The sequence below is a fragment of the Phaseolus vulgaris genome, chromosome 2, assembly GCF_000499845.2.
Source record: "Phaseolus vulgaris cultivar G19833 chromosome 2, P. vulgaris v2.0, whole genome shotgun sequence".
NCBI classification, from domain to species: Eukaryota; Viridiplantae; Streptophyta; class Magnoliopsida; order Fabales; family Fabaceae; genus Phaseolus; species Phaseolus vulgaris.
The window spans coordinates 47,542,977-47,614,057 of NC_023758.2; the positions used below are offsets into that span (position 1 = coordinate 47,542,977).

The following is a 71,081-nucleotide window of genomic DNA, read 5'->3' on the forward strand; positions in this document are numbered from 1 at the left end:
AGGTCTAAGGGGAGTGGATTCCCTCTAAGTGATGGACTTGACACACATTTTCATTTTCACACTCTTGCCTTTTTGTTAAAAATTTATCATCATTTTTGTATTTCTACTGACTTAAGCATCAGAGAGTCTTTTACAGGTAGACTTTCTCTCTCATCAGAGACCAACTAAAAACTTGTTATCCTGTTACCCAAAAAACACGCAGTCATCACCGAGATATCCTATAAACTTATTTTTGATAAAAACATTTTGATATAATAAAATTATATCATTTAATATAATTTATCTACAATAAAATCATTCACATTAACACGATTTTTCAACTCTCATGATATTTTAAAAAATAATCCCATTTTAGTAATAAAGGAGGGAGAAAAACTGTCTCTGCTAAAAGAAGCCTAATTCAATATTTGTTCAACACAAAAAAAAAAAACTGATTTTTAACTTGTAAGATTTTTTTTTTAATAAACATACAAAAAGAAAATTTATTGATAATATTTTGATTAAAAGATAGGTAAAAATTGTTGATAGTAAGTGTACAAGTTAATATTGAAATGATTATGGTGTGAAGATAAGTGGCAGGCCCAGTCATAAGGAGTGTGTTATTGAAGTTGATTCCTTTCTTTTGATGGGTGACTTTTGCACTTTTTTGGGCTTGTCTTTTTCATTGATCCCAATTGAAGCCACCTTAGAGTGAGTGAGCATGAGTAAAATAAATTATAGGAGCATGGGGCAAGCGTGTTGATGCTGTGAGCTATTCTCTTTTCTTTTTCTCACTGCTTTATTAATGTTTGTTGTATTTCTACGCTACCAAAAATATGATCCCTTCTTCTTCTTCTTCATGCAAACACACTCTTACCCAACTCAATTTCTTCACCAATTCCTCATTCAATCCAAATTCACTAATGTTCTTATGTAACTAGTGGAGGACACCTTCACACACATTGTATAAAAATCAAACAAACAAAATTTTGTGTTAAGATAATCAATTAAATAAAATACACAACATTTTTTTTAATTACAATATTAACTTGTTAAATTGTATCAAATATTAAATTCATTTGATATCTCAATAAATACATATTAAAAAACGAGAGAAAGGTATACATTTATCATACCAATCAATATTGTAATCATCGAACACTGAATCTTAATTTGAACGTCAAAGTGTCTTTTTATATATCTCACCTCCAACCAAAATCGATAATCACAGTTGAAAACTAAAAATATTAATCAAATATCACAATTATTTGAGAAAATAACTCATTCTTAATGCATAAAAAATAAATGTATTTATAAATTTCGTATAGGTGAATTAAACATGCATAAAGTGACCATTCTTATTCTTATTGACCATTGTCATGGCCCAAGGAAGAAGAAATGATGATCACAACTCCTTTGTAGACCCACCATGATTTTACAGTTTTTAGTTCTTAGCATGCTATTAGTTAATTGTTTCAATCAAGCACTAAATATCCAGTGCATGGACAAACACCAACCATATACTATTGGTATATATTATATAGAATATCATTGTGCATAAGACAGTTACTACTTTGTTGCTTTATGGTAGGGGAGAATGAGTGTATGATATAATTATCACGTTAGTTTTTTTTTGTTAAGTAATACAAAGACCCAAACTAAGACTCAAATGGAATGAGGTACTTTTTCAATTTTTATTTACTTGGACTCTACTTTAATGCTAAAATATTGCATACTATACAAATTAAAATAATCTGTCTAATCAATTTTACTAATGTGTGAAATTTTAGCAAGATTTAAAATATATCTTAGAAACCAATATAAGATGTAGGATAAGTTTTACGTCAACTATAAATATAACTAAATTATAATATATATATGAGTTCAAATTTTATCTTATAAACCTTATTTTATAAGTTCCAATCAAAACTCACTTTTATTTGATTAATTTTAATTACATAATTATACAGAAAAATCAACTAATTTTAATGAGTTTTTTTTAAAAAAAAAAAATTGTTGCATTTAACTTTTATGTTTAAAATAACAATACTTATTATATTAAGAAGTGAGTTTTAAGCTTAACTCAATCACATAAAACCGACTTATAGGGTTGAGGTTTGCACTAACTTATATACTATGAAAGGTTCTAATCTCTAGTCGATCTGAGATCTCCAACACACCCCTCACGCCGAGGTTACCAACTCGTGCATGGAGATATATGTTATAAGTGGTCCGATAGCGGGTAACTTGATAAACCCAACAAACACTCGCTATGATAGACTCAAAATGACTTTGATACCATGTTAAGAAGTGGACTTTAAGCTTAAATTAACTTTATAAAACTGGCTCAATGAAGTGAGGTTTATGGTATTAGAGCCTAATATTTCAACCTCGGTCTATGTGTAGATATTAATGTGCTTGCATGAAGGATAAAGTAAACAAAAAAGATTTTCAAATTTAAAAGACTATAATGGATGTAAATAAATTAATAAAAATTAATTTATAAGTTAGCTTATTCTTTTAAACTACTTAAATAACTTCTGCATTATTAAAAAAAAAGGCTTGTATTCGAGTCAAGTTTTTTTTTTTGCAATTAGTTTATAAGTTTCTCAAAATAACTTATAAGCTACTAAAAAGTCTTACTAATCACTTATAACAAGAGATGAAAAACTAAAAATTATATTAGTTGTGTTATTGACTTAAAAAATATTTGAAGTAAAATTAATAAAATATTTGGTAAAAATAAAACGACATAAAAACATATTTATTAATTTAAAAAATAATAATTTCAAATGAATAAGTGAGGATAAAAAATACGAACTACTAAGCTAGTTTATTTTCATAAATTACTAATTTATGAAAGAAGTGTTAAAAATTTATAAATTAAAATTCTTAAATAAATTAAAATTGTAAATTATTTTACAAGTCAAGTGTTCTTCCAAGGTTGAATTTCTCTATGAGTGTTTTCATACGAGAGAACATAATCTCACCACCAGTAGCTGTGTTAAAATTTGGGAGGTACAAGAAGCAATTGTGGGTGCGCAAAGCAATTTTCCAGTCCAGAAAGGAAAGGCCTTGAAAGAGGAAGCCTTAAAATAAAATAGCCCATAAAAAATTGGGCCATTTCGGGCTTCGACGGTCACGTGCGAAGAGGGTGCACGGAAGCTTCTGGGTCCGACGGAAACGGTATCACAAGGAAGATCTGTAAATCTGAATTCCAAACTCGAGTCAGAGTTCTGTTCTCATCATCTTCCTCAGTAAGCAATGTCTTCTCCCGCTGAGTAATTCTCTTCATCCTTCGTTCTTATTTTATCATTCTCCAAATAAAGATAATGTTGATGAATCTTTTTAATTTTTTTTTGTAATTTGACCTATCGAGCTTTTCCTGTCGAATTATAACCAATTTTAATCCATTTCGTTATTTTAAGTCGATGAAGAGGTTTTTGGTTATGTTTTCTCTTTCGCTAAACCTAGTTTGAGCGTTTTCCAGCTTCATTAGTATCAGAAATAATCAATTAAGCGTGTTATTACAAGTTTTGCTTTCATTGATATTCGTGGTTTAGGTGTAAAATTTTTCTTGGTGATTTTTATAATTGCTTCAATGACTTTGTTTAATACTTCAAAAGTTTCATGTTTTCAGGTTTTATCACTCTCTCCCGCCAATAACCAAGGCATATGGCACTGTTTGCTTGTTAGCCACTGCCACTTACCATCTTGGATTATATCATCCAATTCATATTGCACTATTGTACGAACGAGTGTTCTACGGTTTTCAGGTGAGAATTCCATAATATCATAGGTATCAGTATCAGAGAAAGAGGAATGTGCTGTTAATGTTTTTGCCAAGTGTTGCACTCATTCTATAAAGCTTCCCTTTCGATATCCCATTCTGTGTCTTTGGTGCGAAGAATTTTTTTATTGGGTATCCTTTTTCTTTTCTGTAGCCAAACTAAAAGAAATATCATGGAGGCATACTTGGTTTTACTCCTAACTTTTGTTACATAACATGATTTGCAACCAAACACCCCCTCCAATTGGCAACTAGATTATTCTATATTTTCGTCATTGTTTGTATATCATATCATATGCTGCATATACTTGTTTTTGAGGTCAACATTCCCTTTATTGTTATTTTAATTGTCCCATGTGTATCGAATGATTGTTTGGGCTCTATAGATTGCTCCACTTCCTTGTAGACTGCTGTAGAAAATTTCTATGTAATCTATAGCATCCCGCAATTCCTTTTGGCTACATTTTCTGATACTTGTGGATAAAGAGATGAGGCACTGTGGACACTGGGCACCACATTACACTGTTTCATTAAGTACAATGGTTTAATCTCTTGGCGACTGACAGGTCTCCGTTTGTTTAGGAGACTTTTTTACTATTAAGCAGTCAATTAGAGTTTTTTACTGATGAAGTTTGTGATTTCCCTTTAGCTTAACTTGCTGTTGACAACTCTTTGTAATAATCTTAGTTTGTTCTTTTCCAGTTGAACCATTTAATAAGTCATTTGTACTTCGCATCATCTGTAGGTCTGGAGGTTGTTCACAAACTTATTTTTCCTTGGACCATTTTCTATCAATTTTGGGATCCGCCTCTTAATGATGTAAGTAATTGGAGAATAATTTGTTACAACAATTTCTACGTGCCTGTATATTGAAAAAGCAGTTTATATGAAGTTATGACTATGAGGTATAATTTACTTCATCTGAATTAATTCTTATTCTTATAATGTACAGAGTAAGGTACGGTGTCCAACTTGAGAAGGGACCATTTGAAAGAAGGACTGCTGATTTCTTGTGGATGATGATATTTGGTTCGTTTGCACTATTAGTATGTGTGATCCTCCACATATCTTTTCATCTTGTGGTTGTTAATGTGACATTTATCCTTCAAAATGCTGGAAGATATATCTTTGTAGAATCTATTCTGGTGATTCTGGCTTATGAACTGGACAAGAAGATAACAAATAATTTTTTTTTGGACAACAATGATGGAAAATTGATCAATCTAATTTAATTTGTTTATCTGTGTTCTATTTGGCATTGCGCCAGTGAAAGTTATGCTCCATTAGTCTTTAAGAATTTTTGTATTAGCATATGTCACATCTCAAAACATTTGGTAATAAAATTATGTTTGTTTTATTTTTAGCGAGTGATTTATGCAAAGTTAGATGGATAAAAATTCAGATCAGTAGTTAATTTAACAAATGAGTGATGACTGTGATTGATTGTCAGAAATGGTCAATGGTAAGTGAAGATTAGTTGTCGTAAGAGGTTACTTATGGTTGGAGAGAATCTGTAGGAGACTGAGGAATACAAATTCCGGTTAGGTAGGATAGGAAGTGTCAATGAAGGCTTGAATGTTGTGTGCAGAACAACTTGGTTCAGTGGAGAAGGAATTTCAGAAAGTATTTGAGAAGATAATTTTGGAGATACAAAATTCTGATTGAAGGATCACATGTTTGATTGTTGTTGAAATTGCACCAACTCCATTTCCCCACTTCTAGTTGCTTTCTTTGTAGTTTCATTTTTAACTTGGTGTTCTAAGTCCTAACATCAGTTTCTTTCTTTGAAATTTTATTTCCTCAATTATAGGTTTTATCTGCTATCCCTTTTCTGTGGTCCCCATTTTTGGCAGTACCACTGGTTTTTATGCTCCTCTATATTTGGAGTAGAGAATTTCCAAATGCTCAAATCAACATATATGGGCTTGTTGCTCTTAAGGTATGTTTCAATCTTCTGTAAGTTAGCCTTGTTTTTATGCCTCTGCTGAAATAAGCTCTACGAAGTACATCTTTTAATTGTCTGATAGGATCCATATCTCTTGTTTTTCCAGGCCTTCTATCTTCCATGGGCAATGCTTGCTTTGGATGTTATTTTTGGCTCGCCTCTTATACCTGACCTCTTAGGTATCATCGCAGGACATCTGTACTACTTTTTGACAGTTTTGCATCCTCTAGCAGGTGGAAAGAACATTTTGAAGACTCCAATGTGGGTGTATCCTTCTAGTTAGCTGTTGCTTAAGGTGTTATTATGCATATGCTGTTGTCATTTTTAAGTTTATTTTATTTTATTTTGTAGTGTCTTGAAGCTTTATTCATTGTTTTTTGAACCTGAACCCAACATAAGAAGCACATCCTCCCCCTCACCTTTAAAAACTACCTTTCCTTTCTAAGCTCTTCCTTCAAAACACATCTATAGTTGTTCTTCATATTGTTTTTGCAGCATTGTAGGGGCAGGACCTACAGCCATGTTCTTATTCTTTAGTCAATGACCTCTAACTCCTCATAATTGGGGCTAGCTCTGTTGTGTTCTTAACTGTAATTTTTCAGACGTAAATTGGTTGGAAGGTGGAGAATTGGAATGCAACCAATTAACCGTGCGCAGCCTGCTAATAACCCTCAGCAAGAGAGTGGCTCCGGAGTTGTTTTCAGGGGAAGATCCTATCGTCTTGGTGGATAGATAGATGCAATAGAGTGAGTTTGCGTTATCAGTTGTTTCATCTTCTCTTATTGCTTATTGACACCACTGACAAATGGAGCTAAACATGAGTTAATGGGGGAGCAGTGTGTGAACCTTGACAGTTCGTTGAAAAACAAACTTTCTTTTGAGGCATCCTCATAATTTTCAAAGTACTCTCGACGGAGCTTTTCCTTGTAAGAAATATTTAGTGAAGGTTTATGAATTAATCATTGAATTTTCATCCTGAATTCTTTACTTTGTCCTCACAAGTTATGTACACTTTTGTAATCAGTATGAAGGTTAGTCCCGTAATCTTCACCTCCAATCCATACCACATTCTCTCTTACTTGCCCTTTGCATTTGTTTAAATTTGATAGAATTTTCATGTTTTTTTTATTTAAAAAAGTTTTTGCTTGAGCCGAATTTTGTCAGGTTAAAGTTGGCTTCGGATATTTGTTTTTCATTCAGTGACTATGGATTACTCTCGAATCATGAATGTTTTCGGTGAGGCTCTAAGGTGCCAACCCTAGGTTGAGATTGATACAGACTGGCCCAACTTAACTAACTCTTGGTACTTTTTTATAACTTAAACGTATTTTTCAAGGGATTGCTGATCAAATGGACTAACTCACGGACTTTTATTTTTCTTTATAAATATACTTTTTTAATAATAAATTATAATATTTATTTTTAATTATATAAGTAAAATCAGTTTCAACTAATAATAACACTGTCATTTTACCTTCATGCATTAGATATAACTAATTAATAATGTATTTACAAGTCTCAACTTGATGAAGTCATTGTGTAAAATCATATCACGAAAACGTAAATATAAAAGCACACTGTGTGGTATATTATCAAAAGAGCACCTTAAAATAGTGAATCTTGCCATCTTCATTCTCATCTTCCTACCAATGAAAATCTATATATCTATTCATACTGTCTATATTTCATTTGCTTGTATTTCTTTATTTTTTTAAAATAAAATTATATTCATTGAAGAACATCTCTAATAAAAAGAGTCTTAGCTTCAGTTTTAAATTAAAAATCCAGGTCTTTGAAAGAAACTACATTAAAATATGCAACTGTGGCATATTAAATATCTTAAATTTAATGTCGGAATGTTATTTAAGATCCTAGGAATTAAGATTAAAAAATATTTAATTATATGATTATATTAAATGTTTAAGTTATGAAAAAATAAAGGATAATAAAAAAGAATAAAAAAAATTTACAAAAGAAAATTTCAATTTATATAGCATAATAATAGTTGTTAACAATAAGACAACCTAATAAGAAAGTTAAGTGTATGAACGTTGCATTTTATATGTTTTAAGCTTGCTTCTTTTTTCATATGAAAAACTAAAAAATAATAAAACAAAATAAAAAGTGTGTATAAACAGAATGTTCTTCCCTTGAAAAAATAAAAATGAAATTAACAGACTAAAAATAGCAAAGAGGAAAAGAAGAAAGACAAATTCTTTTTTTCTTTTTTATTTGTGTAAAATAGCAAATGGTAGTTTTGATGGTGGGTCTTATAAGTTTATTTATTTTTAGTTGTAGTAATCAATAATAGTGTAGTAGTTTAACTATTGGACTAATTAACATGTTTACTATCTCATACGCACTCTCCATAATATATACAGGAAAATGATAAACACGCGTTGAACTTCTACTAATTTTATTAATATAAATAACAATAATAATAATATCTGTAATAAAATTACAGATAATTAAACAATCAAAGAAGAAAAACTTTATCTCTGAAAGTAAATGTCAAAACTCACGTTCAAACTCTATGTTTCTTTACTATGACAGATCATAAACTTGGTAGCATTTTATTCTTTAATTATTGATTAACAAATTAATAATAATAATAATAGCAATAATAATTATCATGATGATAGGTGAACCCATTGACGAATTAGGTATCTCTAATATATCTGTGGACAAAAAAGAATGAGAATAAGAATAGGAAAAGAGAGAGGTTGGATCCAAGAATGAAGGAGAAAGTGAAGTCGTGGCAAGAATTGGATGGAGACAAAGAGATGGTAGAAGGAGCATCACCTTTCATCCATGAATCGATGATCCAACCCTTATTTAAAACTAAATTTGAAGTTGACAAACACAAACACAATCACATTACAACATATTACAAGCACCACAACAAAACACAAACAACAAAATGTCTTGGCAGACTTACGTCGATGACCATTTGATGTGTGATATTGATGGCACAGGCCACCATCTCACCGCAGCGGCCATCATCGGTCACGATGGCTCTGTTTGGGCTCAAAGCACTTCTTTTCCCCAGGTAATCAATCTTCCATTCTAATTTATTTGCTAATTCTATTAACCGAGTTATAAATAGTACTTGAGACTGATCGTACAATTTTTAAAATGTGTTAACGATCATTTGATTCCTTCTTTCAGTTATCTTTCTTCAAATGCTGGTACTTAGTCGAGTATGACCTAAAATCGTTCACACATTAATAATTGTATGAGTAATTTCAGATATTATATAGACTATCTTTGGCTATACAAGTATAATTATCATTTAGACATCCACACAACTTTCAAGACACATTAGCATAAGTTTTATGTCTCACTCGCATTTAAAAAACTCGTTTAGATTATAAGAATCACATTTGGGATGTGCGAACTCACAATATTAGTTTTTAATAATCACGTTAAAATGTAAAAACACTTATTTGAAATGTTAAACTAGATTAAACCAAACACACTAGAAGTTATTAGTTCTATCATCATTGCATATTTAGCTAATGGATATAGGTGTTTTAACTTATACTTGTGATCACACTTTTTATAGTTAGTTAAAATTTACTTATACTTACAAATTGACACAATTTTTAATTGTTTTATGAGAAACCCTCTAATTTGTACTTCCTTTGCAGATTAAATCTCAAGAGGTGTCTGATATCATGAAAGATTTTGACGAACCAGGTCATCTTGCTCCCACAGGTTTGCACCTTGCGGGAGTCAAATACATGGTAATTCAAGGAGAGTCAGGAGCTGTCATTCGTGGGAAGAAGGTATTATTTCATATGCATTAAATTTAATATTTTTCTTTTACTTTTACATGAATTCTTAATAGTCTGATAATAGTTTTATGTACTGAGAAAAGTAAATAATGTGCATTTTTTATGATGCAAAATCATCTCTATTTCACAAATGTAATTACTTCCTCTTTCACAAATGTATGTTTTCGATTAAGTGACCTAGATTCTCTTGACCTCTCCTTCTTGTAGGAAGGATTTGGGGTGTTTAATTATTTTTGTAAGGTTTCTTTTTTGGTTGGGTTGTTTGTTTCTTCCTAGTATAGTAGGATTTTGATAAACTGAAAGATGTTCGGTGAATTATGTCTTGTATAAGAATTGAATCGTGATTCATAATTATTATTTTTTGCTTGTTGATAAAAAAACATCGTGCCTTCCTTCAAAATATGAGGCAATTAAGTTTTATGCTTTAGTTTTAGTTATTTTTAAAGTTGAAGGGAACTAAGTAACATGTTTGGTTTGTGTTTGGTAGGGATCTGGAGGCATCACCATAAAGAAAACTGGTCAAGCTTTAGTTTTTGGTACTTATGAGGAACCAGTGACTCCAGGACAATGCAACATGGTTGTTGAGAGGCTGGGAGATTATCTCATTGATCAAGGTCTCTAGATATACATCATGTGTTGGAACATTTTTATTTCTTGGATTCTATACTTTATTATTTTCTTATTTTTGACTTGTATCTACTACATATCAACCCTAAATCGGGAGTTGTTGCCGATAATAACCATATGAGCATTCAACAATTGTTTCTTCTTTGAATTTTTAAGATTCCTCTTCTCTCATGTCTATTCTAACTTCTCATTTTACTTTTTCTTTTCTTTTCTTCTCACCATATCAAAAATAAATTACAACTTTTTTTTTCATATATTTAAAATTGCATTAATAACAGGTGACATAAGTATTAAGAAAATGATGTTTTCACAATCATGATGAAAACCGTGTAAATTTTTTATGGGATGTGATGAATTTAAATATAAATATAAATATATATAGTAAATAGTAGATTTGTAATTAAATAACGTAAAAATATATTAAAATAATAGTATTAAGAATTGTAGTATGGTTGTATAAAAAATATAGATTTTTAATATATCATTACCTTAAATAAACATGTGAAAAACATAAGATAAAAATTACTATAATTGAATATAAAATTTACGAAATATAATGTGACATGTGAACGTTAAACAGTGTCAATATGCGAGTTTGAGCAAGACTAAGGGGACTTGGCAAAAATCGTTATTCCATTATTTTCATTGGAATGAAAAAAAAAATAGGGAGCAACTTTTTTTGTCTTCTTCTGCTATCAATAATTCGTGTTAGATCTAAAAATTTAATTTTCTACGAGCATTTTTAATTTATGATAGTACTTTTATTTATCGTAGGTAAGAAAATGAAATAACATAGGAAAAAAGAAAATATAATCAATATAAAAAATGAGAAAAAAATTAATTACTTAAATAATGTTTTATGTTATATTCGATTAATACATAGTGTAGATTCAATTGTTTTAAAATAAACAAAATAAAAGTTTGTGAAAAAAAATTAAGAATTGAATAAAATTTTAAAAAATAAAATAACTAAACATATAACTATGAACATAAATTAGCTAAAAATCATCTTTTCAACTCAGATCACATATGCAGTTACTAAACCTCTACATAAAAAAAAAAAAAAAAAAACCAACAACAATGACACATGAGGAAAAATAAAAGCTTACTCAAAATCAAAATTTGATTATTTCATCCTAAATTATTTTTGTGTTTCTTTCATCCTAAATTATTTTTGTGTTGTAGGTAAAATGTTGATAAAAGAAAGTAAAGAAAATATACTAATATATCTATGAAGAGTTATATGTTTTATAGATTTTAGTGAGAGATAAAAACATTTAAAATAAATGAAAAATGATTTTATTTTACATAACTTAAACATATATTCATTCTTCATTTAATTTAAATTTTCTTTCACTTGTAAAACAATTCCTTACATGTTGAACTGTTAAAAAATATTTCAACTAAACAAAATTGACATTGTTTTAAGTTAAATTGAATTGTTCAAAAAAAACCACAATGTTAGTTTAGTTTTTAAAAACTTGCTTATATATAGGAATGTTTGAACCCTAATTTATGAAATTGGAAAATATACTTAGAAATAGAATATTTATTGGTAATAATTCAAACAACTTTGAGCACTTTAATTTAGTTCATTTAATTATATTTTCAACTTATTACAATAGAAGAAATTTTTACTCATAATAACACTATCACCTTCTCTATTTTTCATGTAATAATTTTCTAATTAAAAGTATATATTACATAGAAATGAACATATATAATATCTTTATCGCAAAAATTTTCAATTTAAATATCAATCATTATTTAAATAATTGTTTTATTTAATATATTGTTAGCGTGACTAAATTATTTCACAAACCATCACATTCATTTTAAAAAAGGGAGAATAAAAATAAATATTAAAAAGTAATAAAATAAAATCCTATACAAATAGGAAAAACATAATAATTTTTAAATTTTCAAAAACATAACAGTATTTTAGACTGAAAAGAATTTTCTCATACGAAAGATGAAATTAAAGTTTGTGAATTCAATTTCTCTATCTCCTTAATTATGTAATTTTGTAGTAAGGATAAAAATAGAGACAATTAAGAATGAACACACATTCTTTCATTCCATTAATAAAAACAAACCGTTTTTATTGTTTCAATAAAAATTAAAAAGAATTAATTATTAATTAATAGAACAAATTAATTACAACAATGATTGTACATAAATTAATATAATGAGTTTATATTTGTATCGTAGATTTAATCTTCAACTCATAAAAATCAAAATCTTAACATATGGATGCATTTTTATGGTGATAAATTATATCTGCACTTAGCCACAAACACTGGTGATAAATTATAGAAATATTATAATAATTAGAACGTCGCAACTTGAAAAAGAAAGGTGACTTAAAAAGAAAAAAAGCTAGAAGTGTTGCTGAACTCTCAATTCTAACTTTTTCTTTTTCCTTTTTTGAATGTCCAACCTCATATTTATTAATTGAAAAAAAAATTATTAAAAATAGACTGTATTCTCACAACAATATATAAAAAAATAAAAAAAATCAGAAACCAGTGTTTGTAATGAATTTCCTATTTTCTAAAAAAATATTAATTCCTTTAAGAGCTTTTACACTTTTGTTAAACTCAATTAATAATAAAAGATTTACCTGCTCTAAAGTAATTAGAAGGTCTTTTCTAGTACCCTATTATTAATTTTAATTTTAATTTTACTATAACCATAATTTTTAATCATTAATGTTTTATTCAATAATTATAATTTTAAAATAAAGTGGTGCATCCCTCTTTTAGACGACCCAAATCCAATAATAAAATCAGATCTTTTTTTTTTGCTTCCTTTTTCTTATCTGCCAGCCCGAAACAGCGAAAATAGGGTAATGAAAAGGGCATTTGCGTAATTTCAAGGTGGTTGCGGCCATTTATATAGGCACATAGCTCCGTGGAATCAACGCAGCCAAGAAAAGAAAATCTCAACCCATTTTCAGAGAGAAGCAAAGCACTGTGAGTTTGGTGAGAAAATCAGAAGCATGTCGTGGCAAACGTACGTCGACGACCACCTTCTCTGTGAGATCGAAGGTAACCACCTCACTCACGCCGCCATCCTCGGCCAAGACGGCAGCGTTTGGGCTAAGAGCGCCAGCTTCCCTCAGGTTTTGTTTCTTTCCATTTTTGTTCACTTTTTTCATCAATTCAATCGTTTCCTTCCGCGATTTATCCTTAATTTTTTCAAGGAGCCTCCTAGATTCGCGGATCTATCTTCACTCTTCATTCAATTGGAATGAGGATCGACATACAAAAGAGTTCACTTCACTTCGCTGCATGTTCTCCGATTATTGGAAGTTAACCGATTATTTGCTTGTTAATTCTGATTATGTACTTTTCAGCTACAATTATACCTTAATTCTGAAATAATTTTATTTTTGGATTTGATGTGAGTGATTTGCTATTCATTAGACAAATCGGATGGTTGAATATAATTGCTGGAGATCTGTTTCTGTTTTAGTTGATCTGTTTTTGTTTGTGATATTATAATAATGATGATGTATGGATGTTTGTTCATTTAGTTCAAACCGGAAGAAATAACTGGGATCATGAATGATTTTAATGAGCCTGGAACACTTGCTCCTACTGGATTGTACATTGGTGGCACTAAATATATGGTCATCCAAGGTGAACCCGGCTCTGTCATTCGAGGCAAGAAGGTAACCACTCTTTAGGATCTTTGCTTCATTTTGATTGTGCATAGGTTCATATATATTGTGATGATGATCCGGTTAATGTGATGAGGATGACAATGATGCAGTGAAGATATGCAAATTGTATGTTTTTACTGTGTAGATTGTTAGAGTTAGAATCAAGCAATATAGACTGTGGAGTGAATTCCAATCATATTATTGTCAAAACTATGATCTAGTTAAAAATTTGCAGTCTTTTATTTGGGTTGGTGTGATGTGAGTTGCGTATGGTGTACTGCAGTAATTTAGTCTGATTTTATACGCACGCACAATATCTAGTATCTGATTTTATAAGCACAATATGCAATATCTCTTTTCTAAAGCGTTTCACATTTTTGCAAGCCATCCATGTGTTTGTGAGTTGCTTATCAATCAAGTTATAATTTACAAGCAAATGCATATGTTCATATACACAAACCTTTAAGCAGCGTGGTTATTGTTTGCATCCTCTGAACAAGTAAATACTGTGTAGCAGTATTGTCTGATGTAATCGTTGCCTTTAATTTAAGGGTAATGAACATACATAAGTTGTATTTGTTGCACAGGTTAGTGCAGATATAGTTGTAATATGAGAGTTTAATTATGTATCCCGATTACCCAGGGTCCTGGTGGTGTTACTGTGAAGAAGACGAATCTGGCCTTGGTGATAGGCATTTATGATGAACCCATGACTCCAGGTCAATGCAACATGATAGTTGAAAGGCTTGGTGATTATCTCATTGAACAGGGTCTCTAATGCCCTTGTTATGATTGGTTATAGTGCATATTTCATTGGCTTCTGTACAAGTTTTTTGCATCGACCTCGACTGGAATGCTTTGATTGCAGTTTAATAATCTTGTGGGTGTCAAAAGTCAGGGGATCTGCGTGTAGTGAAGAAAGTGTTTTGATGCTTGAGAAATGATGACTATAATGTCCTATGCTTGTACTTTTTAGTGGGGTACCTGTATACATTACAGTGTTTTAAATTTTTAATGCTATGGTATAATGGTTGGCATATTTAACAAAACTTTCCAGATTCTTCTCTATCTCGCTCAAACCCTTTAGTATTTATACTTCCCTACTCCTTTCCCTCCAAATTATTTTCTTCGGTTAACTCATTTTTGTTTTGAGACATCTTTCAAATTTGCGACTAAATTTCGTCCAAAAGATAAAAAATGCTAAAAGATTTTTTTAATTAATTAATTCAAGATAATATATAAATAGAGAGAGAGAGAGAGAGAGAGAGAATGAAATGAAAATATATAAGAAAATGATATCTTTGACTTGAAATTAAGTTTTTAAATATATATATATATATATATATATATATAATGAAATAAAAATAAAAATTTAGATATTTGTATAACCGCCTCATCTTATATCTTGTATTTGGTTACCTAAAAATAAAAATAAAATTATAGAGTAAAATATAATAAAGTTAATAGTTTTGAGTATATAAATGTTACATTATTTTTATTTATTGTATTAAATGTGGTAGCTTAATTGGCATGAATTATAAACCAGTCGTAAAGTGCTAACATTCCCTATCCAAATCTGGTTTCAAGAGACGTTTTTCTTCTTCTGATTTTTTAGTTAAGGTAGGCGACTCTGATTTTTAAGATTTTTCATTGTCCGTCGTGGTCCTGTTTGATAGATGAGTTCATTAGGTAAAGGGCTAAACTTAAACTTCACCTTCCTCTTATTTAATTTATCAATACTTGTGAAGGACTGCATCTTGCACCTCTATACTTTCTCATCCCCATGTATTTCAAAAATATCATTATTTAATATTTTGAATTATCTAATCAAAAAATCTTTTATATTCTTTATTACGTAATTTACAAGTCTTTTATTATTAGTTTCCGGATTACATAATTCAAAAGTTTTTCTATAGATGAGATTAGCTTCCGGATTATGTTTGATTAGCTTTTGGATTATATAATTCGAAAGTCTTTTTTGATTGGGAATAAATTTCGAATTATGTAATCTGATAAAAGTATATTTTTTAAATGCAGTTTTCGGATTACATAATTCATAAGTTTATTTCAAATTTAAAAAAGACTTTTGGATTTCATAAATCCAAATAACACTTCTAGATCCAAAAACATCTTCTGAATTATATATTGGAATTAAGTTTCATCTCTCTCATTGAAATTGATGCCCGTATAAAAATCATTTATATCGATTCCTCGCTTATAAGAACAACTTAGAACGAAGCTCAGACGTTTAATAGCAATTAACATTTCAAGTCTATTCTTAGCACTCAAATATGTTAAGTATTGTTGTTTAGGTCCAAACCCTAAAAATACCTCCCGGTCAGATTTAAGATTCTCAATTTGTCACGGAAAATTAAAAGTAAAACAACAATACCAATAATCAATCAAGAACTGAATATTAATATATAAAATATCACCTCAATACATAAGAGTTTGAGCAGATTACTCCCAATCCCAAAGGGTAGAATTAGCCACGCATACTTCTATCACCTTCCATTCTCCCAATTGGGTTACAACTCACTCTATGGTGTTTTCCTCTCAATCTGGCACACTAAGGTTGAGCCTCTAGCCCTCTATTTATCCTAGTTTTCTAGGGTTAGGTTGTTTATTGTGTCGCGCTAATGGGCTAAATGATAAAACATAAAAAGGCCCAATCTTTCTTTCTTTCTTTTTTTCTTTCATTCTGGGACCTTCTATCTTTATCTTTTTGGCTCAAATCACTCATCTTTAATCCAAATCTCCAATCTTCCTCAGAAATCTGCAATTAACACCAAATTTGGGAATAAAATACTCTTATTCAAATAAAGATCATAAAAAATGTAAAAAGGTATAAATTCATAAATTAGGGATTATTTTATATGTAAATTAGCAATAAATCCTCATAAATGCCTATATTTTAATATGAAATATTACTAAAATTAGACACTTATGACTTTCTTCAAAGGCCTTCTACTTAAGTAGTGATCGTTATTAACAATACCTATTCTAAATTATTATTCACGTAGACTTCATTTCTTTTAGTATTTGGTTTCCAACAAAACTTAGTAATATGACCCCATTTATTACAATTATCACACTTCATATTTTTAACAAAACATGTTGAATATAAGCACACTTGTTATCTTCCCTTTACATAATTTTTGTTAACTTGGGCCTAATAATTTTATGTGAATGTGATATGTTCACTTAATATTTTTAAATATTATAATAAAATTTTGATACGCTTGCAAAATAAAAATATTATTTATACTAGAGTCTTCGTTATATCCAGGTCTTATAAGTATAACATAATAGTAAACTCTTTTATATATTTGACGTGCATGAATTAAACATATCATCTTTGTGAAGATTGGTATAAATATGGATGCAAAAAGTCAAACATCAAGACTTTGATATTGTTATTTATAGTTGAGATGCTCTTGATTAACAGTTTTGTTAGTTTTACCTGGTAAACATATAGGAAATTGTCAGAACTTCATAGTTTTCAATTTGTGGGAGAATAGTTAAAACCTTCTTGTTGTCATATGAAATAATTTTTATAATATTATACACATAAAATAAATAATATCTATGTAATACAGACACTGACATTCATAATTATAGTAGAAACACAAATATCATGATAGGTTCAACAAAATTTGTTATTTATTTTTATAATTATAATAAAAATTTATTTAATAAATTTAAATTTTTAGAAAATTAATATATTTTTTTTAAAAATTATATTACAATCGTATTAAAAATTTTAAAAATCTACTAAATAATTCGACATTTTACTTAATATTTTACTGATATTTATTCTACAAATATCATATAAATATTCATATCCATTTATATCTGAAAGACATACCATAGTATTCAATAAAGGTTACGGACACGGTGACATAATAAATCAAAAGATGTTTTTTTTGTGCAGAATAACAAAGTTTACTGTTCCTATATTTTCTGGAAGGCCTGAGAGTGAAAATAGGGTAATGAAAAGGGCGTAAGCGTAACTTCATGGTGATATTTAAAGGCATAGATTGATAGTTCCGTGATATCAACGCAGCAGCTGAGAAAGGGTAATCGAGAGAGAAAGAGAAAGAGAGGTACTTCAAAATTTCCCAAAAAATCTGAACCATGTCGTGGCAAACTTACGTCGACGACCACCTTCTCTGCGAAATTGAAGGTAACCACCTCACTCACGCCGCTATCATCGGCCACGACGGCAGCGTTTGGGCTCAGAGCTCCCAATTCCCTCAGGTTTTTGTTTCCATTTTCAGTTACTCTTTTCCCAATTCAATTCTTGATTCTTTACTCAACTCTCTAGATTCTCCGATCTCTACTCACTGCATAAATCAACCCAAGATTCCAGAAGGATCGTCTTGCTATACAGTTCAGATTTTGGGGCATGTTTGTCAATTTGCTAAACCTGGTCCGCAAAGGAAACCAATCCGAATTGATTTGGACTGCACCTTTGTAGTGTTGAACTGTTAAACTATGCTTTAATCTGATGTTGTCAATTTGATGCGTGCTTGCTTGATTGATTGATTATTTGAGTATGTGTCTGATGCTCTTATGAACTTTAGTGTTAACGGATCTGCTTTTGTTTTTGTTGATCTGTTGTTATTTGTGATTTAGTAACATGTGGATTTTTGTTCTTTTAGTTCAAAGCTGAGGAAATAACTGGGATCATGAATGACTTTAATGAGCCTGGAACACTCGCTCCTACTGGATTGTATATTGGTGGCACTAAATATATGGTCATCCAAGGTGAACCCGGCGCTGTCATTCGAGGCAAGAAGGTAAGCCACTCTTTATGATCTTTGCTTCATTTTGATTGCATAGGTTCATATCCAGTGTGATGATGATCTGGGTTATGTGATGGCAATGATGCAGTTTCTGTGAAGGTATTCATTTTCGTATGTTTTTACTGTGTAGATTGTTAGAGTTTGAATCAAGCAATATAGATTGTGGAGTGAATTCCAATCATATTATTGTCAAAATTATGATCTAGTTAAAATTTTACAGTCTTTTATTTGGGTTGGTGTTGAGGGTAACACGAGCATAAGTTGAGCTTGCATATGGTGTACTGGGGTAATTTCGTTATGCAACTGGATCGTGCATCTGATTTTATATCCACATTTCTAATATTTGATTCTATAAGCACAATATGTAATATCTGATTTTATAAGCACAATATCGAATATCTTTTCTAAAGCGTTTCACATTTTTGCAATCCATCCATGTGTTTGTGAATTGCTTATCAATCAAGTTATAATTTACAAGCAAATGCATATGTTCATAGACACCTTTAAGCAGCGTGGTTACTGTTTGCATCCTCTGAACAAGTAAATACTTTGTACCAGTATTGTCTGATGTAATCGTTGCCTTTAATTTAATGAACATACATAAGTTGTATTTGTTGCACATGTTAGTGCAGATATAGTTGTAATATGAGAGTTTAATTATCTATCCCCATTACCCCAGGGTCCTGGTGGTGCTACTGTCAAGAAGACGAATCTGGCCTTGGTCATAGGCATTTATGATGAACCCATGACTCCAGGTCAATGCAACATGATAGTTGAAAGGCTTGGTGATTATCTCATTGAACAGGGTCTCTAATCCCCTCTTAATGACTTGTCATAGTGCATATTTCATTGGCTTCTGTACAAGTTTTTGCTTCGACCTCTACTGGAATGCTTTGATTGCAGTGTAATAATATTGTTGGGTATCAAAAGTCAGGGCATGTGCGTGTTGAGAAGAAAAAGTGTTTTGGTGCTTAAGAAATGATGTCTATTATTCTGTATCGTTGTACCTTTTTAGTGGGGTACCTATATACATTACACTGGTTTTAAATTTTATTGTTATGGTATAATGGTTCTCACATTTATCAGAAGTTGGCAGATTCTATCTATCTGGCAGATATTCTTCCTTCACATTTATACCACCTTCGTACTCCTAGCTCCCTTTATTTATTTTGATCGTAAATATTTTTTTAGTCATATAAAATCCCGTTTAGGACGAGTTTGAGTTTTATGGATCAAAATTTTTAACATAGAAAATTGTGTTTATGGTACCGCCAGTTTTTGTTAAATTTTATTTTGGTTTCTATGTTTTCAAATTTGATGAATTAGTTTCTAAACTTTTATAAATATAAATTGAATCTTTTTATATTTAAAATTAATATTTATCATCACAAAATTGAAAAAGGTCAAATTTATATATTTTTTTAAAATTTGAGAATTAATTTATCAGTTTGAAAATATAGGAAGGTAAGAAACTGATAAAAAAAAGCATATATATATATATATATATATATATCACAAAACATATTTTTCTCTTTTTAAAAATCACAACTAATTTTAGTCTTTAGTTTCGGATTAAACTATTTTTTTATCACATTAAAGTTATATTGTACTGTGGTGTTGATGACAATCATAGTGGTAGAGGCAAATAATAGCACGGTGATGATGGTAATAAACGTGGTGACGATGACAATGTAAGAGACTGTCGTTAAAAGTAAAAGGTGTTTTTAAAAAGAAAAATTAAATTTATAGCTTTTTCTTAATTTTGAAATTAAATAAATATATTTCAATATATATATACTATTTCTTTTTTTTACTTGGTAAATTGAAACTTGGTCATCCGTCACCTGCAACTGCTTCAACTGGGTGAATACTAGAAATTAATTAGAGAAATGAAGGAAACGTAAAGAAAACCAGGTTTTGGTTGGTTAACAGAATGAAGTATATATAATCCTTAGTTGAGACCATTCATTGCATCTTTCACCTTTCTCACATCCTTCCATTAACTTACCTCCTTCTGCCAAGGTACAAAACAACACACCAAAACTTCAAAACAATGGAATAAGTAATTTGGTAACAACTTGAGCAGGAAATAGATTTTGAATTTAAAATTATTTTCAATTTCATTATTGGAATTTAGTAATCTAATACAACAAATCAAATTAGTCCATACGTGCCCTTGTGATGCTCCATGAGATAGCTTCTGCGTTTTCTTTAATCTTTGACATGATTTTAACAATGAATGTGCGTGTAAAAGCATAACCAAACACACTTGTTAATTTCCTTAGCCTAGTCTGCACATAATTTGAATTTGCTTCTGTAACAGGTTGGACCAAAAAAGGGGATCATCGCATGAAAATAATAACAATAAATTGGTCATCAACAATCTACTTATTCTATTCTACTAAGATCTGACGACGGTGGATTAGCAATTTTATAACGTGATTCATACAAAATAGAACTTAAATATGATGTAATAAAATAAAAAGTTCATTAATTAATGTGAGAAATATATATATATATATATTATATTACCTAATAAAAATATAATTTGATGGAGATTGAAAAATAATAAAAATAGGATTTTATCTCTACAAATGAGGTTGTTTTACTGTTGTTCATCAATAAAAGATGTGACAAGAACAAAATTGTTAAGAGACAGATTGAAAAAAAAAATTTAAAAAAACTGCTCACATAGGATTTTCATAGATTAAGATAAATGTCTATCTCTATTATAATGAATGTATGAAATGTGAAAATCATAGTTTTTAAGATCCTTACGGTGATGATATACATTATTGTAATAAACTCATCACTCTTACGGATTTGAAAAAGAAGCAATTATCCCCAGATATTCATACCTTAATTTGTTTTCACCTAATTATATATATATTATGATTAGTAGATGTGGGATGTCAAAGTGAAGTGATACTGGTTGCTCATCCAAAAAAGAAAATGGAAGGAGGATGACTTGCTGGGTGTTCCAAGCAAGTTTTTATGAAATAGGCAGTTCTGTTAAATGGGTTTTCACCAGATAAAGGTGAAACCATGATTTGTTATTTTGACTTCAACGATTGTGCCATGTGATGACTCAGTTTTAGATGTAGGGTGAGTGATTGAGAATGCAGGGAAGTGGACTATGCCCTTGATTTAGGCACAAAAAAAGTATTTATATAACTTTTATTATTGGTCGGTTTACTGCAATGCAACTTAGTGTATGTTTTTCTGTGCCAACATGAAAAACAATCATGTTTTGTAGATATCTCACCTCAAATTTGCATTAGGTGTTAAGTATGTTTAGTTGGCTCAACCTAAGTTGAACCAATAACAATTATGTATATAATGTTATATAATAAACATCTAGTCATGAACTAGAATAAACTTACAAAAATTAAGTAAAATCTTAAATTTTAACAAATGATGATATTTGTGTTGCATCATCAATATCCTCATCATTTTGTATTTGATCTATTTGAAGTGAAAGCAAATAAGATCATTAAAAACAGTAAAACAGTATTCCTCTGGAAGCTTAAACTTCCTTGTTCTGATTTACCCGCTTGGTGGCTTTAGTATCACTCATATAAGAACTACCATATATTATCCCCAAGACTCTGCATAATCTTAAGAACTACCATATATTATCCCCAAGACTCTGCATAATCTTAAGAACAATTAAGTTATAGCCTTGGAAACTTACAATATGACTCGATATAATCTTTCCAAGCTGTTTTTTTATCACTTGTTGTCACACAAAACTGGTACCAAAGACTTTTGGCTTTGGCCTATCACTGCTCTAATGCAGTGAAGAAAAAACAATTCTTATATAACAACAACGGAGTTTACACTTTTTCTGATGCATATCATTACAAAGCGTACGAACGCTTTCCACTACTATTACTTCCCCATGCATGTCTAATGCAGCATACATCTAAAACAAAGCAAAATCGTGCTGCACTTTCAACAATCAAGCTTGTCAGTACCGTTGAATATGCATCAGGGCGGAGAGACAAGTCACAAGAAGAATAGCAAAAACTGATGATGTCAAATTTGCGTTCTGTGAAGAGGATGAAGTGGAAGAAGACATCGCTGTTGTATTACTTGTCACAGTTTTATTACTTCTGCAAAAGCACAATGGAAGAAAAACCCAAATGTCATATGATCCTAAATTGAATTTGTATAATTTAAGGTCAAAATTAAAGGAATAACCAAATATCATGTCCTATATTGAACTTACCCAGCTCTCATGTAGATGCAGTTGTCATAGCCTGCAGAATTGACATTAGCTAATCAGTGACAGAAAACAATCTACCATAACACTTTGGTATGAAACAAACAATTTAGTAAAACCAACTTTAGGAAACATTCATAATAACTATGAGGGCAGCCAGTTTAACAGATATCAAACAACTTCCACATGATATAGAACAGATGTCCCTCCACAGATTAATACTTTCTTCCGCTAAAGTGGGATTGCATTTTTACTAGCTTTCTCCAAATCATATGTAGCATATGTAAGCAGTAGTTTATGGGAAAAACAGCACCTGACAAAAACTAAAGATAAGTGCAGTATCAGAAGCAGGTTGTAATGAACGTACTTGGATCCTTGTCAACTTTTACACCTGTGCCTCCAAAACTGCATGCAACATCAGAAGCTCCGTTTTGCTGATAATAGCTATTAAACGCAAAAGATGCATGTGAAGCTAGGTTATCTGGCTCAAAACAAGGCTGGCTAGGTTGTATTGCTGTACAATCCACGTTGCCAGGACCACATGCCCAATCTATTGCATTCTGCAAGTCAATTTGTGAGGCCTTAGTTGAAGCAATGCACCATGTGGTTCCATTGGACTTGGTTATATTTGCCTGGGTGGTCATATCCACCGCACCCCGTCCGGTGAAATCTAGGCTATACACACTTGTCTGGTCGGGATAAAACAATCCCCAGTTCCTCTCAGATTCTAAACCAGGCTTCCTATTTTCATTGAACAATGAGAAAACATAAACATCTAGCTCCTCTCCAGGCTTTGCAGGAGTACCAGTGTTGTTGATAACATGCCTTATCAGATTAGTATTGTAGGTTTGCGCATTATCAGGAGTTGCAGCTGTCTCCTTAGGTGAGCCTTTGGAAGGCCAACCTGTCTCAGTGACCATGACCTTAATCGTTCTGAAGTTTAAGGCCATCAGTGCAAAGTAAATAGCATCAATCTGGGCATCAAACATGTTTGTATACAACAACCCAGTGTTTGGATCAATCACCTCAGAGGATGCATCAAAAAGGGCATAGTCTAAAGGCACTTTATTCCGGGAATCACGGTAAGCATAATAAGGATATATATCAATCATAAAAGGTGACTGATTCTCAGCGAGAAATTCTAGCATTGGCTTTAGGAAATGTGCATGACTGCTATTGAAAGCCCCTGCAGAAGGTGGGAAAGATCGGGACAAAACCCCAAGGGAATGGGTGCTGGAAACTTTTATCTTTTTGTGCAGCCCAAGTTTCTTGAGTGCTGTAAGCACATTGGTCATGGCAGGCACAACTAATGAAGAGGTATTATCAGGACTCTCAGTGACTTCGGCACCAACAGTTATGTACGTGATCTTAGTGGCAGGATAGTAAGGAAGGACACTGTTTTTCAGCCATCTGTCTGTATTAGACTGGAACTGAGACAAAGACAACAAATCTGAATTCGGAACCCCGATCATAAGCTCAACCCCAGTGTTTGCAAAGGCTTTCAGAACCTGTATATTAGAATCATAAATCCTCACATATTTGATTTTATGAAGTTGAACCAACTGTGCCACCTTATCAGGTGTAGGAAGGTCATCAGCGCTTCTTCCATAGCAGACTCCAATAAAACTCCCAGAGCAACAATCTGACACAGAACATTTCATAACATTAAAGTAAATAAAATTATGCAGTACAAAGATGACATGACTTGTTCATTGAGAGTGAAAAATGCTAGCTCTGCTAGCTGTACCTGCAAGTCTAAACATTCAATGTTAAGTTCTTTCATCCCACAGACACAATGCAAAATGCAGTAAGGTTAATATGGCAAAACATGCCATCTTGGCCAAAATATTTGGGTTCAATTTGAGCCTCCAAAGTAAGCATGAGCCTAATAAAAGCAAGATTTTTAGCTGGGCTTTCAAAGGTTAAACCAATCAAATATAAAACCATAACTGGATGAGGCTAAGAAAACCCAAATTTACCAGCTCTAACTATGGTAAGGTGTCACACAAACAAAAGTATGATGTAACAAATGGTCTCCAAAACATGAGGTGTAACACAAATTGAGAAGAACCACATACCCACTTGAAAGGGTAGGGCTAGGAAGAGCTAAATAAGAACACATCTCTTTAATTACAAGCATTTTTTCATCCCCCAAAACCCCTCCTCAGTACAATGGTTTATAAAGAGCTAACTGGTGCATAAATCTAGTTTCTATTAGCACCATCCGTTCAAGTTTCAGACAGGGAATCATAGAGTGAGTCATTAATTATTTATTTACTTATTTATTCACGTGTAAAAAAGGAAAGAAAAAACAGAAACACCGACATTGTTAGAAGCAAAGTAGGAAAAGGAAAGGACGAAGAGAAGGAAGATACGAACCGAGAAGCAAGAGGAAAAGCGAAGCCGCAAAGATGAGGGTGAAGCGAGTGGCCATTGGTGTGAGGAACAGAGAGAGTGAAGTGGAAGAAGAAGGTGTTGATGTTGTTTGAGGTTATTGTGTTGTGAAGAGTGAAGAGTGAAGTGAATGTTGGGAAAGTGGTTTTGTTACCTAACGTTCCAATGCTGAGAAAGTAACGGCTATTGTCTCTCTTTCTCTGTTTCTCTGTGTCTGTCTGGAGATTGGAGCTCGAGAGTGCCGAAGAGGACATCATCTTTTGTCTACTAATGCATTTTTTTTTAAATAAATCCTAAAAAATAAAAATGCACACAGAAAATAATGTTTTTAGAACAGTGGTGATGTGTTGTTTCCAGCAAAGAACACTGTTCTCTCAAAAAACAAAAAAGATTACTAATCATAAGTTTTCTCATGTTTCATTAATATTAAATATTTCCAACATTTCTCCATTGATAACAACTCAAAATTATTGTGTTTCTTCTTCTATTTATTACCCTTTTATAACTAGTGTAAAAAGATTAAAACACTTGTGCTTAGACGATTATTATAGTATAATAGTTTATATGTATATTACATTTTACTTTTCTCCACTCACTTAATTATAAACTGTAATGTAATTTTAATGTAAAACATAATATTATTTTGAATTTTAATATAAAGATGAATTAATACAAATTTAAATATTAAAGTACATTAAAAATTTCGGTAGAGAGCGTTGAAAATATTTATATATATAAAGTGATTGTGTGTGCGCGAGAGTGATTAATTTAATGAAGAAAACAAATAAAAGTTGTTGTGTTAACCTTTTTCAATTACTTTATACATTAAATTTCAAAGTATGATACTATTAAATTACTTATTTTTTAAAATCTTAATAAAATTGATGTGATAAAAAATTATAAAATTGATACGATACAATATTTATAAAATCTTAAATAAATAATTTGGTGGTTCTAAAATTCAAATTAAATGTTTTGGTTTACTTTTGATTGCTGTAGGTTTTTGAATTAAATGAATTTAAATTTGTCATATTATGTTGTATTCATAAAATGATATTGGAATATAAAATATATGGAAATTGCTATCTTGCTTTATTTAATCATAATTATTGGAAATGTAGTATAGTAAAAAAAATAGAAAGTAGTGAGCATTTGTTAAACATTATTTGAAATAATAAATGAATAAAAATAATTTAGAATGCAGAAGTATTCTTAAAAAAATAAGTAATGTGTTGAATTTAATTTTGAAGTGACAGGGAATTTATTGTGTGACTGCAACATATCAAAAACCCAATACAAAGGTGTCAGAGAAAAAGCAGCGTTCCTCAGTTTTATTATTCAATTCAGTTTATATATCCTTCTCTGTTCCGCTATTTCGCATGTTTTTTCCTTCTTTTCTCCAATCAATTAAATAGTTTTCATAAGTCAATTTTAATCACCAAATAATCAAATTTCTGCTTATGCCCTGTTTGCCTCAAGGTGGCCATTTTTATGAGAAAAAAATAAATAAATGTATTTATTGTTTGTATAAGTTAATTGTTAGTATTTTAAGTGTTAGTTTATCTTTAGTAACAATATGTCTTTAATAACAGTATATAAAAAAATCGAGTCGAAGACAAAGAACAAATAATTTTAAATTCTGATTTCTTAAAAGTAATTTTTTTTTATATAAAAGTTTTCATGTTAGATATCACTATCCAACTTGACATCTCAGTTAGCCTGACACTTCAAATAACAACAATCATCTGCGATTTTTTAAATAAAATTTAAAAGTAATAAAATTATTTTAGAATTTAAACTCTTTTTGTAAATTCTTACTCAAACAACATATTTTATCATGAAATATTTTAAATGATCTTTGAAAATGAATTATAATCTTAAATTTTTCAACACAAACAACTATGAAGCTCATAAAATAAATATTATTTATTTATATTAAAAATTAATGTTAAAAACTGAAAATAGTTATCTGAAATTTTAGATGAATGGAAATTAAGGAAAAATATCTCATGAAAATCAAAATCAAAATTCACGAACTAAAATTAGTAATTCCAAATTTTATAAAATAATGGATTTTTTTTTTTTGAAAGAATGAAAATACAATTTCACTAATTTTACATAGTTAAAATATATTTAAGAATTTTTTTAAAAAGTATTTAAGCATAATTTTTGTTTTTATTTTCAGTTATCAGTCTTTATAATAAAAAGACCGGTGATAATAGTTATCATAAGCTCATAACATTATAATATTACTCTCTCTTTTTTCCAATAGTAACTATAGTTTTAAATTTTCAAAAATATTTTAAATTCACTAGAATTATCCCTTTTCAATGAATCGTTGATTTTTTTTTTTTACTTTTTAAATTAATTATTTTCTTCATTTCAATACAAAAAGATGTATTTTATCCCGTGGAAGTAGTTGTGCAGAAACTTTGTCCAGTGTTTTACAATGATTAGAGATTTTAATAACCATGGCATAGAGTCTAATAGGATGATGTGGTCATTAATTACAATTTTAAGCAATGATTAGAGACGGATCAGTCAAAAATCAAAATCATTCTCCTATCCCATGCCACTGTTGTTAGACTAAGCATAACTCTATTATCCATTAATCAATTTTAAAGCTACAATTTTCTAATATATATGTTGTGGTGTCCACACACCACAAAAAATTCATTAAATAACAATTAAAATTAAATATAAATAATAATAATTTATTATATTAATTAAATTAGATATATTATAAAGATTAAAAAAATATTTATTATTTAAAATAGTTTCTTATTAATAAAAATTTATTGTGGTTTTTATTTTCTTTGTCGATGTTTATGTTGGTGGAAAAAGAATAATGGTGTATTCGGAATAGTTGATTTGGCATTATTTACTTTGGTAGATGATGTTCATCACTGTGAAAAAAACTCAATTATGTCATACCCTTTTTCAAACAAAGGACAAAAGTCGTATTTATTTATGGACCATGCCCTACATCTAGAATTTGACCTATTTTCATCATTTTTGTTCTTTTCGTTCCTCACTTTTCATGTCGTGCGTTTCGGCACTACAGCTACAAGATAAGAGATAGAGAAAACTTGCATAAAGCGTTTTTTATGTAACTGTTAAGCATATTCTACCCGCACATTATAAGCATAATACATGTACTACAAATTCCTGTTCAATTTTTATCATACAAAAAATCCTGTCCAATTACAAGGACATCAGATAAATATAATGTAATTTTTTTTCATCATATTAAATAAGATTTAGACAAATTTATCCAATTTCTAAATAAATAAATAAGACAACAAATTAAAATGATTTTTTTAAAAAAATAAATTATTTGTAGTTCTTCATTAAGCGCATTAATAAAAAAAGTAACAAAGTTGAAAAAATACAAAAGGGCGCTGCAATTGTTGCCGGCAAGGTTTCCACCGACGTGGTTGACTTGTTGCTCCAACGAGACGTTAACGTTGATCAATGAGATTGCTAGGGCAGCACCATTACTTCCTTCCTCTTCCTCTTTTGTTATTCATCTTGCACGTTCATTCTTAATCCATATAAATTAAGAAATTTTATAATATATAAATAAATGAAAATCTAATCTTATAAATTGATTTGATGAAGTTGAGGTAGACTTAAAGTATAATCTTATATGGTATCAAAACCATTCATCAAACTATATTTTAGCGAGAGTTTGTTATACTTATCAGAACACCAACTATTAGGTTACAATCTCGACGTGAAGAGGTTGGTTGGAAATCAACATCGACTAAAAATTAAAACATTTCGTAATATATAAGTGTGTGTAAATCTTATTTTATAAATTGATTTTACGAAGTTGACTTAAGAATACAATTCTTGTACTCATTGTAAATATTTTTTTAGAATTTAATTGATATACTTTCTCCTGGAAATATTACGTTATTATAAAACTGAAACATAAATAACATGAAAAAAAAATAAACTGATCGATTTGTACCTTTCATATAACATTTATGTGATTTATATTATTAATAAAAAATTATAAAATAATTTTTAAATTGATATCTAAATTAGTCATTAAGGTATTAGATACTAATGTTTTATATTCTAAATTAATTTTTGAATGATAATAAAGACTAATTTAAAATGTAAGGTAGTAAGTAGTTAAAAACGTGGTAACTAATGGTTAGATATTAATTTAGAAACTATTTTATAAATTTTTATTAATAATTAAAACTATTTTACACATCAATAATAACTAATTATTTTAATATTTAAAATTAATTTTTATTTAATTTTCTTGTAATGAAATTTTAACATTCTTATATTAAACAAATATAATAACAAAATTTCACAATTGAAAGAACTCACCAAACACATGTTGTTTCAACCAAATTTTCTATACAATTTTTAGACAAAAATTTGTGGAGCCATACCTTAATAAATTTGATTTAAATTAGTCAAAAGAATATCACATAGAGCACGAGAAACTTATTTGAACAAAAAAAAATGTAAAAATCATGTTTTTCTTGCCTTGGAAGAGTCGTGCATCACATCTTGGAAACTAAATATATTTCTGCCTACAAAAACAAGACAGCTATAACATTTTTAGAAACAATAAATGAAATAAAAAAAATTATTTTTTTATGTTTATTAGTAGTATTGTACCGTTTGATCACAATCGGGTCGGAACCCGATCGTGTGGATCGGGTTTGACGATCTAATGGGTCGGACCCAATAGATGTAAGTGGGTCAAATTTGACCGTTAATCAAGTTACATGGTTTATTTTTCTTTTGCGATCAGTGGAATAAGAATCCATGAGGCGAATGTTAATGTGTGAGAGGGGTGATGAAGGAAGAATAATGAAGGTTGATGATTGGTTAGATGGAGATGAAAGCAGTGGATTAAAATGGTGATAATGTAATGAATGAGTGGTGGGCACAGATAAGATTGTGAAGAAACATCATATTATTTTCTCCCTAAATAAACAAGATATGGTGAGCCCTACCTGCCCTTGTCACCGTCAATACATTACAATAAAATCATGTGGTGCTCATTTCATTCCCATTCTTCACAACTCAACCTTCTTATCCTTTCTTATTATACTCTCTCACCTACTATAACTATTCCACCTCATCCTACTTTTAATCATATTCTCTTTAAATCACAATTTTTAAGAAAAACCCACAAAAAAATACATTCACTTGTTTCTATAATATAATATAATATTAATAACAAAAGATAACATAAAAAGAATACAACGTTGAACCAATTGCAACGTGGCACTATAGTCCAAGCCACACGTGGGGATTCAATACTTTGGTTGGTTAAGAAGATGGAGTAAAATTAAATTTGGAGGTGAAGTAAGTAGCACCATGTGACTTAGCTACCAAAAATATATACACAAATAAAATAAACCAAAGAATTCCTCAATTCAAATGAGTGTTGTTTGAGACTAAAAATGAAAAGGAATGTGTATGCTTTTGATCATGTAGAAATGGAGAGGAAGGTTAAGCCAGATCAAATGTTAGGTGAGTGCATGACCAATTAATATCAACTCTTTGTGTTTATCGTCTTTCACAAATTTTTATTTATTTTTATTTCTATATCTTACCTCTATATATTTTCTTATTCCACCTCATCGTTCTTTTTTCATAATATTTCATCAAAGATAAAAAAATATATAATAAATTCATTTTAAAAAATAATTATGAATTTTTCTATCTAGAAACTGATGAGTACATCATGTCACTTTAGAAAATCATACAAAATTGTCTATTTTATTGCATATGACTATAAATTAGAACATACTTCACATTGATTAAAGGTTAGAACATTTCATAATATATAAGTGAGTGTAAGCTTCACCTTATAAGCCTGATTTGACGAGATTGAGTTAAACTTAAAGTCTGTTTTTTAACATGATATCTTAGTTATTTTAGAGTTTATCCTAACGAGAGTTTGTTGGATTTATCAAGCCATCCGCTATGAGATCGTTATCAAACCACCTATTACGCTTCAATGCATGAGTATCAGTGTTGAAAATCCGAATTAATGAAATTGAGTTAAGTTTTAAAGTTTACTTATTACTATATCATTAGTTCATTAATTAATGTTGTAAACATACTGACTAAATTTGTGAGAAGATAACTTAATAAAGAATTAAGTAAAGATATGAATTTTTAAAAATGGGTGAAAATGAAAAAAAAATGTTTATGTTTTGATAATAAAAGAGGAGAATATATTGGAATTGGGGTGCCCATGAGTTGTTCCTATTCCTAACCACAATTTGGAAGCAAAATGAGGAAAAGGGGTAAGTGAGCATTACAGCCACACTTGACCTTAACTTGGTCATCCTTTTCTTTCTCTCTCCCCATGGCCATAGCACTAGCATTTACTAAAAATGTCACAAAATTAAATTTGATATATATGGTGTGATAAACGATGCATTAAAAGGTGGGAATATACCCATCTGTCATGGCTTTAAGAAGCAAAGTTGGAGAGATGAGGGACCACAGTTTCACATGCCAAAAACTAAACAATGGGTGACTCAACTCAGGATATGGATGTCTTCAATTTTAATCCTTATCCTCTACAAGTAAGAGAAGAAGAAGAAGAAGAAGAAACAAACTAAAGGGTATTAAGTTTGCACGATATAACGTGATTTGACAATGACAAAATTTAGGATAAAGTGTTATAACCCATTATAACCCATCAAAAATAAACAACAATAATGCTATATCCATTTCTTCATTGCCAATCCTATAAATAACACCACCCATTACCCAAATATACATATATTTTATCTGTTAAATTCAACTACCTCAATCGGATTATATTATATGCTATCAAATCTGTCTCATTATGTACAGATAATGAAGGCCTATTCCACTTCATAAAGCACAAACACAACACATCTTCATCTTAATTTCTTCTGCTTTTCTTCATCTCTTCTTCAACCACATACCAAATCTTTTGGAGAAATGAACGTCAAGGGAATCATGGATGGTAATAAGCTTGGCGCTGCAAATAACAATTGGGTTGTCAAGGAAGATCTCAATGATGATATGAGCGATTCAATCTCCATTGGATCAATCTCAGGAGATTCAGTGAACTCTGTGTGTTCATTTTCATCATCAGAATTGGCTGAAGATGCATCATCCTCTTCAACATCTTATTTGTCAACCTCATCTTCATCATCTCATTCAAACGGCCCTTTGTTTGAGCTATCAGAGCTAATGAACCAACTTCCCTTAAAGTAAGAAATTCATTTCCTGCGTGATGCATGCCTCTTTCTTTTTCAACTTTTATGCAACACTATACCTTTCGGTCTCTTCTGAACCAAACAACACACACAAACACCAAACCGAACAAACCAGCAAACACCCATGAATTGGTGTAAGTAGGTGAGTTAATAGTTTATTATGTATGAAATGTGCAGGAGAGGCTTGTCTATGTTCTATGAAGGGAAGGCCCAGTCTTTCAGTTCTCTAGCTAGCGTGGAGAGCTTAGAAGATCTTGTGAAGAAAGAGAGACCTTACAGGAAGAAAATGAAATCATGCAACAGCTTCGGGGGAGGCTTGGATACCCCCAGAATATCCTTCACTCCAAAGGCTACAATTTCAAAGAAAGCTTCAAGAGGAGGAACTCTTGTATCTGTGCTAACTAAGAGACGGAGTTTCCTTGGAGGGTCCAGAAATTCCTTTGCTGTACAGAAGAACTTTTGAAATCCAACCTTGGTTATTATTTCATGCACAAAAAATGGGGAAAATTTTGTAGCCCTCACCTTCAGCTTCTTTTTTGACATGATATTGTTAATTCATTAATATACATATGATTCATTAGTATCATTAGTGATACTTTGTTTGAAATTATTACTATCATAGTTTCATTACATGATTACCAATTAGCACATGTATGCAAGAACTTTTAGGTAATCGTTGTTGGTGAGAGACAGGCTGTGGAATATACATGAAGCATGTGGAAATTATTAGACTGAGACCAGGATAAAATCAGTTCATGATATAAAAAGAGGATTTGAGTTTACACATAATAACTAGGTTTGTTATGAGTTGTCTGTACTTATCACTTTCAAATATATATCATTGTAAAACTGAAGCAAGAACGTAACATTAGTACGGGAACTTACTATACCAGCCAAGCTAAATAACCTGCAGCTCAACATATACTCAAAATCCTTGTTATCCTCCTTAATAACTCACAAAATCTACCACTTTCATGTCTCTATTAATCTTCTGCAATCACATATAGGTCGATCATGGTTACAAACATAGGAAAGAGACAATTCAATTTGTGGTTGTTCACAGGTTTTACCTTACAGCTTTGTGTAGCCATAGTTTATGGTCATGGACGATAGATCAATTGAAGGTGGTAATCATGACAGGTTTTGTCCGCCATAGTTTGAAGGTCTTCACTTTTGGCTCAAAGAAAATCTTGGTCTTGCCAGATTGGTGGTTGGATCCATGTGTTGTATGAAGTATTTGAAAAAATGATGTTGTACAGAATGTTTAATTTTTATATGTCCAAGTTGGTTTTTTTTCAGGTTCTCGTGGTAGATAACTGCTAAGGTTTGAAGCAAGAAGGTAAGATTTTTTAGACTTAGAAGAAAACGGATTCAAGTGTGAGTGGGTTTTTGTGGAACTTGTTTCTGGGTGAGGGTTTTTGATTTGTATGTGTTTGTGAGCTTTTGGTGGTATTAAGGGATGTTTTGGTTGTATTGTGTTTTATCCTCTTTTGTTTAAAGATTAGTTATAAGGACCCTTATAGGGTAGTTGATGTTTTCTTTTGATGTGGCCTACCATTTCTTTTCATTTTGAGGATTGGTTGGGTGGTTTGTCGAACCTGAAAATTGTATATAGGTTAGGTGTTGAGCATGTTGACCATGACCATTTCTGTATAAGGGTTTAGATACTTACGACATCCCTAAAATGTCTCATTTTATTTTATTTATTCTTTACCGATAAAAAAAATAACGGGAATTATAATTGTATATTCACTTTCACTTCATCCCATTTTCACTTTTTTTTTTCTCTCAACCTTTTTCTATCACATTACCTAATCAGTGGATTTCTCTCTTTCTTTGTTTATTTTCTTTGTCAAAAGAGTGTATCTTCCCATAGATGAAGATGGTTTTGAGACATAGTGGAAGAATCTTTTCATGTTATGGGTTGTTAAAAAAAAGTGAATTAGTGTGTAATTCAACTTACTCTTATGATAAATAAATAAACTTAATTAAGTTTTAAGTTTCTAATAAATTTATGTATTTTTATTTGAATTCTTATTAAGTTTTATCAATTTAGAAAGTACTAAATAGAATTTTTCAATTGAGTTCTAGTTGTTTAATTCCATGTTAATTATGATTGTTATGTTTTTTTCACCACCTTGTTTAGTTATTTTTGGATCTAATTTTGTATTAATATTAAATGATAATTGTGTGATTAATATAAGATGTGACTTTTATTAATGGATTAAGATAAATGAAATCAAAATGAAAACCTAAATATGGTGTTGGAAGAGTGCAAAACAAACTTGAAGTTGTAGTTGGGCATGAAGGTAGTGAAAGAGATCAAACAACGAGGTATATTTGTAGGACATCCATTACCAAATGACTACCATTGTTTTGGTTCAAAATGACAATGAATAACTTTTCTGAATAAAATTAAAAAGCAAGTGAAAACGAAAACATGATGATGAAGGTACATGAAAACAAAAAAGGAAAAGAAAAATACGATATTGAAAAACTACGAAACAAATGTGAAATTAGAGTTCTGTAGTCTTGCAACACCGTATTTAGGTTTTCATTTTGTTTTCCTTTACTTAATAGAAAAATTAGACGAATGTAACTCAATTGAAAAATATAGAACTTTTAGTATCAATAAACCAACCAAATTTAATAAGTACTAAATTGAGGATACCAAACTTATAAAGAACTTGAAACTTAATTAAACCATAAAAAAATGGTTAAATGAACTAACTTATGAATTAACTCAATTAATATAAAAAATAAAAAGCATCATATTAATTTATACTAACAAAATGAAAAGAAAGAGAGAAAAAAATTAATAGGTATTGTGTGGAATTGAGTTAGCCACCTGAACTTGTAAGTGAAGCCAAAATAAGTATTGTACCATGTTTAAGTTGTTAGTTGGTTAGGTGGCTCACAACTAAAATTGAGTACAAAACTGAACTTGTGGTTGTGAGAGATATTATGCACAGTATGGTCACTTCATCATCTTCACCTAGTTAAAGGCTACGATTAAGGGCTAGAGAGTTGTAATAATGGTGTTGGTAAGGATATTGATGGTGATAAAGATGAATTTATAAGTGCAATAGGAAAATAACATAGCACTTTTAGCACGGATATTTATTATTTAAATACACAACATAAATAACAATTATTTTAATAAAAGTGAATGTTACATCTACGAATTAATCTGCTAAGTTGATTAAAAAATTAAAACATCGAATATAGTTAGGTTTAATTTGATTCAATCACTCAAAAAAATCTAATGTAAATTGATTCAATTTATGGATTATTTAAACCTGTACATATCCTTAAAAACAAAACCAAAATTTCATTTTGTTCTTAATTAATTTTTAAAAAGACATTTTTTTTGTATTTCTTGATTAATTAGTATTCATATTTTGAATAAAAATTTATAGTTTGATTATATTAAAAATATAGTTATATATTTTAGTCACTTTTTATGAAATAATAAATTAATTTAATATATTTAATTTTTAAGCTCTATATATAAATTTAAATAAAAATTATATATATATGTATATACACACACCCAAATTTAAATATATTTAGTCTTTATAAAAACATATTTTTTCCTTTAAAATGTTAATTTTTAGTTACCATAATTTTAAGAAAATTAATACATATAATTACTTAATAATGACTTCCGATGCGTCTAAACATTTTGAGTAAAAATATGACGTAAAATGTATGTTATATAATCAATAAATAGGGAGTAATAACTAATATCAACTAAAAAAAATTCAAATGGTGTTAGTGAAAATTAAACATCAAGTATGAGCCTTATACTGACAGACCGAAAGGTGCTAGAGCATAATAAAAGACAAGTAAAATTAAAATAATATAAATAAATAATAAAATAAGATGATATCATCAAAACCTAATAAATAGATTTAAAATATTAAAAATATATTTAGTAATTGTAAGATGTGAAAAGTAAAAGCCCAAACAAGTTAAAATCCAATAACAAACACTATATATAGGTGATATGTGGTGAACAAAGTATTTTTTTATCTGATAATTAAGCAAACTGATTCTGACTTTATCATCAAAACATTTTACAGGTACACACACCCAACCAAGAGTGAGCCTGAAGAGAATTGACCAAGATTCAACAGTCGAATAATAACCCAAATCCAGTAGCTGATAACAAACTCAAACCCACATAACAAATAATCATAGTCAGTTGATCCAATAATCGAAAACTCATATAACCACGAAGAGACCGATCAAGAAGAGAAAAAAAATTTAATTGTTTTGAACACCAGTCTTAACAATTATATATTATTCAATATATTTTTTTTTATATAATGTGAAACTAATTATTATATTTAATAAAAAATTGTAAACTTTCTTTGTTATACTCCATTCATAAAAGTGAATAAAACACCACGTCTGATAAACCTAAGAGATAATTGTAGTAAAAATATAGTTTAAATTCAATCATACAATGGGATAAACATACATATAGTTTTAATTGAAAAAATGGTATAAATAGAACCGTCCATTAATCTTAGAACCCAGCGTCTAAGGTACGTATTAATAAAGTGAGATTGCTTTTTATAATCTCATATTCATATATTCGTGTTTGATTGTAGTCAAACATCTATGCTTATGTGTTGCCTTCAATTATCCAAATGAACGTGTGGACATTTTTTTTTTTTTGAGATTATATTGGAGTAGTGGGTCTGAATTCCACTTAGAAAAACCAAACTTGTTTTTTCTTCCATCATATTCATTTGCCAATCCAATCGCAAGGTTGCTTCACGTCTAAAAGATATTGGAGTTAGAGACAAAAGGATAACCTAAAAGAATAAATGGAAGGAGGAAACAAACACACACAAATAACCACACAACTTCACAGGTGTCACCACAATTTAGAATAACCCACATTCAATTTTTTTTTAATACCAACACATTTGAGTAAACTTCAATTAGTGGCAAAACCTAACAACTCCCTTAAGTTACTTGTTATAGAATAAAAAGAGATTTTTTTTTGTTGTAATGCGTAATTATGGGCTTTTTTTTTAATATGCTCTAATATAACTTTTATACAAAAAAAATAATATTTCTAACTATTTTACCAATCCTATCTTAGCAAGGCCCTTAATGTAGTGTTTGTTTTCTCCCACACATATCATCTTATAAAACAATCACATTTCACACACAAATGGATAGTGTGAAAACATTTCTTAAAAAAAATCTAGATATTATTTAAAGGGTGATTAAATATGTTTTTATAATATGAAATTGATTTTTTTCCTAATTCAAATTTTAAACTTTTATTTATATATATAAATTTTTATAATTAATCATTATCGGTTAACGTAAATTATATTATAATATTTATGAATGAATTAATATGAAATATTTTAATGTGTAGTTCACCTTAAAAATTTGTATGTGATGTAAAATAACTAACAAGAATTTATTTAAATAATTTATTTATTACAAATATTAGAAGATCTAAAATATTTACTGAAAACAAAAATCAATTTCATTTAAAAGAACAAAAATATTTAACTCATTATTTAAGTGTTCAGAAGATAATTTAATATAAATAATTTATAATACATTTCTTTTTTTCTCTGGCTTGCTTCTTTACCTTCTCTTTCTATTCGTTTTTTAATATTTTTTACGAATAAATCCTACCAGCTATAAGATAAGGTATGGAATATCTCTAATTGATAGAAATTCTTTTGAAATAAATTCTTTTTTGTTCTAAAATATTTTTATTTTTATTTCTTTTACTCACGAAGTTTATTGATTTTTTTAGTTTAGAAATGATATTCCTCTCGATTAGTTTATATTTTGATTTGTGTTTTTATTGTTTTGATGATGTTTTATTAAGTTTCTAGAAGTTTTAACTATTTTTTAATTGAGACACATAAGAGAAATGATTTTGAATATAATTATGAATTATAGAGTGTCATTGATATTGAGACTAATCAGATTTTTGATTTATTTGGATTGAATTGTGGATAAATGAGTTTCTGCTGTTATCCTCGAATTCAATTAATGTTGCCTTCTAAACTTTGTTTATCTTCTCTTCATAAGTGTCCAACTAATGTGTTTACAATCAATGTAGTAGTTTTTTTTATCAACAAATGTAATAGTAAATGGTAACTTTGTAATATTGTAACACATGAAACTAAACTATAGGCCATGTTACTTATCTTGCAATAAGCAGACACAAATGCATCTCTCGTGGCTCATGCCACTCTTTCTGTCCGTTGCCATCATCATTCTATTATTTCTGCGTCTTCTGCTACAATTTGTGATTATGGAGATTGTGGTCGTTGGGGTTTGGAACAAAAACTTGGCATTGTGCTAAATTTGTACCATGTAGCTTCAACTTCTAATATCTGTGTGTTCATGTTTGTAACATTGCATTGGTTCTGCTTACTTAGGTTGTTGTTATAAAGTGGATTTTAAGCCTAACTCAACTCTATAAAACCAGTTCATGAGATTGAGATTTGCACTCACTTATATACAATGAAAGACTCTAATTTCTAGTTAACGTGGGATCTCCAACGGTTGTGAAAAAGTTTTTTCTTAGTTTTGATTTCATCAAATTATAGCTGTTACATTCTATTTCTACATGTGAACTTGATATTAATTGTTTATTACGAGTGGATTGCTTTGTTATCAGATAGGTTTTAACACTACAATGAAGTTTTTTTCTTCTTCTGAATTTATTGAAATGGACATATTCTTAAAATTTTATCTAACTAGTAGATAGAAAAATCGTGTTAGGAAAATATAACTTCAAAATAAAAAAATTGATGGATTTCTTTTGTTCTAAAAACATGACTTTTTTTTTAAGCGGTCATATGCTATATACACAAATTTTGTTTATTTTATTTTATTTTTAAATAGTCATATTTTTAATGTACGACATCTCTTTTTTATTTTCTTAAATCTAAAAAATTATAAAATATTTTGAAAGCACAACTTCTTATTTTGAAATGTGTCTCTCATGACTCATATTTTTTAATTTTTTTAAGTATGATATAACATTCAATTTCTCTAAATAAAAAATAAAAAATAAAAAATAATAGTAATATTTTTAAAAACACGACTTTTATTTTTATTTTAAAATACAATTAGGCTCGACTTATCTAAAATTATAATAAAAAATATATATAATATAAATACAAAATTACATCATATTCAATGCAAATGTTATTTATTTTAGTATAATTTTAAAATACACATTTTTATATTAGTTATAATCATAACCGATTTAGAAATTACTTAATTTTTATGTCCACTAACGTTGCACCTTCTCTTAAAATTGTTCTATATATATGAAGAACAAGTTTTTATACTAGTCAAAGTAGTTACTTTTGTACAAATATATTTTCAACATTTCATAATGGATTTTTTTTGACACATTACGTGAAAAGAAATTTTACAGAAGATAAGGATTCCCAAACAGGCCAAGTAGTTAAATTTTAGTATGAAATTTGTATGGTTGTTCTAGTTTGATCCGGATTTTAGAAGTGAAAACCCAGTTGTGAGTGTGAAAAGGATTTGTAGAGAAGACAAAATGATGTTTGAGAGTCTGCTACTGCTACAGATAAAGAGTAATTCACCATTATTCAACTCATGCATCACATTAGTTGTCTCTTACTACTTAGTGGGGCCTTCAATCCACAATTAACCCTTTCATCACTTTTCCCATGTAAAAAGTTGGATCAATTCATCTATCTATCTATGTATTACAAACATTGATATGATATAATACCAACATAAAAATACCTATAATTTTTAAAATATTCTAACATCATGTATTATATAATTATAAATTATATAAATTAACAATAAAAATTTATGTGCAAAAGATATTTCAATTTTAATTTTTTTTAGTAGTAGTAGAAAGATTTTTCTTATGACTAATTTAAAATATTTATTTTTATTTTTATATCATAATAAAATTTTATACAATAAATTTAAGTTTTTAGAAAACTAATATATTTTTCATTTTTCAAATTGTATTAGAATGATGTTAAAATTGTTAGAAATTCAACAATTTGTTTTTAAATTAGACACTTCATCCATATGTGTTCTACAAATGTTGTACAAATTTCTGTGTCGGATACATGTGTCCGACATGAACAATATATTTTAGATGCGTGTCCGAGAAACTTATATAAGTTGTTATATGCTTAACTTTTTCACATTAAAGAAGCAAATATAAAAGCCACTGGTGACAGTGGGATTATAAAAATAACTGTAAACTGAGAATCTTCCAAAAAGAAAACTAGCACTTCTTTACAACAAAATTTGATAGTCCTCCAAAGCACAAACAAGCAGTGGCTATTTATGGCCTATAGTGAGTTCTTTCACCTCATTCAAGTTATAACTTAAGGCCACAGCATTGCTTTGTGACTTTATTTTTTACCATTTATTCCCATGGTGCTTCTCTGATTCACCAACTACTTGGTGTTTGGAATTGGAACCAACCTCAGCCATTGAAATAAAAAATTTGAACTAAAGAACAAGCACTTAATTATATATAGGAGGATAGGTAGGTAGTATAAGCATGCAGCTCCACCACAGTTAGCAGAGTAAAATATATGGATCACAATCTGAAAGGACCCGTCATCTCAACAAGAATAATTTCACCATCAGACACAAACAGAAAGAGAAGGGCTCACGGGCAGCACCAAACAAACAACAACAATTACAACAAAGTGAAAGTGGCCAAACATTAAAAAAAATCAAACAACATTTTTATAGGCAAAAAGTGTTGTGGTTTGGATTGCCCATCTCACCCTCTCTCTCTCTCTCTCTTTAGATGTCAGTAGAAGCACCCGTGACCTATCTCTCTGTCATTGATTCTCTGATTCACCTTCACTTTCCAGTGCCACCTATAAACAAGTACTGTTAACTTGTATATAAACCGTGAAACAAGCCAATTCACACGGCACTTCTACTTCCAAACCACATTCCCCTCCTTACTATTCTTTTCCTCACATTCTCTCTCAGAATGTCAAATTTTCATTCCGTTTTCTATGGTTTTGTAGTAGTTATTATTCTTCTACACAATCCCAGTGCAACACAGTGCCATACCAAGGGAATTAGACCCAGGCCTGGGAATGGTTTATCTACCAATATGACCACAGTCCAATTTTCAGAAGAACAGTTCATGAAATGGGTGAGATTTGTTGGCGGCCTCAAACATTCTGTCTTTAAGACAGCCAAGAATAAGCTTTTTCCTTCTCACACTTTGCACGTTTCTAAGAAGCCAAGCAAAGGAGGTTTTTCTTCAATTCAAGCAGCCATTGATTCCCTTCCATTCATCAATGTAGTGAGAGTGGTAATTAAGGTCCATGCAGGGGTTTATACGTAAGTACTTGTATTATGTTTCTACTCACTCCAATTCAATTCCACCACATTCAAGTCTTTTTGCCATGTGCTCTTTCTTTCTAGTCTTTGTTCATGTGAGATATGGGGTTTGGTGTTTGTCCTGTACACGTTTAATATTATTATTATTGTTATTAATATTATTACTACTATTATTATTATTATATGTTGTTTTTGTTTTTGAGTGATTTGGTACATAGGGAAGTGATAGTAACTTGGGTGTCTTTTTCCTTTTGAATCAAATGCCCTGAGGATTGGTCTTTGACTGCAGGAGACATTTCACCTAATGAACTGTCCTTTCTTTCAGACTTGTCCTCTTTTTATTTTATTCTTTGTTTCACAAATTGCAAGTTTTCTTCTGTGTTCATTGCTTAAAAAAATTTGATTCCCATTTAACTGAAAATCCCCTCTTTGCCACTTTCTTTTTTTCGTTAAATTTTGTAATTATACAGGGAGAAAGTTAACATTCCTCCTTTGAAATCCTTCATAACAATACAAGGAGCTGGAGCGGATAACACCATTGTTCAATGGGGTGACACTGCTCAGAGCCAGCCATTAGGAACCTATGGTTCTGCAACTTTTGCAGTGAATTCACCTTTTTTCATAGCCAAGAATATCACATTCAAAGTAAGTAACAAGCTCCATTCCTCTGCTTGAATATAAATCTTGCTCTATCTGTGTTTCTAGAACAAAATGTTGTTGAATGGGCTTTCAGAACACTGCTCCAATTCCAGCACCAGGAGCAGTAGGAAAGCAAGCAGTGGCATTGAGAATTTCAGCAGACAATGCAATATTCCTAGGCTGCAAATTCTTGGGAGCACAGGACACACTCTATGATCAACTGGGTAGGCATTACTATAAGGATTGTTATATCGAAGGCTCTGTTGATTTCATCTTTGGAAACGCACTCTCTCTTTTTGAGGTTAGATTTTCTCTCCAAAATTCTACAGCTGTGATCTTGAATTTGTGCTGTTAAACAACCCTATGATTTGTACTAGTCTTAATATGAATTTAATTTAAGCAGCATCAGTATAACATAACAATTTTGTATGATATTGTTCAATAAATTAACCAGAAATGGAATCTAAGTTGTTGCTCACTCTGTCTTATACATTCCATTTATGTTATTTTCAAATGAAAAGAAGATTAAAATAAGGTTTTTATTAAAAAGGATAGACAAGGGACCCTCAGCATTGACTTACTGAATTCTCCTGAGAAGCATGGTTTGGTTTGGTAAGATATTGAAGGTGTGTTCTGATTAGATTACATTACTGCATTGGAAACACTTACTAGGGATGTCACGTGCATGCCATAGCACAAGTTACAGGGGCCCTAACAGCCCAAGGAAGGAGCAGCTTATTACAAGACACGGGATTCTCGTTTGTTCACTGTAAGGTCACGGGCTCAGGAGCACTTTACCTTGGAAGGGCTTGGGGGCCCTTTTCTCGCGTTGTCTTTGCTTACACTTACATGGACAACATCATCATTCCCAAAGGATGGTATAACTGGGGTGACCCTAACCGTGAAATGTAAGTACTTTAACATTTCCTCCAAATTACTTAAACCTTCATCAGACTAACATTTCACATACTACTCAACTTTTTCTGTTGTATATGCTGTAAATCAGTGAAATCTCAATGCATAACTTAATTAGTACAATCCTTTGCTTCAACTCACTTTTTTTAATGCTTTATAAAAACATGCACATTACCTAAAGAGAGTAAAAATAAAGTGTTTTTTTCAATGGGTGTGTAGGTTCAGTTGATTAGATTACAATTTACGAACATGGGCTAAGAGTATTTCACCAAAGTTAGCTCTCTCAGTAACGAAAGTGCAGTGTGTTGTCTACAAATATTATGTTTTGTTGTTCTGTTCTGAATAGCTTTTGCAATAGTAGGGCCAGAGAGTGTTTGTCGTTTTTCCCTTTATGCTGAGAAGTTGGCACTTGAGAAAGTCACAAATAGCCCCAGCAATTCTCAATGCTTTTATGCTGAGTCACAAACAAACGCACTAAGTAAGCCTCCATCCATGGTAACATAACAGAAGTCCATTCTCTCATGACAGAATAAGAGGGTTATTGGGTATATACCTAGTTAGAGTATTGTGCCACCAGGAAGAGGAGTGGCCTAACGTTTGTGGTGGAAGTCTACGTGTTGGCTCATGCACCTTCCAATACACAAAATGCTAGAAATTAGTAGCACTTTTTATGAGAAAAAGGGTAGGTAAAATATAGGTAGAGTCCTACCCCCAAACCACATACTACGCAACTATATTTGCTTACATAGATAAGCCACACAGCAGTTGATTCAATCTTAAATCTTTGTATAATCGCACAGCTTCTTCTATGTTGGGTTGTTTTGTTATTTTCTACGTATATATTGGGAATCCTTCTTAATTTAGGAGACTATGACCGATAAATATTGGTAATTGATCCAGTGATATTCTAAAAATCTTGAAATTATAACTCTATCTTGAAAATGTGATAAGTATTGATTATCCACTATCTCTTTATGAAAAAGTTTTAATCTCATTCTTTATATAAAGAGAACTTGTGAGGAAGAGAAAAACAAACAAGTGAGAAGAGCAACTTACAGAGTAAATGAGAAAATAGATATCCACCATAGTGAGAGATTAGAGAGAGATTGTATTTCATCCTTGTTAAGTGAGATTGAGTGTTATCCTCACACAGTTAGAGAAACAATTATTGTAACATAGTGAAGACATTTTCTGAACTAGGTCCTGTGAGTTTTTTTATTTTTCAAGTTGAGAAGGTTTTTTCACATAAAAAATTTTCATTATCGATGTCATTATTCTATTTTGCTCTATTCTTCTTTTATCTACTCATTGCTTCCACAAGTACTCTTTTTGTATTACACCAAAGAGGGAGAATTAGTTCAAATTTTCCTACCTATTGGAATGCACATGTGAGTGTGGTTTTAATTTGATTTTATGTTTTTTTTTTATGGTTGGTTTGGTTTGGTTTGGATCCACTAGGACTGTATTCTATGGACAGTACAAATGCACAGGAGCAGGAGCGAGCTACGCAGGGAGAGTATCATGGTCAAGGGAGCTCACTGATGAAGAAGCTAAGCCATTTATTTCCCTTAGCTACATTGATGGCTCTGAATGGATCAATCTTTCTTTTTGATTCAATTATATTTATCTCATTACAAATTCTTATGTATAAATATATAAATTATTACACTTTCATAGTGCCTTTCACATTTCCAATTTCCCATTTTTTGCTCCTTCACTTAGAATCACAACTACTAGTTGTGTTTACAAATTCTTTAAATCAATTTGTAATTAGATAATATATTAGAGAAAGACCAAAATTAATTTTGGAAAATTAAATGATTAAATATGTAACTAGTTTTGGTAGAAATAAAAGTTGCATATTCACAAAACTATTAGGATTAGTAATTTTCTAAATATTTAAATATTTTTGTCCTTATAATATTTTCACTTTAAAAAATAAATAATCTAATAAGAGAAATTAATATTTGTAAGCACCATAAAATGCGATATTTAAATCCTTTGTAATGAGAGAGCAAGTTCTACTAATATGGGCTCAAATGTGATATAGCCCATTTATCTTGTGCAAGGAGAATGTGTAAGGAGAATTAGCCTTATATGTAATATATATTTTCACTTACATTTTTTTTATATATCCATATTTTAACATTAAAAGTACTCATCAAAATAATTCTATAATTAATTGGATAGAAAACACTTTACAAATTTAATTCTCAAATTTAATATCATTTATTTACAATTATACTACATACAATTTAATGGGTGAGGTGTACTGTAACTTTGAAATCTTAGCTACCAACCTTAATTTTTTTTTACATTATCCAGTTTGATTTAATCCCTTATTTGATATTTTCTTTTATTAAGTTAGGTTGTATCTTCTTTTTCCTTCTTATGGCTACTTAGCTTTAATTATTCTTAATTTTTTTCTTTTTATAAATATAACCCGTGTCTCTTGTAAATGAATATAAAAATATTATTTTTCAAAATAATTTTGCATTTTAAAGAGATAAATTTTGAAGTAACGGTAAACTTTGATTTCCCACCTATTATTATTGTCCCAAACAATAAATTGTCAAAGGAATATTTCCTGTTTGGAGGTAAAAATAGACAAAAGTACTTTCTTTTGTCTTTTAGACATTTTTTTAACTAAACCCCACAGGGCACCATGTGCATATAATTATAAACATGTACTTAAATACTTCATTTAACAAGTGTAGTTAGAAAATAAATAACTTATCTGGACTCCACAGTAAAAATAAATAGTCTTTTTAATGAGTTTAAACATAGTTAAATTTTAAACAATTCAATGTTATTACTTCAAAACCATTTTTTTAATGTTTAGAAAATAACATTATTTATAATAAATATTTATAAGGTCATTAATGAAGAATGTTAGTTAAAAACAGTGAAATTTTTGGGATCATCTAAGCAACATAAGAAGCAATGAATAAAAAAAAAACACAGCTTGCCCTACAGTTCAAAAATTCAAAATAATTACAAAAAGATTTGAAGAAACGACATATAACAGCAAAAATCCAAGTATAGTACGTTTGAATGTGATGAATCAGAATTCAGAGAGAAGAGATAACCCCAAACCTGCATTCCCTGACATTCAAGATTCTTTCACACTCCATAAACTAAATGCATTCTTCAATCATTAATTTTTAATTAAAAGAGTTATTATATTTTTAATTAGAGTTATTATTTGAATAATTGAATAGTTTGAACTCACGAAAAGGATTCTCTGCACTCATTAAATAACTGCACATATTCTGCAGTCTAAATTTCACAGGTGATTACTTCTTCTGGGTATGTATAAAGTTTTTGCTTTTTGGTGAAATAATTTTTTTTTTCATAAAAACTTTACAACCATGCAATTTTGAAATAATAAATTGTTTTAAAAAATCAATGTCTTGGTGCTTTATATGCCAACAAAATCTTTTTTATAATATATCTTGAAACCTTTTGCAGTATATGTTGTTGTCCGGATCCGAATTCAATTGTAAACATGTGAACTTTGTCTTTTGTATGATTAGAATTTGAAAACTTTTAAAAAAATATAACTTTAAAGTTTTGTTTATTATTTTTTTAAATGAATTATATGATTATATCTTCACTATGAAAACTTATTAATGGATAAATTAGATTGAATTCTTATTGAATGTAATTACATTTTTAATGAATTAAAATAGATTAATTTATTTTTATTGTTCAATTTATTATAATTTAAAATAAAATTCATCAGATTCATTCATTCTATCAGTGTGTTAGATGTTAATAGTAATACTAATATTGTGAGTTTTGCTAATCTTACAAGTTACAACAAATTTTTCACTGCATATATAATTTCTGAATATGTAAAATATCTACATCGTAGACCAGGAATTCAGAGTGCTAGCTGAATTGGAGTGTGACAAAAAAAAAATACACAGATCAGATTTTCAAATCTGAGTTGATCTGACCTGATTTTATAAGTATGTAAGACACTTTTAATAAAACATTTTCGAATCAAATAAGTTGAATGTTCTGTTTTCAAATTTTAGAATGGATCTTGAAGTCATGTTGTTCAAACACCATTATTTCTTTTCAGACCCTTTAAATCGAGGCTTTATTCTGCATAAATGTTAACAAACTGCACAGAAATAAGCACAAATGCATAGTATATTCTGCATAAATGCTAACAAACTGCACAAAAATAAGCACAAAAGCATAGTATCTGTAAGAAAACTAAACTGTGAAGAAGAAAACTAATTAATGTAGCACTTGATTATGATCACAATATATGAAGATAATTTCATGACACATTACAAGGGGACCTTCTATTTGTTCTCCTTCTGTTTTGTCTTAGACTCACCTGTTTCCTACCCACTGTATGTTCTCAAATTGTCAATCATGGGGTGCAGAACCACATAACTATTACTAACAATGTGAAAAGGAAAAAGAAAGTTGACTTCCATAAGGTTCACCAATCACCACTTCGTCTGGTTGGAAAACTTGGTGTTGTCTCCCTACCAAATTCTGTAGATTTCTGAAGCTTACTCATCACAGCATTCTTAAAATTAATTGCTTCCTGAATCTGTGAACATGATCTTTGCATTCTAGCCCCACTTAAACTACTCCTGGACTCCATCATCTCATTGAGGGTAAGCTTCTTCTTTGAACCAGGATCTGGACGCTGCTTTGGAGCACTATGAGACCTCAATTTGGCCTTGAAAGACTGAGTGTTGGCCATGTAGTTTGGAAAATTGTGGTACTGTCCATAGAAGAAGTTTTCTGTGCAAACACTTCTAGGTGTCATAGGTGCAACAACAAGAGAACCACAACTACAAGAGTTGGTGAAGCGTGGAGTGCTTTGTGCTGTAGAAAATCTGCACTCTTCTCCTGTCAAACCCCACTCTGAGTCATGGAAAGTCCTGTGATTTGGTATGGATAAATGAGTGAATGGAAGAGGAGAAGGAAGTGTCTGAAATGATGGATCATCGCCAAAATCTGACATTGATGTGTTGCTCCTGCGAGACCTTGACTTTGGTCTGCCAGTGTCAACTTCTACTATTTTGGGGCTCCCATCAATACTGTTGTTTGCATTATTCATTGTGGCATCAAAGGAAGATGATAGCCTTCTGCTGTGGATGGGAGCTATGTACTCACTCTTTATGTCATCAAATCTCTCCTGCAAAAACATTGTGGCAAAAGTCACTATAAGTCTATGACAATGCAACTTCATGACTAAGATCTATTTCATATAGTAATACCATGGATCTTCGTGCTTGTGTTTGAAACCTGTGTGTTTCATTCTTTGTGCTCATGATTCCGCGAGATTTCTTAGATCTTACTGTGGCCTGAGCTCTAATTAGAGCCTGCATGCTGTGCAGGGTTGCTGCTGCTTGCTTCCGCACCAAGTACCCTCTCACTAGTGCTTGTAACTTCACCAATCCTTTTAAGGCTCTCAATGCCTTCCTTGCCTGGGTAGAAAAATCAAAGAAATGCAAGATCAAAATATTTCTCTTATTAATTAGTTAAGAGAATCTATTTATATGCTGAGATTCTCTCAAGCACTGTATTGCACACCATTGAAATTTTGTAAGCAACTGATAAACTGATATTAATTCAAGAAGATGTTTTAACTAAAGAATGATCATGTCATAATCTAACTAGTGTTTTTTCAGTAACTAGTGTTTCAAGCATTTTCATCAAAGTATCACTGATCTGAACATGAAATTGCATATAATCTTACTGAAAGCTATATGAAGGCTGTAGAATTTGCATTTGAATTGTTCAATTTCTGCCCAAACTAGTTCAATTTCAGTCAAAACTTGTCATGCTGCAAACTTACCAAGTATCCTCTAAACACGGTTTGAATCTTGACAACAGCCAACCTTTCTCGTCCACCACCAAACATGGTGTCTCTACCATTGCCATGGCTGGTTAATCTAACCACTGCTACGGCAGCCTGAGCCGCAGCCACTGCCGCATCAGCAGCTGCTGCAGTGGCGGCTGCAACTGCAATGGCATGCTTGTTCTGCTCCTTCTCAGTTTCGGAGTAAAATGACTGTAGCCAAGCAGCCTCAGCAGGTGAAATATTGGGAGGAATGGTGGTAGGATTGTGACATAAACCTCTTGAATCTCTGTCTGAGTGACACCATTTGGTGCCATGATTTGAATTTTCTTTGCGCTCTCTATCTATCTTTACCCCAAACAACCCCTTCAACCACCTAATGGCCCTCCCCATTGGGTGGTGCCTGAGGGAAATGCTACTGGGGGTCTTTAAATAGTGCTAGTGGGATCGGTAAAGAATGAACAAAGCCTACAAAGGAAGAGAACCCGTCATAGACATAGTTTTTCAAGATACAAGAAAATGCTTAATAAAAAATCTGCATTACATGACAAAAACTTGTCTCTGAAACATGCAGAGGCATGGTGAGCAAAACCAAAAAGATTAAAATACTGGAATATAAAATTAAAAAGAAGTTAAATTGAGGTGTTGGGGTTCACATTACATTCAAAGTGGAAACTATAACATAGTAAACAAAAACACCATGTTGGTAGTATTAAACAAAAGGAGTGCATGGTGAAATTAGGAGTGAGGTAACCATCTTGGGATAATAAAATTCTGGAAAGGCAAAAGCAGTTCAGAGGTGGGAAAAGGAAAAGTGGAGGGAAGGGAAAAACTGTGCAGTGATCCAATAAGAGGAAAAAGATGGAAAAGGTTCAAAGAAGAGAACAGCCCCATAGTAAAATCTCTATCTTCATCTGTTCCTGCTACCTTGTGGAGCGACGTATCCTCAAAAAGAAAGATACCTCAGTGTCCCAAAACATCTGACACACTCGTGTCTCGTGAAGGCATTCCCTAAACTGTACCACAGATCAACTCCCTCTGCACTCTGTAACTGTTTTACCCTCCTATTCTCCTTAGTTTAACTCCTAGCTAATCAATGAACCACTCTCATTCATTCTATTTTCTCAGCTCTCTTCACCTTTCAGCTCCCAAACCCAACTAGCTGTGAATCAACATATTCTTCCCTGGTAAAAAAGAAACAATGCATGTTCCTTTTCTGCTCTGCATGTAGACCTGTTGAAGCTGAGCCAATAAAAACATAGCTCTTAGTTCAATTAATGTTGTTCTTTTCCTCTCCCTACAGCTACCTATGCTGTTCTCTGCAACCCTTCCTTTTTTTTTATCTCTTTCATTGTTTTCATTTACTTTTCTCTCAATTATTTTGTGTACTAACTGGAACTCCCCTTTCTTTTTACTGTCTTCTTTTTTGCAACTTATAAATCACAGGTTCCTCTCTCTACATGCACATTTGATTTGTTACTAAGTAACTGGGATGATCCAGAATCAAGTATGATTAATGGTGAAAAACTTGAGTCATTATAGAAACCTTTTGTGCATTCAAAACTTCAAAGACAAACTTAGCTGTACTAGGCTTTCAGTACTTTGCTGACTGTAACGATCCAGATGAAAACAAAATTTCGCTGAACACGTCGCTGTTTATGATTATTGCGCCATTTTGTAATGTAGTGACCATATAAAACTTCACTCCAGTAATTCAGGGATAAAGCCAATGTTTGGTAAAATTTTATGACTAATAATTACTTCTCTGTATCAATAATACATGTATACATCTTTTAAAATACCAAAGGTGGGTTCAAGTTAATTAAGACTGTCAAAAATTTACATCAAAGCCACATGCACCTAAACTTTAATATTGATCATTTTTTTTAATAAAATATTTTGTAAGTTTTCATTCAGTTTTATACAGAGTTCTGAAATCTGAGTTAGATGAAGCAGGGGAGAATCCACACCGTTCAAAGAGAGGATCATTGTGTGGTCATGAAATTTTCAGAAATTGGAACGTTTACGGAAATTTTACTCACATGCACCTTTGACTATACCATTTTGAATTCAATTACGAATCTTGTTATGTCACGGTACTATTATTCATACATATTTTTAGCTGAAATTTATCATTTTATTTTTCATAATTTAAAAGTTGTTGTGGGTATAAATTAAAATGTGTCATTTTTTCTCATTTAGTACATTATATATAATTAAAAATATTTTTTTGTTCTTTTTTATAAAATTAAATGCATAATTTTTTAATTATTTTTAAACTAAAATATCACTAATCAAAATAGATGAGAAGTTATAGTAAAAAGCATTTAGAAAAAATATAAATATTAATGATAATAATAATTTTGGGAAAACATAATTTCTTTTATAGATTTATCATTGTTATATAAATTAATATTTTTTAATTCTGATAAATTAAGTAATTTAGTTTTATAATAGAAATGGATTGAGTATAATAAGGAGATAAGTTTCACTTTTTCTTTTTATTATTGATAGTATGTGTGTATGTGCTATGAAAGTTTGTTTGCAAATATTAGTTATAAGTTATGATAATATGCAAGATGTGTAGATGTTTTGTTATGTTCATAAATATTTTAAAAGATAATATATGTTTTAATGTAATGCAATATATTTTATATACTATACTATGAATGCCACTTGAACATAGAGAGTGATATATTAAAACTTTAGATATGTTCCCATAATGAATAGGATTGTGTTGTGATAGATGAAGCAAAGAGAAACCTTATATAGTTATAAATTCATTGAAAGAATGAGAGAATATTTTGAAGGAGATATTTGTGAGAAAGTGGTTGAAGTTGATGATAGCATAGCACCTTCCCAATTTAGATAAAGTTGGTATGGTTACATACATTACATGCCCATCACACCACAATACTCATCCTATATATGAGATTGATGACATTCTCTATTTCCATATTTTCTTTGTTTAGAAATAACCTAACATTATTCCATCAAATCACTTTTTTCCTACCTACTACACCTACCATTATGTCACCTCTAACTCAATATCTCAAATTTCATTCCTTCTTACTTACACTCTCACCACTGCATGATTGGACATGCATCATTAATGTCATCTCATCATTTAATACATCTCATCTTTCACAACAATTTTTATAATACATTGTTTTATCCTATGTAATATCACTTTAACCTAATTCAAGACTTATAAAATAAAGATTTCAAGTTAAGTTGGTGATTAATGATTAAGGTTTCAATGAAATAATTTAAGAGAATTTATGAATGTCTTTTAAATTTATTTTAGAATTTAATTTTCATTAGTAGTAAACAAAATTAAAAGTTTAAACACTAATAAAGTAGGCTTTGTTGGTGACATCTTCATTGCATGTAATGTAAGGGCTCTTCGGGCTTATATATGTTAATACACGACTTTCATTGAATAACTTATTTATAAGACTCAAGTAGAAGGAAAGTGAAAATGATGATAGGCAACATTAGTGGAAAACAACATGTGAAAAAACATTTCAGAATTACAACCTAGTTAACTATGTCATACAAATACAATCAATTATATATATTACTTCAAATAAACAAAATCAACATTTGTATAATTGATTATTATTATTGATTTTAGATTTATATTTTTATTATAATAAACAAATAAAATAATAATAATACTGTTAATATTGGGCTTTGCTAAGCAGAAATGCGGCCTCTTTCTTTGCCTAGAGTGATTTTGGGGAAGCCCAACCCTTTGATCCGGTCCTCTACAAACGACATGCATTACCTACAAGGAAGAAAAGAAAATAAGCAAATTTAACTTATCAAATATTCATAAAAAAAAAATATATTCATGTAACTGAGAAAAAAAACCAAAAGATTAAAGATGCGAAGTTAAAGAGCTTCATTACTAAAATATTAGAAATGTTTATGGATAAATTGAAACAGATTTAGATTTAATTGTATATAAATAGAAAACTTTATTTAAAAAGGAAAACACATAATTTTATTTAAAAATTTGCACATAGTTGTATTAGTAAAAGAGGTAAATAAAACTTTATAATTAATTATATAAATTAAATAATAATAATAATAAAAGTTATAAAAAAATATAATTATATTATAAAACACATTATATACGTATATATAATCATTAATGAAAAAGTAAGTGGTTGATTTAATTTTGAATTTATTAGATTTGTAAGTACAAATGTGAAATCAGTAGATTTGATTTAATTGGTTTTGATTGACTTTAATCAATTCATACCAAGACAATATTTTCACTTAATACTATGATATTTGAATTATAAATATGTTTATGGTCTTTCTTACTATAATGTTACTCAGTTTATTTATTTCTATTCAACATAGCATAAATTTTGAACTCACACTATGAAGGAGGGTGTGACCCAAGTGAAGACTTCCTTATGGTCCTAAATATATATTTTTTGTTATGTACAATAATTATATATTGACAAAAGATAAGATTTTATTAATATATATGTATTGATTAATGAAAGTTACATGCATGAGTGTTGAAAAAAAGTGTGGCCCCAGGAAGTGTAGAGCTTAAAGGTGGAAGAGAATGATGGGTGGGGAAGAAAACCCTATCATGTTATAGCCATGTATGAAAACATTATTGGCACACATTAGGACTTGAAGCCCATTTGTGGAGCACAAGGGTAACCCTTGTCACTTGTGAGAGGTTAGGGGAACATGTCAAACCAACTTCAGAAATAAAACCCAACATTTGCTTTAGCAAATTATGGGAACTGCTCTTTTTTTATATATATATATTATGTTATTTATACCAACTAGTTTTATTTAAAGGTGGAATATATTTTTTTTAGAAAAAAAATAAAAATAAATATGAATCATTCTAAGCGTGGTCATAACACAATAAATTCCCACACTCCTTCCGAACAACCTAATTCTCACAAACTTAGAATTACGAGCAAACCTTACAAAAGTTCACTTAATTAAAAACATACAAGCCAGAGTATCTATGCACCATTCAGAGTAAAAAAAACTAGCAGAAACAGATTTTGAAGTTATCCAAGATCACGCCCTTAATTTTTCTAAAGTGAATACTTCCGAAATGTCAATCACTTCACCTTAGAAAATATATTTATTCCTGTGGGATCATTATAAATGTGAATTTTTTTTATTCTCTCAATAATAAGCACAGTTACATGCTTAATTTTCCAACTTCATTTTAGAATATAAAAGAAACCCTTTATATTACTATGATATCTTATATTTCTCTAGTGAGCTAGAATGAAAATATATAGAAGATTGGTGGAAGAAAAGAAAAGAATATTTCATGACTGTGGCTTTGTGACTGTGTGTGTCTATATGTAGGGTTTGTTTTATAGTAGAGACAGTTATTATGATGTGAGGGTCCCCATGCATGGTCATTATGATGGGTTGGTTGGTTCTTACTTCTTCTTCAACTCATCATTTATATACAACACCGAAATGAAATTATATAATATTTCAACTTATCTTTATTTTAGAAATTTAGGAACCTTTGTGAAACCATCTACAAAATTGAGATCTGAACCTGAAATCTAACTAAATAGAAAGACCAAAATTTTGTTTGTATACCATTTATATCGATCCAAAACTATTTGATCATATTATATAATTTTCAAAGTACGTTAAATGTGAATTATTCGATTATTATTAAATTTCGATTTTGATAAATTTAAGGCAAGTAATTAAATATAAAATATAATTTAACATCTATCGATAAAATTCACAATTTTTATACAGGTATTAAAAGTCTTAACTATTTTGAAAATGAGTGATGTAACATGTGATGTAAAAAAATCACACACAAGACATTTGCTATAATATATATAAATATATAGAGAGAGATTAAGTAAATTATACAATGTTTTAAAATAATAAATTTTAAAGTTTACCAATAGTATTAAAGTGGATAACCACATATATGTAATTTAAATTAATAAATCTTAAAATAAAATCATAATAATTTTTAAATTTTTAATTTTTAATACACAAAGAAATATTTTACTTACAATAAATTTCTTCAATAAAGATTTTTTATTTAGAAAATTTGCAATATGCATACTAATATAGTTTTTTATTATAAAATATTGTGCTCAAAATTAATATGTTATCTTAATTTTTTAACATGTATTGTCCACCTTCGATTAAATTAAAAAAACAATCAATTAAGTCAAGTCAAATAGATATAACTTCTTAGTTGCTTACATGCATAAGAAATAAATGTCTATTGACTAAACAATTATACGACTTTACAATAAAGTCAAACACAATCCTATAACTTATTTAAGATTTAGATTTTATTTAAAGGGTGTGCTTATTTTAATTAATTCAATCAAATATTTAATAATTTTTCAGTCTAAAAGAGTTCATGAATAAATTATTTTTTCACATCAAACTTACATTAAATTGAGAATATTTACGCCTGTACCAAGAAAACGGAGCCTTTCACTACACAATACTATACTTTGATAACATTTTTTTTCAATTTTTTTTTTGAATTACTAATTTATTATAAATACTATATGGAACCTGACTAAAATTCGATAGAGTAAATGATGTATTATCATATCAACCTCAAAAGTTCACATATCTTTTAAAGTTAAAGAGCATAACCTGATTTTAGTTTATAAAAAAAAAAAATATTTTGTTTAATCTTTTTATGTTTTCTATTATAAATATTTTTATTAAAAAATCTAAATAAAACTTAAGTAAGAAAAAAATTACATAAAGTTTGAATTTGAGATCCTGTGATAAGTTATGAATAGTATGTATTATTTTAATAAAATAACATGAAAGTAATATATGTAGCTTAGTACACACTTCATTTATATAAACAATATATGACACAATCGACTTCTATGTTTGATTTATGAGTTGTATATATATATTTTTATATATTATAAAGTGAACTTTAAGTCTAACTCAATCCCATAAAAACGGTTTATGGTTGAGATTTGCACTAACTCTTAATTTATAGTGGATGTGGGATCTCCAACACTATAAGTTGTAATTCCATCTGTTGGTGTATTTTTAAAATATTTTGTCATATTTATTGTTTATTTTTATAAATAAGATATATAAAATAAATAATGTGAATGGGAGAAGGAGTAGATGATGAGTGAAGGAGGTAAGAGAGATAAAGGCGAAAGTTAACAGAAGGCAGCTCCTCACACAGTACAGTACAGTACCATGCAAACATGCCTTTCTCTTCCATTCACTCTTTTCCTCAAATGCACCAAGGACCACGGATACCACACACTCTTTTAATGCTTTTCACATTTTCATTTTTACATCAACAAAACTTCAATACACACACAAACAAATTCATGTTATGCTCCCATCCATTAAGCAACAAGATTTCTAACATTTTCTTGTTTTATATTATTCATAGACCATTTTATGTGGCGTTGCTGTTAGTAAAATAATAAGAAAAGAAATGAGAAATTTTGTTGCTAGAATAAAATAGAATGTGGAAAAAAGACAATAATTTCCTATCCTCTGTGTATGTATCCAGTTCCCATATGGGTGGGAAAAAAGAGGCCAAAAGAAAATGCGGTTATAATAAACTTTGTTTGATCTTGGTGAAATTACAAAATAAACCCCACCATCACCACGGGGTGTTGCTTTTCATCGAACAATCAAGCCTAGGGCGTCACAGTAACAACGCTCGTCAACGTTTGCTTCTGCTCATCCATCGTTCCATCATCGTGCCACATCAGCAACTGGGCCCGATGGGCTTCCACATCCCAATCTGTGGTCCCGATCACGTACAACATAAGTCCCGCGCAACACACCTGGGCCGATAATAGGCCCAGCCAGAGCCCACAGAACCCAACGTCTAACCAGAACCCAAGCCCAACCGCCACAGGCATTCCGACCAAATAGAATGCGCTGAGGTTGATATTTGCCGCGGTGTTCGGTCGCGCCGTCCCTCTCACCACGCCACAACCCACCGTTTGCGGACAGTTGCCGAGTTCACAAATTCCAAGGATGGGAAGTGCCAGGGATGTGATCCTTATAATATTTTCGTCATTGGTGAACATTCTTCCCCATGACTCTCTCATTCCAATGGCAAAAAGCATTGCCGAGAAACCTATAATCACGGCCAGAAAAACAGATACCACGGTCGACACCTTCGCCCGATAAGGCTGATTTGCGCCCAGTTCGTTTCCAATGCGAGTGGAAACCGCAAAGCTCAACGAAGAGGGAAAAACGTAAATAAGGGAAGTAGTTTGAATGAGTATACCCATGGAAGCAACGGTTGAAGTGGGGTTAACCAAAAGCCCACACAAAACTATCATGATCTCGTACCACCACCACTCCAGGCAAACGGAGACGCAGCTCGGCGCGGCCAGCCGGAGCAGCGGCTTCCACCCGGCGAGACAGTCCCGGCTCGGCGCGGCGCATTGGAGGCCGGTGAGGCACACGTGCGCGGCGAGGAAGAGGAGGATGAAGAGGCTGGAGGCAGCGGAAGCTGCCGCGACGCCGGCGAGGCCGAGGCGGAGCCGCGTGACGAGAAGGTAGTTGAAGGGGATGTGGAGGAGGGTTCCGGCGAGGGACGCTAACGTGACCGGGTGGGTGACGCCCTGCGCTCGAAGGTAAATGCGGATTGGGTGGAGGAAGGAGTGGGTGAGGAGGTCGGGGAGGGAAAAGATGAGGTAGGTGTGTGCCATGCGGGTGATGTTAGGGTCCTGGTGCAAGGGTAGAAGGATGTTTGACATGTTGAGCCAGAGTAGCGATATTGGGATGGAGCAGAGTAGCAGAAACATTACGCAGCGGTGGAGGGTCAACGACAGCACGTTCATGCGTTTTGCCCCGAAGGCTTGGGAGCATAGCGGTTCCATCCCAAGTGCTAGACCCGACAGCACCGAATAACCTGTGATGTTCGCAAAGGCCATTCCTAAGGACCCCGCCGCCAGTTCCATTTCTCCTAGGTGTCCCAGGAACAACATCGATATCATCGAACGCGCGTAGAATATGAGTCCCGTCATCGCTATGGGAAACGCTAGTTCCATCAGCGCTTTCACTTCTCTCCTTATGCTCCAACACTGCTTTTCTTTTTCCGCTGCTGCTCCTCCCTCCATCATCGTGTAATCTCCTCCCTCTGCTTTTGATCCCATACTAACTTGCACTTCACAGTTCCTCACTCTCTGCTACTCTCTGCTATCTCCTATCTGGGATTTCACTCCCACAGAGTTACTGTGAATGAGAGTGTGTGAGCAGATACATAGATTGATAGATGCACCAAACCAATAATTACCCCGTTTGAATGAGAAGCCCAGGAAGGTGAGTCTTGTATAAATAGACATTTCAAGTGTTTTACCTCCTCCCAAAATTTTTACATCTCTTTCTTTTCTTATAATTAATAATAATAATAAGACGAGGGTTGATGTCAACATACATGCTTATGCTTCTGCAACAGTCATTCATGACGCACCTCTCTTCTTTCTCCTTATAACCTAAAATCTTACAATTTTTCAATCTCTTTGGTAAAAAATGTATATTTATATTACGTGTACTCAGGTTTGATGCCATATAAGAATTGTGGAGATGAAAATTACTCAAATACGTGGGAATGTCAGTGTATTCTGAGGGGAACAATTTCCAATAACGGAATACCTATTTGCTTTTGTGATATTGTGATTATGCTACTTTCTTGGCCTTCTTAGGTAACTGCGATCTCAAATTACAAAAACTTCTATAATTCATTACTTCTAGCTTCTGCTGCAATGCAATTACTTCAATTAATCCAAGAATTCTTCAAAAAGCATTAAAGCACTGCATTACTGACAAAGGTGTCATGCATCATTAAAGCATAATGCATGTACGGCTTATATATTGCTCTACCAAAACCATTTGACTTTGCTCCACTAATTATATTCTTAATGTATCCATCGCACCTAAGAATGTTATTGACTTTCATTAATAATTTCAATTGCTAACAATAAATATAATTAATTCACAAACTCTGCTTTCCTGCAATATACTATTATACTAAAGTAAAGAAACTATTTTCTCCAAACTCCATTATAAGAAAAAGAATAAAACTTAAATACAAACAAATTGTAATTATTTTACTTCTTATTGATTAACAGTTTTTTTAATTGTAATTTAGAGAGTAAAAAATTCATGTTTATAAAGAGTAAAAAGCATATGACCAAACATTGATTAGTGTTTGACCAGTAAGAACATTCTCTACTGAGACAAACTTACCACAAAAGTAGTCAGCCTTATTATGCTCTCTACTGTTAATGTGTTCATATTAAATTATATCTCAGCTGTTTCAAGATTTTATTCAATGTTTTTATGTTTATAATAAGGCGTATAATATTTACTTATTTCTTTTTAAAAACTGGCAGTGGTAATTAAATAAACTATCTATCTCCCTCCCTCGCAATTAGTCCACTCTTAATTAGACGTATGGTTTATTTAATATATATTTGTTTAAAATTAATTATGATAAAGCGTGGTTCTTTGTTTAATGATGATGTTAAATTTGATTTTGAGGTCAAAAGTTGATTCGAGGAGGCACTAAAAGTTAGAAGTTTAGTCGGTAATAAGATATTGGTTGACTGCTTCAGAAATTGTATTTGTTTCATTTGATAAAGGAAAGGGCCACACGTGGAGTTTCAGACCAAAGACTTTAATTTTCATGGCATCTGCAACTCAAGTACTTGTTGGGTCCTGAACGTGAAGCAGTTCAAATGGGCTTTCAATGGAGGTAGCAAAAGGGTTTTAAAGTGGAAACAATTAGAAAAAGGTTTAGCTGAGAGAAGTTTAGTGTAATGTTCTAGCAATCACAGGAAATTTTACACTAATTATGTATACAGAATTCTTTTATGGATGACCATAGAAGTTGTTGTTATATATGAACTCAAAATACAAATCATATTTGCAAAGAGTGGTTTTTGATTTGAAAATGATTTTGACATGGTGGAGTTAGTTAATTATGTAATTTTGGGTGATGGATGGATATAGTATAGGGAAAGAGGAGTATAAAAGAAAGGTAGATGAAAGAAGAAAGAAGCAGAAGGGAAATGATATGAGTATGTGGTGGATTGGACATAATGGATCACATGGGTGCGTGCGAAATTGCCGGAGGCTGCACAGCACTCAGCTCCCATTTTCACAAACAGATGGTTGGAGGGAAACATCCCTCATAACAATAGGCCATACAGTACTATTTAGCATTTACTACTTTCTACTTTGCAGCATTCTCTTTCTATCTATCTCTGTCTTGTTGAGTTGTTGGTATTAAGTGTTGTTGTCCCATCCAAATGTGCATGTTTTGCCTCTGTCCCTTGTGAGTGTTGTGTTGTGTTGTATTGTGTGTGTGTGAAAATATATAGAGGAGAAGAGATGAGAGTGTGGTGGTAAAAAAGTGTGTTAAATGTCCAAGAGATGAGAATATGCAGTCCCCATCTGACAGCTCTGAGAGTCTCACATTTGGGAGGCAGTGGCACCACTTCTTCTTTTTGTTTTCTGTGATTGGGGGTAGCAGCCTTCATAATGCAGTGTTGTTGTGTTCTGCTTCATTACTTTCTTCTCTCACTGCCCCAAAATCCCTTTAGACCATATAATGCCACGTAAAATATTCAACATCTTCAATTCAAACATTCTTGCATGTCTCTCTTCTCCTTCTTTCTTTCTTTCTTTCTTTCTTTCTTTTGCATGACATGATGTCAACCCACCTTTGCTTTCACATTCCCACAACTTTCCCACAATGCCTACATATGTTATCTGCAATTCCCACCACTTTCATCTGCAAATCTACATATACCTCATAACAGTAATTCTACAAACCTATACTTACATATATATATATTCACTCACCTCCCTTTACTTTATATAAGTTTTATCCAATTTCATGTGTTATATATACACACAGACAAAGGAAATCTTTTACTAATTACTGTTACATTGAAATCTTTTATATTGTATTGAAAATGGGATTTTCTTTATTGATTTTTCCACTGCACTTTGTTTGACACATTACTGTACTACTGATGTTTGAAACACTGATTTTTAAAAATATTAAATGGTGAATAGTTAAAATGTAAATTCATTTTAATCACTCACTTTAGTGTTCGAGAGAAGAAAAGTTATAAAGATGTAAGAAAGAAAAATAAAATAAAAAATCTCTTTTTTTATTTAATAGGGTAAAAGCAATGAAAAGACAAAAGGTACGTATTAGTTAATAGAGTTATATAAGAGACAAATATACTAGTGACTATATTAAGAGTAATTTTAGAAGTAGACATGTTTTTTTTTTTTATGTTCTCTAAAAAATAAAGAAATATATAGTGGTTTATTCAAATAAATAATTTCATAGACATTTTTGCATAAATAAAATATGTAATTTTGGTATGAAGTGCATGCTGACAATTTAATTCATGCAACAATATATTCCTCTTAAATTATTTTAAAGTTATTAAATTGTTTGAAAATTAGAAATATAGAATATTATTTAAAAAATTACTTCAATTCGTAATTTTTTCACATCCAAAAAATTAAGTTGTGTAAAACAAATATAATTTAATGGAATGGTTAAAAAAAAAAGAAATTGTTAGTGTGAATTATATTGATGTGACAGTGGTGTAGGTTTGCATCAGGTGGGAAGTGAGTTTTGATGGTTGGTTTAAAGGGAACATGGTGGTTGATTGGGGTGGGACCTTGCTTCTCAATTCAGCATCTTTCTTGGGGCACCACCAAATTGACATGGATCAACCACATCACATGATCAATTCTAAAACATCTCACCTTCTATGAATGCCTTTAATTTATTCTATGGAAGGAAATAATCAAATATATTTCTACAACATATAAATTATCTTAGTAAAGATCATCTATATATTTATTTTGATTAATTATAATATAATTAAAAATTCATTAGTAGCAATTTAATTATTTTTTTCATTGCTAGTGTGAAAATATAATTTTACAACATATATATTACATCCAATTTTCTAGAGTACATTGTGTGGCAGCTTCAGTTTTATAATTATGATAGCATATTCTATATAAGTTTTTTTATGATGAATTTAGTATACCTCTATTTTTATAAATGTTTTTATATTTATCATTTTACACCAAAAAATGCTTAGAATTGGAGGATAGTTGTTCACGATAGACTATATTTATAGCATTTGTAAATCACTCTTAGATCATATTTAATTTTATGAAAATAGCATCACAATTGGACATAAATAATATTTTTTTATATAATAAATTGTCGTCTATAAACTTTTTTTTAATGTTTATTATAGATTTTTATATTGGTTTTGGAATCAACATAAAAAAAATTATCATTTTGTATGTTACCTAAAATAAAATTTAGTGTTATAAAATGATTATAAAAATAATTTTTTTTATTATCATTTATAGACTTAACTTTCATGCAAAGGAACATTTCTAATGTAAAAAATAATCGGGTGGTTATTGTGTTTATGTTTCTTAGAGAATAGAAAATCTCAAATTCCATTCTCTTTCAAAAAAAATCTCATATTCCTTTTTCGTTGAACTTTACAATTTTTAAGGTTACAGAAGTATGAATGTTGAATTCGTGTGACATTATGCTAAAATAAAGCACTAATTTAAAATTTTACCAAATTCAAGATTAGCCAGTCATCTAGTCTAAATTCAAACTTGAACTTAGGATTCTTTTTTAGTAAACTTTTTCATCACTATTGCATTTTGCAAAAATTCAAAGAGTATATGAAAATCACTACGATTTTTGGTCCAATGAACAAAACAAAAAAAGTTAAGACAAAATCAAATATCTAACGATAATGAAGTTTTTGGTTAAATAAAACAAATATGTTCTCTGCCTAAAGAAGGCCACACACAACTCAGATTATACTTCAGCACAAATTTGAATATGAGCTTAACGCGCTTTCAACGCATTATTTCCACGCTGGAAACTTTACTAATTCCTTACATACACCTTTGAATTTTAACTTCTTTTTTTGTTAAGAAAGAGTCTATAAATTTGATCTGTTTTGAAACTTTAATTTCTCAACTTCGATTTCTTGGGGGTTGGGGGCATGTGGAATGCAATTTTTATATTTCATATATCGAAACAAAACAGAATTAAATATCTATTTCTAGTACACTTGGCACCACCCCCATAAATAGTAAATAGCAAAAAACAGAAGCTTTGCTCACCAGATTCCCCTTTTTCCTCCCATCACAAAGTTTAAACTTTAGCCAAAAAGGTAAACATTATATGAATTCAACACAACAAAGACTACATATACAATCGTAGCTTGATTTCTCCCAGTTATTATATATTTGAAAAAAAATCAATTTTTTTTTTAATTTTATTTGTATCCAACAAATTTTAGTTATCTATATGGATAAACAGTGGTTTTAATAGTTACTAAATCTGGTTCTAATAGTTTTATTCTTTTCTTCAAATATTTTTTTTTTGGTGTTCGATTTAAATAGATCTTTAACGTTGAAGTAAATACTCTGTTAATGTTAAAGAGTGTATATTGTAAAACTGATCAAAATGTATCTTACATCTTTTTATATTATAGGTATTCATCTTCCTCTTTACATTAAAAAAAAAATATGAAAAGAAGGGTGGAGATCTAGAGAAATTGTCTAAGCAGCAGGGTTTATAGAGCCAGCTGCTTGCTACATACTCACAGCTCATCTTGGGATTCAGGAAAAGGAATATCTCATAATTCTCATCAACATGGGAAATCTATGCCTGAAATAAACCTTCCTTAATTACTGCTTCATCACCAAACCTTGCAATTAACTAATATAAGATCTATGTACTTTTTCATTCAACATTACTTGCATCATCTTTTCTCTCTGAATAAGGCTGATTTTCATTCCTCACTTTGGAAGTTTTGCTATCCAAGAAGATTGCATCTTGCCAAAACTATGAAACAAAAGAGTAGCACTTGGAATTAGAGACCCACACGCTTGTCATAACCCACGTGGGGGCGCTTTGCTGCACATGCTCATTAGACATTGTTTGCATCACTCACAAGATTCATCATTTTTCTCAACTTTCTAGACTACCCAAATCAATAAGTTCTTTCCTCACTAAGTTCTTTGCTCGTTTCATGATCGAAATCTCAAACACAAACGAAAAAAATATGATTAAATTATAATATATTGGTCATGTTTAGATCTGACTTCAATTCTATGGAATCAATGAATAGAATAGACAATATTTCTTACTTATACGTTTAATTTGTCCATGAAAACCTTAGATTTTACCTTATATTTCATGTTTTTGGCTTCTAATAATTGACCCCCTACTGTGTATGTATAGTGTAGAGTACTTTTCATATACAGTACCATTTATGATCAAACCAACTGTATATTAATGTGAGTGCCCTTTTCCATTTCATCCTATCAGCATTTCCCAGCTTGATCACTGATTTTGATAATTTTGACTGTGACCTGATTAGTTAGAGGTGTTAATTAGTGATTGATTTATACCTTGCCCCGGAGAAAAAGTCAGAAGCAAACAAAACCGTGGATTCCATGTAGCAATGTATGGTGGTTTTTGCTTAAAAGAGATTTAGGTGTTGTACAAAATCCAATGCTACAGGGTTAAGCATATATTCCATAAACTTTATTAGATAATTATCTCTTAATTAAGTTTTGTGGTTAAGAGAATTTGATCCCCACCCTACAAACTAACTGGTGGTCTTGCAACTTGCAAATCAATGTTTTTCTGGGACCAAATTATCCATGATGTAGAAATATGCAGTAAAGTTTATAGTTGTTCAAAGCTGAGCAGGTCCTTTTAAATTAATATTTATAGTGGTGGTGGCGTCAAATGATAGAAAGAGTGAAGCAATCAGCATCCATTACAACAATGGAGCATTGCAAACATTATCTCTAATGTTGTCCTTTAGTGTTGTCAAACTAGATATATTAATGCAGGAACTAGGGAGCATTTTCACAAGGGGTGTATAGAAATTCAACCGCAATACAATATGGGAAATGATTATAGCTAGATATGGTTGGATTCTTGGGGGTTAATTTTTTTTGCATTGTTCTGTGCTAGACACATTAGCTGATATGGATTGCATGTTTGAATATGGAAATCAATCGTAAGAGTCATTAAAAAATCATTATTGCTGAATACCATGAGACCATAAAAAACTCATAATCACTTCCTCCACCAAAATAAAGACACAGACCAAAAATCAGCTTCCAATGCACAAATTAATCACTTTCGTTAGTGATTCTTGCTTGTCATTTAAAAGCTCTGACATGTTCCTGCAGAATCCCATTAATGCCGGAACTGAATATATATTGTCCATTTTCACGTCCATTTTCATTTCACAAAGTAATACCTGATAAGGTTAGAAAAGCTATCTAAATGTTTTAAACCGTGACACAATTACACAGATTCATCAATCTGCTATATCAGATTGAGTTATTACGAGATTCAGACATCCCTCTTAAATAATTTGTCTGTATTAGACACATGTACTGGAACACCATATTTATAAAACACTCGTAAATCACGTATCAGTTCCCGTATCAATATTTATGTTACATATTAAAATTTGGATGGCTGCAGAATTCTATATTTCTATTGATGAAAACTACATAATGATTAATAATTAGTGTTGAGACTATAGCTTGAAAAAGAGTTGTGAATTGCAAAGTAATATTGTGGTGGCATGATGCTCTCACCAAGTTGTTTATCTGCAGTCCCCACTTGCATTAACTACAAGTATGGCCAACATGCCCTGAAATCAACAATTGTATAACGTGATCCACTTCAATTTGAAAATCAAATTAGCACTTAACACAAGCTAAACCAATGGTGCAATATATAATATCAAGTATCACATATTCACAATACATGGTATAATAATACATGAAGCTCACTTTTCTTTCATATGTAACCTCCACTCATGAAATGTCTACAATGCTCAAGCTGGGTGCTTCATTTTCTTCTTTCTAATTTACTCATTAAACTGCTGTTATAAATATTCAAAAGATATAATAATATACAACTGTATCTATCTTTAAACTTGAACCATTTTTTTATTATAGAACAACTTTTCGAACCATCAATGCTGTTAAATTTGCTAGAAGCCCGAAACCCTGAAATCTGCCACAGATCGCTCTGTTGTTCAGATCTCGTTTTTTAGCAAGATTCTTGTTGAAGAGCAAGTGTGAATTTGAAGTTTATATTTATTAGATTTGACAAATTGGACAGTGTATAAATTAAAAAATTACAAATTTAGTACTTTAGATTTTGTTAGTCTAGTGTAATATTAAATTCATCTGTGTAATTTATTCAAAACTCATTAGTACAAATCATTCAGTATTTCACCCGCTTTGTATTTCCAACGTTAATAACTCTAGCTTATTTATTAGCATGTTTATTTTTTAAACCTCTATTTTTTATATTTAGGAAATTCAAATAAATAAATATATATATATATATATATGTGTGTATATTCTAGATTGTGATTTTAGAATGTGTCTAAATTCAGAAAAAATATTCTAGAATACATAATACAGAATATATTTATTAATTTTAAAAAAAAAAATTTATTATTTTGTTATTATTGTAGGCAGAGATATAATCGCTAAACATATATCGATGACGTCAGGGATAGGGAACATGCCAAATTTGAAATAAATTAACTGTTAAAATCTTAAATAAACACACTTAAATTTGTAATGATTTTTGTATCTCTCCCTCATTCAAGATCAAATCACCTTTGAAATAAAGAAAAATATATGAAATTTGAACACATTGCCAAATGGCCCAAATCCAATCCACCAGCCCAGTACTGTACTAAAAAATGAGGATCCAATTCAGACTGCTTCTTCCTACACCTTTATACATTCTTTAGCCGGCTGCTTCTTCCTGCACCTCCATACCTTCTTGTACCACCCCCATAAATTTTTCTTATTCCAAAAATACCCTTTTCAATATTTCGGATTATATAATCTGGAAGTCATTTTTTAGATTCAAAATTAGCTTCCGGATTATGTAATCTGGAAGTCTTTTGTGATTAGCTTCCGGATTACATAATCCAGAAGTCTTTTCTATACATAAGATTAGCTTCCGGATTATGTAATCCGGAAGTCTTTTTTTTCGATGTGTTATTAGCTTTCGGATTACATAATCTGGAAGTCTTTTCTAAATATGAAATTGACTTCCGAATTATGTAATCTGGAATTTATCCGGATTACATAATCCATAGGCTTATTATTTCAAATCCAAGGGGGTGAAAAAAAAAGGATAAAATGGTATTTTCATATTTAGTATGGGGTGGCACAAGAAGGTATGGAGGTGTAGGAAGAAAGAGTCTCTTTAGCCACCTCCATACTAAATACTAAAATATTTTTTTATTCTTCTCTAAAAAATATATTAACCTTTAAAATCTCAAGTTCTTTATATTTTGGATTTCATAATGCAAAAGATTCTTCTGACAAAACTGTCCGCTGAATTTATAGAATCCAGAATTTTATTTTTTTTAATTACATAATTCAAAAATTAATTTTAAATTTGAAAATAGTTTTTTTTAAAAATGGTTTTCTGGATTACATAATATAAAAAAAATATTTTGGATTTGAGAGTAATTATGTAATCCGAATATATTATGGATTATTAGAAATTAATCTTATATTAAAAAATATTTTCAGATTATGTAATTCAGAAATTAAATATAAATTTTTTAAAAAAAACTTTTGAATTATATAATTCATAAGCTGATTATGAATATAAAAAAAAAACTTTAATATTACATGAATTCTGAAATATAAACTACACTTTAATTATTTTCTTTTACAAAAGAACGTCTTTAAAATACAAAAATTTATGGAAATGACAAAAAACTGGAGGTGCAAATGAAGAAAAACTGGAAGTGTAGGAAGAAGCATACTCCAATTCACAACAAAATATTCCCCTTAGCCCAACTCACCAATAATTAGCCTCCAACATGTTTTAATATTTTCGTGAAATAAAAACCATAATTGCTATACGTTTAAACCCAACTTCTACCAAAAGATTTCTAAAAGAGATAAATAATATTAAAGCTAAAATTTATTTGCACACAAACTAATTTATATAAATTCTTAAAAGGTGATTTATGATGCACCTGGTATTAATTCCAAAAGCTTTAGATATGTACCTTAGACCTTGAAGAAATTTTTTAGCCATTGTTAAAAGAGATTCCATGGGCATTTATTTTGAGATCTTTTGTTTTCATTTCAAAGAAAAATAAAATAAAATTGAAAAGGCGTTTGGTTGAATACTATAAAATAATTTATTTCTAATTTTAAAGTTTTTTTTTTTCACATTGCACAGGAATATGACAACAAGACTCATCCTAAATAAAGTTAAATAATTGTAGACATAGATATGAAACACTGGTGATGGAGAACGTAAGAGAGTTTTAAAATTGAAACAAATAAAAACCAAACAAAATTTCCAAAATTTAACAAATAAAAATGAAAACTATTAATATAAAAAAAGCATAATTATAATTTGTCTTCCAATACACATATAATAAAATATTAAAGGAAATTATTACAACAAATAATTTTATCATAGAACATCATCAGACATAGTTAGATCAAACGAACGTGTTGCCTTGTCTCTCCACTTTCGGCACAAAATTGGTGGTATTATTCTGTTACTTTTTTTTATTGTTCTTTTCTTGTTTAAACACAATATTTCTTTTGCTTTATATTTTCTTTCACGGATTGGTTTTATTAATTTTTCCAAAATAGAAAAATACGCATATATTTATTTAATGCTAATATTTGTAATTTTTGCATTTAGAGATGATAGGCTGTGGACAAACTACTTCGAAAAATAAAATATTTTATCCAATTAGTTTCTATATAAATTAATTTTAACCTGTAAATGAATGAATATTTCTTTATCAACACAATTTAAATTTTGAGTTACATAGGTTACGAGTCGTTATCATTTATAAGAATTAATTCAAATTTAATCATAATATTTCTTTTTTAACTTAAGTAAACAAATAGATATTATAATCTAAAATATAAGTAAATTTTAATTAATTTTTTGTTGTTATTAAATATTTATAATAGAATTTTCTTAATTTATATTAATATTTTTTATTGACATGACGTGAATCACATTAAAACAGGACAAAGTATTTTAATTTAAAATAAATTTTATAACAGATGGAAAGTAAGCACTAATACTGATGGGAATAGAATATAAGGTATTTTAGCTTTTTCGTACCACCAAACTGCCACCTACGTCCCTGTCTCATTGTTATGCCATCAAAATAATAACAATAAATTCATATCTTCACTTAAAAGAAAAAGTACAAAAATTATATATCTCTTTAAATAAATTTTGATAATAAATTATTATTAGTGTTCATAAGTTGTGATAAATCCATGAATAATAGACATAAATGCTAAAAGAATATATGTTTGAATTTAGAAAAAAAGAATGAAAGAGATAGAATATTTGGTTTGGCATGGTGGACTCAAATGATTTGGTTACACTTCCAATCAAAACCTGATCGCACCCAACATGCCTACAATAAAGCCTAACCATAGATAACTACTAAACAACACCAATCTTTTCAATTACTATTCATTTTTTCCTCTCTTGTCTCCACGTTTCATCAATAATAAATAATAATAATAATTATTATTATTATTTATGGTATTTTAAAAAGAATTAATATTATTTATATTAATATAACAATATAACATTTCCCTATAAACAGAACTTAGAATCAATCAAATAAACTTCTTTCGGAACCAAGAAAGTCCATAACTCTAATGTGAAATGCTACATTAATGTGGATGAGAGTCTTAGCCACACCTCAAAAGGAATGAGGCTGAATTATTGTGATTGGAGGAAAATGTGGTAACACGTGCCATTTAGGAATTAGTGAGGTGTGCTGTTTGGATGGTTAAGGGGATAACATGTATGGTGACATGACAAGGAGGGGTGACACATAAGCAATAGGGGTGACTTTTGTGAAGATTTAAGTAATATTATATAACTTTTTAATTTTTTTTTTAGTTTCTTATTTTAAGAAAACAAAGATAACATAGCCTCAAACATTTTTATACCAAATTTTACGTATAAAATAAAATAACATCAACTTTCAATCACTCTTTGCACTCCATTTTTTCTCTTTTAAATTTCAAAATTTTATATGTATGTTTGTATATTACATTTCTATCATCCTAAAGATTGAGTAAAAGAGGAAAATATAGATAAACTGTCACATATGTGTTTTCACTAATAATAACATAATAAGAATGAAATGCCTGAATTATTCGAATGTTTATTGGTTAAATTAATTCACTTTATAGTATAATGATGATAATAATAATATTTTTATTTATATAAATTACATTCTTTAATTTAAGTTTATTGTTTGTAAATTGATGAATAAAGTATCCTATACATTTACTTAATTAATTATTGTTATAATTTTTATAAAAAACTTACATGAATTATTGTTATAATTTAATAATAAATATATTTATTAATAAAACTTTACTTTTATTTGAATAATAGAAAAAATAAACACATCACAGATATCGATTTTATTTAGTGTCTAAAAATCTATTACTTTAAATATATATTATAATTTTATATGAGATTTATAAATTTATCATATATAAATTTACTTTTACATAATTTATGTGCACATTGCATTAAATTTTTTGTTATTTGAAATGTATGTACAAACAATACCACAATCATAAAATATGAACATCCCCTCTATCAAAGGTAATTATTGTATCTTACTTGTCTTTTGTGAATTTACTAAAATTAATCAATTATAATAG

The 71,081-nt window shown here is 30.3% G+C and overlaps 9 protein-coding genes and 1 long non-coding RNA gene across 13 annotated transcripts; 6 read left to right on the plus strand and 4 right to left on the minus strand.

Annotated features, from left to right (window-relative positions):
• The first annotated feature begins 3,086 nt into the window (after positions 1-3,086).
• On the plus strand, positions 3,087-6,792 carry LOC137812818 (derlin-1). 2 transcript variants are annotated; one of them, XM_068615037.1, is made up of 7 exons: positions 3,087-3,260; positions 3,620-3,755; positions 4,515-4,588; positions 4,722-4,815; positions 5,580-5,708; positions 5,821-5,981; positions 6,317-6,792. In XM_068615037.1, the coding sequence occupies exons 1-7, from the start codon at positions 3,244-3,246 to the stop codon at positions 6,444-6,446; spliced, it is 741 nt and encodes a 246-aa protein (XP_068471138.1). In that variant the 5' UTR covers positions 3,087-3,243; the 3' UTR covers positions 6,447-6,792. The 2 variants fall into 2 exon arrangements, with proteins under 2 accessions (XP_068471138.1, XP_068471139.1); XM_068615038.1 differs by having other exon boundaries at positions 3,113-3,236.
• Positions 6,793-8,562: 1,770 nt separating this feature from the next.
• Positions 8,563-10,315, plus strand: LOC137809826 (profilin). The gene is made up of 3 exons (XM_068610896.1): positions 8,563-8,763; positions 9,365-9,502; positions 9,999-10,315. Exons 1-3 carry the CDS (start codon positions 8,635-8,637, stop codon positions 10,131-10,133), a joined length of 402 nt encoding a protein of 133 aa, XP_068466997.1. The 5' UTR covers positions 8,563-8,634; the 3' UTR covers positions 10,134-10,315.
• A 2,613-nt stretch (positions 10,316-12,928) lies between these two features.
• On the plus strand, positions 12,929-14,854 carry LOC137812826 (profilin-1). Its single transcript, XM_068615048.1, has 3 exons — positions 12,929-13,262; positions 13,677-13,814; positions 14,449-14,854. The coding sequence occupies exons 1-3, from the start codon at positions 13,140-13,142 to the stop codon at positions 14,581-14,583; spliced, it is 396 nt and encodes a 131-aa protein (XP_068471149.1). The 5' UTR covers positions 12,929-13,139; the 3' UTR covers positions 14,584-14,854.
• A 2,822-nt stretch (positions 14,855-17,676) lies between these two features.
• LOC137812828 (profilin-1-like) lies at positions 17,677-19,719 on the plus strand. Its single transcript, XM_068615050.1, has 3 exons — positions 17,677-18,065; positions 18,470-18,607; positions 19,293-19,719. Exons 1-3 carry the CDS (start codon positions 17,943-17,945, stop codon positions 19,425-19,427), a joined length of 396 nt encoding a protein of 131 aa, XP_068471151.1. The 5' UTR covers positions 17,677-17,942; the 3' UTR covers positions 19,428-19,719.
• Positions 19,720-22,226: 2,507 nt separating this feature from the next.
• Positions 22,227-25,628, minus strand: LOC137812827 (glucan endo-1,3-beta-glucosidase 13). The gene is made up of 4 exons (XM_068615049.1): positions 25,218-25,628; positions 23,206-24,480; positions 22,845-22,875; positions 22,227-22,728 (listed from the first exon to the last, which is right to left on the minus strand). The coding sequence occupies exons 1-4, from the start codon at positions 25,270-25,272 to the stop codon at positions 22,584-22,586; spliced, it is 1,506 nt and encodes a 501-aa protein (XP_068471150.1). The 5' UTR covers positions 25,273-25,628; the 3' UTR covers positions 22,227-22,583.
• A 6,365-nt stretch (positions 25,629-31,993) lies between these two features.
• On the minus strand, positions 31,994-33,723 carry LOC137812820 (uncharacterized). The gene is made up of 2 exons (XR_011081283.1): positions 33,547-33,723; positions 31,994-33,467 (listed from the first exon to the last, which is right to left on the minus strand). It is a non-coding gene; the product is annotated as an uncharacterized lncRNA (long non-coding RNA).
• On the plus strand, positions 32,196-33,083 carry LOC137812819 (protein OXIDATIVE STRESS 3-like). The gene is made up of 2 exons (XM_068615039.1): positions 32,196-32,470; positions 32,654-33,083. Exons 1-2 carry the CDS (start codon positions 32,196-32,198, stop codon positions 32,937-32,939), a joined length of 561 nt encoding a protein of 186 aa, XP_068471140.1. The 3' UTR covers positions 32,940-33,083.
• Positions 33,724-41,045: 7,322 nt separating the features above from the next.
• On the plus strand, positions 41,046-45,100 carry LOC137812821 (probable pectinesterase 53). Its single transcript, XM_068615041.1, has 5 exons — positions 41,046-41,851; positions 42,322-42,496; positions 42,585-42,791; positions 43,163-43,398; positions 44,864-45,100. Exons 1-5 carry the CDS (start codon positions 41,493-41,495, stop codon positions 45,015-45,017), a joined length of 1,131 nt encoding a protein of 376 aa, XP_068471142.1. The 5' UTR covers positions 41,046-41,492; the 3' UTR covers positions 45,018-45,100.
• Positions 45,101-47,640: 2,540 nt separating this feature from the next.
• Positions 47,641-50,818, minus strand: LOC137812822 (protein IQ-domain 26-like). Of its 3 annotated transcripts, none has more exons than XM_068615043.1 (4): positions 50,169-50,818; positions 49,239-49,709; positions 48,658-48,867; positions 47,641-48,575 (listed from the first exon to the last, which is right to left on the minus strand). In XM_068615043.1, the coding sequence occupies exons 2-4, from the start codon at positions 49,632-49,634 to the stop codon at positions 47,868-47,870; spliced, it is 1,314 nt and encodes a 437-aa protein (XP_068471144.1). In that variant the 5' UTR covers positions 49,635-49,709; positions 50,169-50,818; the 3' UTR covers positions 47,641-47,867. The 3 variants fall into 3 exon arrangements, with proteins under 3 accessions (XP_068471144.1, XP_068471145.1, XP_068471143.1); XM_068615044.1 differs by lacking the exon at positions 50,169-50,818 and adding an exon at positions 49,903-50,163; XM_068615042.1 differs by having other exon boundaries at positions 49,239-50,808.
• Positions 50,819-56,717: 5,899 nt separating this feature from the next.
• On the minus strand, positions 56,718-58,618 carry LOC137812823 (protein DETOXIFICATION 51). The gene has a single exon (XM_068615045.1). It carries the CDS (start codon positions 58,397-58,399, stop codon positions 56,924-56,926), a length of 1,476 nt encoding a protein of 491 aa, XP_068471146.1. The 5' UTR covers positions 58,400-58,618; the 3' UTR covers positions 56,718-56,923.
• Between the last annotated feature and the right edge of the window lie 12,463 nt (positions 58,619-71,081).

Excerpts from the sequence above, each read along its gene's own strand:
- LOC137809826 (XM_068610896.1), top strand. The coding sequence starts at position 8,635 with ATGTCTTGGCAGACTTACGTCGATGACCATTTGATGTGTGATATTGAT. Across the intron at positions 8,764-9,364 it reads AAAGCACTTCTTTTCCCCAG|ATTAAATCTCAAGAGGTGTC; the intron begins GTAATCAATCTT and ends CTTCCTTTGCAG. Across the intron at positions 9,503-9,998 it reads CTGTCATTCGTGGGAAGAAG|GGATCTGGAGGCATCACCAT; the intron begins GTATTATTTCAT and ends TGTGTTTGGTAG.
- LOC137812828 (XM_068615050.1), top strand. The coding sequence starts at position 17,943 with ATGTCGTGGCAAACTTACGTCGACGACCACCTTCTCTGCGAAATTGAA. Across the intron at positions 18,066-18,469 it reads AGAGCTCCCAATTCCCTCAG|TTCAAAGCTGAGGAAATAAC; the intron begins GTTTTTGTTTCC and ends TTGTTCTTTTAG. Across the intron at positions 18,608-19,292 it reads CTGTCATTCGAGGCAAGAAG|GGTCCTGGTGGTGCTACTGT; the intron begins GTAAGCCACTCT and ends CCATTACCCCAG.
- LOC137812819 (XM_068615039.1), top strand. The coding sequence starts at position 32,196 with ATGAACGTCAAGGGAATCATGGATGGTAATAAGCTTGGCGCTGCAAAT. Across the intron at positions 32,471-32,653 it reads ATGAACCAACTTCCCTTAAA|GAGAGGCTTGTCTATGTTCT; the intron begins GTAAGAAATTCA and ends TGAAATGTGCAG.
- LOC137812827 (XM_068615049.1), bottom strand. The coding sequence starts at position 25,272 with ATGGCCACTCGCTTCACCCTCATCTTTGCGGCTTCGCTTTTCCTCTTG. Across the intron at positions 24,481-25,217 it reads GCTTTTCCTCTTGCTTCTCG|ATTGTTGCTCTGGGAGTTTT; the intron begins GTTCGTATCTTC and ends GTTCTGTGTCAG. Across the intron at positions 22,729-22,844 it reads TGCATCTACATGAGAGCTGG|AAGTAATAAAACTGTGACAA; the intron begins GTAAGTTCAATA and ends GTGCTTTTGCAG.
- LOC137812826 (XM_068615048.1), top strand. The coding sequence starts at position 13,140 with ATGTCGTGGCAAACGTACGTCGACGACCACCTTCTCTGTGAGATCGAA. Across the intron at positions 13,263-13,676 it reads AGAGCGCCAGCTTCCCTCAG|TTCAAACCGGAAGAAATAAC; the intron begins GTTTTGTTTCTT and ends TTGTTCATTTAG. Across the intron at positions 13,815-14,448 it reads CTGTCATTCGAGGCAAGAAG|GGTCCTGGTGGTGTTACTGT; the intron begins GTAACCACTCTT and ends CCGATTACCCAG.
- LOC137812823 (XM_068615045.1), bottom strand. The coding sequence starts at position 58,399 with ATGGGATCAAAAGCAGAGGGAGGAGATTACACGATGATGGAGGGAGGA.
- LOC137812821 (XM_068615041.1), top strand. The coding sequence starts at position 41,493 with ATGTCAAATTTTCATTCCGTTTTCTATGGTTTTGTAGTAGTTATTATT. Across the intron at positions 42,497-42,584 it reads CCAAGAATATCACATTCAAA|AACACTGCTCCAATTCCAGC; the intron begins GTAAGTAACAAG and ends ATGGGCTTTCAG. Across the intron at positions 43,399-44,863 it reads GGTGACCCTAACCGTGAAAT|GACTGTATTCTATGGACAGT; the intron begins GTAAGTACTTTA and ends TGGATCCACTAG.
- LOC137812818 (XM_068615037.1), top strand. Across the intron at positions 4,589-4,721 it reads GGGATCCGCCTCTTAATGAT|AGTAAGGTACGGTGTCCAAC; the intron begins GTAAGTAATTGG and ends TATAATGTACAG. Across the intron at positions 4,816-5,579 it reads TTGGTTCGTTTGCACTATTA|GTTTTATCTGCTATCCCTTT; the intron begins GTATGTGTGATC and ends CCTCAATTATAG.
- LOC137812822 (XM_068615043.1), bottom strand. The coding sequence starts at position 49,634 with ATGGGGAGGGCCATTAGGTGGTTGAAGGGGTTGTTTGGGGTAAAGATA. Across the intron at positions 48,868-49,238 it reads CCGTGTTTAGAGGATACTTG|GCAAGGAAGGCATTGAGAGC; the intron begins GTAAGTTTGCAG and ends TTTTCTACCCAG. Across the intron at positions 48,576-48,657 it reads CACAAGCACGAAGATCCATG|GAGAGATTTGATGACATAAA; the intron begins GTATTACTATAT and ends ATGTTTTTGCAG.